The sequence below is a fragment of the Wyeomyia smithii genome, chromosome 3 (assembly GCF_029784165.1).
Source record: "Wyeomyia smithii strain HCP4-BCI-WySm-NY-G18 chromosome 3, ASM2978416v1, whole genome shotgun sequence".
Lineage (NCBI taxonomy): Eukaryota > Metazoa > Arthropoda > Insecta > Diptera > Culicidae > Wyeomyia > Wyeomyia smithii.
Genome location: NC_073696.1, coordinates 231,103,430 through 231,171,333, shown reverse-complemented (window position 1 = coordinate 231,171,333; position 67,904 = coordinate 231,103,430). Strand labels below are relative to the sequence as shown.

Genomic DNA, 67,904 nt, shown 5'->3' with positions numbered 1-67,904 from the left:
TGTGCAACTCCGGCCCGGCGTCTTGCAGTTGTTCAATATTTGGTAGCAGCGTTTTGAGTGCATGCATACAGCTACTAAGTAATGGTCTAAATCTATATTCACATTGCGGTAAACGCGAACATTGGCCACGTGGCGACTTAGAAAAATATGCTGCATTCAGACGGGATTGCTAACTGGATACACTATTGATTCATTTTATTTGGCATTTCATCATAATGACATGGCCTAAATTACAAAGTTTCTTCAAATCACTCGGTTACCGACTGCCGCTCTTCAATCCCTGAGAAACCGTGTACTCTCCGCCAAATCTCGCACCACCTGGTCTAGCCATCTTGCCCGCTGCGCCTCTGGCCGTCTTCTTCCTACCAGATTCGGGACAACCACCATCTTTGCAGGATAATTGCCCGCCATTCTTACAACATGCCCTGCTGTATCCGTCCAGCTTTAGTCACGTTTTGAATACTGGGTTTGGGTTCGCCGTAGAGTTGCGCGAGCTCATGGTTCATTCTCCGCCTCCATATTCTGTTCTACTGCACGAGATCGTTCTTAGTACCCGTCGTTCGAAAACTCCGAGCACCCGCAGGTCCTCCTGGAGCATTGTCCACGTTTCATACCCGTAGAGAACAACCGGTCTTATGAGCGTTATGTACAGGTTACACTATGTACAGGGGCCAAGCCTGTTCGACCGCAATTACTCGTGGAGCCCATAGTAGGCACGCCTTCCGCTAATAATACGCCATCGAATCTCACGGCTGGTATCATCGTTCTCAGTTACAAGAGAGCCAAGATAGAAAAAACTCGTCGACTACCTCCTACAGGCGACGCTTTTTCTCCCGGAAGACCTGTGTTCGCTACATCTTCTTCTGTCTGTGTCTCTCCAAATTCCAACGAGTGGCATATTAACTAACTAATATTAGTGGCATCCAACTGTGCATATTAGCCGCCCGCTCAGCGTTCTCCACATGCATCACCCTCCAACATTCGTCGCCGAACCACTCGTTTCGTTAGATTTGTCCCATATGCCCGATTATGTTTTCCGCTACGCTGTTGATGGCTGTTTTGCTGGTGTTCCTACAGTCCTCGAGAGGAGCTTCCTCCAGCTGGTCCTCATCCGGCACCTCAGCTTCGAGCGAATGCGCTAAGTTTGTTGTTAGCAACGGGTTATTTGGGCGCATCGTAACCATCACCTATGGTAGTGGTCCGAGTCGACGATAGCGCTCCTATTGGATCTGACGTCGATGATGTTTGAGAAGTGCCGATAATCAATCAGAACGTGGTCGATCTGTGTTTCTGTCTAGTTTGGTGACCTCCAGGTGTACTTATGTAGAAGGTTGTGCTGGAAGCGGTGTGTTTTGGGCCTATGGTAGTGGTCCGAGTCGACGATAGCGCCATGGGTGTAGCCAGAATTTCTAATAGGGGGGGGGGGGGGGGGGGTGCAAGTTCTTTAAAATTTTAGAAGTAAAAAATGGTATTTTGAAAAATAGAAATAAATACTAGTAGTTAGTTATCAACACTAAATTTCTTTTTTATATTAACACTTTTTACACTAAACCTAGCGTAGAAAAATAACAATAACAATATCGTTAATTTAAAACTATCTTCCTTTTCTCCTTCGCCAATCGCTCCAGCCCTAATTCAGTAAATTTTCAAGATTGCTGTTAACCATCTGCAGGTGAACACTTAGCAAGCAGAGAACACTCAACCGCTGTTCAACCATTGTTGACCTCAGCCAGGTTTTCACCCGACGTAATGTGCTGAACGAGAGTTCTATCGTGCATGTTTCCATGGTAGAGCAAGTGCAATTTTAATTGCTTTCTCAGTCGCAGGGAAGAAAGAACGGGCTTCAGCAAGCAGGTCTATAAGATCCCGGTCTTCCAAGTTCTTACCGTCTACTCTCATGCTGTTGCAATGTTAATACCAGACTTCCACCTCTCCAAAAAAATTGTCAACTTCGTAAAAAAAAAATACGAAAGCTCCGGTTTTGTGGTTGAACTCTTCCAACGACATGCGTATTACGCGTTGTCCTTGCTGCATCGTTAGCAGGATGCAGCAAGGACAACGCGTAGGCAGGTGGACTATCTTCACCAAACCGTGTTTCCAGTGAGGTTATTAGAGAATCAAGGCAAGGACTTGTCACAGCTCGGTTCCAATACTCCAAGCTAGTTGATGCAAGCTGATTTGCCCGGTACTTTAGCCGCTGCAATGTCCTTAGTGGATCAACTAAAAAACCTTACCACAAAAGATCAAAATAATGGGCGCAGTGGTCCAAATCTTACAAAAAACAAAATAAAAAACCTGTGCAATTCCACGCAACATAGAACAAGCATTTCAATCAATTATTTTTTATCTGGCTGATACTTTACTCAGATGTTTCAATGGGCTAAAAATGTCGTCTTGTGCTAACTGCGTTAAAAAAATGGACTTTTTTCGGATGGTGGTAAGATAGATAATTGAGTTTGATAAATTTCCTATGGAAGGCAATTGTGTTAGCTTACTTACAAAAAAAATCTACGATCTTGTGTGCGGCCTTCCGGCAGTTAACCGGAACATTCGCCATGGCGGACGAAAACATGCGTGTAGGCCGTTCCATCTCTTCAAACGATCGCCTCGAATAGTGAGCCGACTCCAGATCCGGCCAAAACACTGGCCTATGGTATTTTTTGGTGAACGTCGCAACTTCCGGCAGGTACTTCGTACTGAAAATTTCCCCATTCAAGGCCAGTCCGAAGTGAAAGAAGAACAGCTTTGACATCCTCTTCTCGCTGATTGTCAGCCAGAGCAGCACCGTCTTGGGGAACTTGGTGTGTGAAAGAAATTTCACCTTAGATTTCACTTCTTTCGTGGGGAAGTAAAATACAAAGTGCCCTACCAGTCATTGCCATCCAGGGTGAGACAGGCCTCGCCGTCCATCACCACAGCCACGTCGTGAATTGCCGGGGAAATTGATTTGACCATCTTATTCAGACGCTGCCGCTGCGTCATTGCCTGCAGCTCCGAAACTAGTGAACGGGACTACTCCCTGACATGTATGTCCATGTTCGCCAAGCACTGTTTGGTCGGTTGCACCGACCCCCAGGCCAAGTGCTCGCAGCGATGTAGTCACTTTTCCCACGGTCTTCCTCTTCAGTATCCTTTGGAGTTACTTGTCGCTTAGGGTCGTCGGCCGTCCGAAACCGGGCTTTCTTTCAATGCTCTGATTGTGCACGAACTGCCGCACGATGTCCGTTTTCGACGCAGCGGGGTACCGTTATTTAAACGCGCAAATCATTTTTTTTCTGATGACTCATGGGTTACTATGATTGATGATGCATGAGTAGTTTCATAAGTGCGTGTGAAGGTAAACCCATGCAAATTTGGCAATTTTTGTACATTTTTTTCTAGCGCAAACGTTATTAGAGTTATTGAAAACAAAATTCTGCACCAATGTCAACAACTCCAGGTGTACTTGTTTTGGAGATTGTGCTGGAAGCGGCGACTACGCATGGCGGCAACGATAAATCTTGAGCCCATTTCGTTGGTGTGCGCTGAACCTTTTAATCACCGGTTGAACTGCATACACTGTCTGCCAGGCCTATGAAAAGACGCCATCTTTTTATGATCAAAAATAACAAGCAACATTATGGAACAACGGTGGGTTCGAAATGGAAATGGAGCCAAAAAAATGTCATATAGGGTAGGGAACATATTCCAAGCAGCTTTAGGAACCGCCTGTGTATTGGGACGAAATACTCGAAATGTGTTGGGTGAAATTCAAACAAAGTATATCAATCTGTTCTCTATCTTTTTCTCTGTCAGAACTTGTTTTCAGATTGTATAACTAAGATAGCAAACTTTAACAATGATCAATTGAAGTTACCTATTGAGGGACACTATTCCAATCATCCCGAATCTATTTTCAGCAGTTTCCATTTGTTTTGCAGGCGTTTTTTTAGCAACCGAAGTGGCTCCTGAATGGCTGCAATATAGGTCGTTTTGTTTCGAATGGTAATTGTTCACAGATTTCCTTGTATATAACGGTAACGGTATTTCTTATATTCGTAAGACAGCTAGACAATCAAAGTTTTCGTTTCTATCGTTGAAATTGTCGATATTGATCAAAATTCAGGAGTTTAAGGCCTGTTTTCTTTGACTGATTAAAATAGGCGCCACTGCTTAAGCCGTTCCTTACCCTACAATCCAGTGCAAAATCATAGGCGCGTCTGAAGGCCCAAGCATGATGTGATATGTCGAAAGCAGAATCGGCCATATTGGAAAAAAAAATTGCCAGCGAGTAGGTTTGTTTATAAACAACTAGGGCATAAAAATTATCCAACCCGGTGGCATCACTGACGTTTACGTACAACATAAGTGAAGCCAGCATTAGCTGGATCACTTGATCAATTTCACATGCAATTTGACAGCTGATTCATCGAAACACGGGAAAAAGCAGTGTTCATACGTGCATACAGTGTCGGTGTTCAGCTGCAGTGTGTTTATGTGTTGTTTTCGGGTGATGTATTTATTGCACATAACGTCGAGTGCTTTGCTTAATGAAACAAAAAATGAATGCGTTGCATCATTATAGAATGTACACAACGTTTATTCTTGCCGATTTCGATTTTCGAGTTCGGCGGTGTTTCTTGCAGGCGGCTGACATCGCGCGATGATTTAGGGATTAACATCTCAACGTATATGTTATTACCGATTCTTAATAGCAACGCCGTTGTTTGTGCGTGTAGCTTTAAGCTATAATTTATTAAATGTACTTAATTAGCAAATTTTAGTTTACAAACCTTAAATTTACTTACAAATTCGGTAACCAATTGACTTTTGTGTAATTTCGGGGAACTTTGTTTAGCGATTTTCTCCACCACTATAATCAAGACTACTTTTAAATTATTTTTACGCTATTAAGTTGAAAAGCTTACAATTAGCTAATAATTGGGTATGCAAATTTTATACTATCGTAATAATTTTTTACAACAATCTTGAGCGACTTTAGAACGTGAATGCACTTGAAGAATGGTGTAGCTATAATATTCATAGAATGCCGGAAATTAAATGTTTACTATAATCTATATAAGGTAAACGTCAACGTTTCATTTACCCAATCGCAGGGTTGTACGGCTCGACGTTACATTCCCCCGCCCGTTAACCGTGATCATCGGAGTTATCCGTGGGCTCCGTTTCACTATCATCTACAACGTCAAGTAGCGCGAGGCTGGTTACAGCTCTTCTGAATAACCCTGAGATAGTTTTCACGACAGCTTGTCTTACGCGACCGTCCTTGCCTAATAACACTTCGACGACCCTACCTCTCATCCATTTGTTACGTATATTTTCGTCTACCACAAGTACTAGATCCCCTACTTTGATTTCTCTCACATCTTTGAACCACTTACATCGCCTAGTTATAACTGGTACATATTCTTTAATCCATCTTCGCCATAGTTGGTCATTGATGAACTGAACAAGTTTCCAACTGTTTCTCAGCGTGCCGCGACAGTCGACAGGGTTGACGGGGAACTGTTTGATGCCAGGAGAACTGCCCAACAAGAAATGATTAGGAGTTAATGACTCTTGATCAGCAGACTCCAAAGGATTATATGTTAGTGGTCGTGTGTTGAAAATCGCTTCCGCCTCTAGCATTATTGTCTCCAACAATTCATCGTCCGGTTTCCTTACTGCAATTTGTAGACATTCAATTGCCTTTTTCACCGATCTAACTAGTCTCTCCCAAGCCCCACCCATGTGTGGTGCGCCCGGGGGGTTAAACGACCAGCGAGTGTTCGTGTTAGTGAATACTGCAGCCAAAGTACGATTTCTTTCAGCAATTTCCGCTTTTAACTGTCGGCTCGCTCCTTGGAAATTGGTGCCATTATCAGAAAATATCTCATTGGGTGCACCCCTTCGAGAAACAAACCGTCTGATAGCCATCACGCAAGATTCTGTCGATAGACTATGGACCACCTCTAAATGGATGGCGCGTACCGTCAAGCAGGTAAATAAAGCAATCCAACGCTTACCATTACTTCTACCTAATCGCACTAAGACGGGCCCAAAATAATCAATGCCCACGTACGTAAAGGGTCTAACGAATGTCGCTAAACGTGCGTCTGGTAGGGGGCTCAGTGGCGGCGCTTGAGGTTTCGCCAATCTTTTTTTGCAATGCATGCAGGATTTTATTACCCTTCCCAATAAAACTCTCAGCTTAGGTAGGGTAGGGAACGGCTTAAGCAGCAGCGCCTATTTTAATCAGTCGAAGAAAACAGGCCTCAAACTCCTGCATTTTGACCAATATCGACAATTTCAATGATGGAAACGAAAACTTTGATTGTCTAGCTGTCTTACGAATGAGAGAAATACCGTTAATCACAAAGAAATCTGTGAACAATTGCAATTGAAACAAATCGACCTATATTGCAGCCATTCAGAAGCACCTTCGGGTGCTGAAAAAAAAACGCCTGCAAAACATATGGAAACTGCTTAAAATAGGTTCGGGGTGATTGGAATAGTGTCCCTCGATTGGTAACTTTGATTGAAGATTGTTAAAGTTTGCTAACTTAGTTTTACAAACTGAAAACAAGTTCTGACAGAGAAAACGATAGCGAACAGATTGATATACTACTGTTTGTGTTTCACCCAAAACGTTTCGAGTATTTCGTCTGAATACACAGGCGGTTCCTAAAGCTGCTTAGAATATGTTCCCTACCCTATCTCAAAACGCTGACGTATTTCATTAATAACGGTTTCTCGGTTCGCATGACGATATTTTCTGTGATACCAATCTGAAATCAGGTATGTGAGATAGTGTTGTCGATGTAGAATTATCGGGAACTTTGTGTCGAAGGACGCCCAGCAAGCAGTTTCTATGCGTCCCCTCATACGTAGAATACCTCTCGAGTCCATAAATGGCCAACGTGATACTATAGTACTCGATTTTGATACAGTAGGGTGACGTTTTTCGGGTGGTCCCTTAGAGCTCTCCAACAATGCAATCTCATCGGAGAACATCTCTGCTTGAGATTGTTTCAGGAGAATATTCTCTGCCCGAATAAGTTCATCATGCAGCAGATTTCCTCGCTCAATTGATTCCTCTCGTTGTTTTCTTCTAATGTTATCGATGAACCGAAGAACATAAGCTTGTGTATGAAGCAATCTCTCCCAACGACTAAATCGTCGCAATTCGACTAATTGGAACGAAATCGTGTGCTGGTGGATCATTAACGGCTCTGTGTTGATAACATTCGAAGCGTTTTGCGGCCAACGAGACTCGTCCTTGTGTAAAAACTCGGGCCCGTTGAACCATCGACTGCTTAACTTTAGGTTCGGTCCTTTTCCCCATCTGGTGGCATCGTCTGCCACGTTATTTTTAGTAGATATCCATCGCCATTCTTCTACATTCGTAGTAGCCAAAATTTCTTCTACACGAATGGCAACGTAGTTTGTATATTTACGCTGCTTTGATTGTATCCATGCCACCACCGCGCTTGAATCCGTCCACAAAAACCGCTTAGTTATTGTCAAAGTGTGTCTAGAGCATATACTGTTCATCAAACGGGTTCCTAAACCCGCTGCATACAACTCTAATTTTGGTATTGTTATCGCTTTCAATGGCGCAACTTTAGTTTTAGCAGCCACCAAAACGATACGTGAGGCCCACCTTTGCCATCGATACGAGAGTATCCTACTGCTGAATAAGCACTGGAACTGGCATCGACAAAAATTTGTACATGTAAGGTATTTAAATCGTCGATTTCATTACTTGAAAGAGGCTGCGTGGGATTCTGAGAAGTTCCAAGGAGGAAAGTAAGGTAATCCATTGACGCCATTGGTTGAATAAAGTGGAATTTATTTTATCATCCCAGTCTGCGCCCGATGACCAGGTATTTTGCATTAAAATCCTACCGTGAATGATGACGTATGCTATTAGACCCAATGGGTCAAAGAGACTCATTGTAACTCTTAGTACTTCTAACTTGGTAGGAACATATGTTGAGAGCATAATTTGACGTAGGTCATCGCGTGTTGATAACGTATAAGTGAAATAGTCGTCCTTAGGTAACCATTTCATTCCTAATACAGATTCGGCACCACATGATGTTTCTAGATTAAGTTCTTTGCATTCTCCTGACACACTCTCGTCAACCCTTTCCAGTACCACACGAGAATTTGATAAAAAGTTTCGAATTTCAAATCCTCCATTCTTGTGAATCATTTTTACCTCACTTCCTACTTGTATTGCCTCCTGGACTGTTTTAAAACTGTCAAGATAATCGTCGACGTAGTGGTTTTCTGTAATTGCTTTTACAGCTTTCGGGTGTCGGTCGATAAATCCATTGGCGTTAACATTTTTTACATATTGTGCAGAGCACGGTGAACATGTAGCCCCGAATGTAGCCACCTGCATCACGTATGTCTGAGGTTTTTCGTTTGGAAAGTTGCGCCAAAGAAACCGCTGTGAATTCTGATCACTCCTAATAATCTTGATGCGGTGAAACATTTCTTCAATGTCACCTGTCAAGGCCACAGGAAATTGTCTAAAGCGAGATAAAACTGTTGGCAGGGAAGTTATCATATGAGGTCCTCTCAGCAGATTCGAGTTTAATGATGTCCCGTTTGCTTTCGCCGCAGCATCCCATATTAACCGAAGTTTGTTTGGTTTTTTCGGGTTCGTGACAACGCCTAAAGGTATATACCATATTCGTTCAGGATCAGCACTTTGCACGTCTTCCCTAGTTAACAGGCGAGCGTATCCTTTCTGTAAGTAATCCTGAATCTGATGACGAACCCGTTCGTATAGTGAGGGGTCCCGATTTAAGCGTCTCTCTAATGATTGAAGCCGACGAAAGGCCATCGGATAGCTGTCAGGAAAGATTACTTTATCATGACGCCACAGAAGTCCAGTCTCAAAACTGTCCGAAACCCGTCTCGTTGTATTTTTCAGCAAATGTTTTGCCCTTACCTCTTCATCTGATTCTGGTCGCGAAAAGGAGGATGTAATTCCGGCTTCGTCTAACAAAAAATATCCCCGAACTATATCATTCAACTCTTGGTCTGGGTCAACAGCATAGTCAAAATGAAAGTTGCAAACGGTACGTGGTGTATGAGATTCAGCATCGCCACCGTAAACACTCCATCCAAGGCGGCATTTTGTAGCAATCGGATCTCCAATACAGCCTTCTCTTATTTTCAGGGGAACAGTTAGGTGAAGGTTTTGAAGTCCAATCAACAATTTCGGTTCGACATTTTCGTAATCTTCAATCGGTAGACCTTTGAGATGAGGAAATTTCTTCGCCAGTTCTCGATACGCCAGTGTTTGTTGGGGAAGAAGTAAATTTTCAACTGTACGCACGTTCGTTAATTTGAATTGAGTTGATTTTTTTGCACCAGCAACGGTAATATCGATACGTTGAGATTTTGGTTCGTTTCGTTTCACGTTACCTGTCCATTGAAGGTGTAACGGTTCTACGGGTCCCTTAAGAGCCAGTTGATCGACCACCGCACTTTCAATAAGGCTTAGCGAGGATCCTTCATCGATGAAAGCAAAAATACTCAAGCTTTTTGTCGGTGTAACAATCGTGACGGGGAGAAAGCGAAATAATGGCCCGCAAACTGCGTTTCCCTGGCGCCTAGTAGTACAGGTATGGTTGCTGGTTACTGGTGGGTGAATCAAGGTGTGGTGACGCAAACGACAACCAGGCATACCACAACCTCTCCAAGATTTACATGTCCATTTTCCATGATAATTTAAACAGGTTCTACACAGCGAATGCTGTTGTACTGTTCTCAATTTATCGTCATACGAATACGCATGGAAAACCTCACAATCTGCCACTCGGTGGCCCATTTTTTACATACAACACACACTTTAGGTGGTCGGGCTTCTAGCGCAGACTCTTTATCAACAATCTCAGATTCTTGCCTGTGTGTTTGCACGAACCCTTTATCATCGTATCTATTCTTCTTATTACGACTGGAAGCTGTATGGGAAGGTTCGTTCGTGTTATCAATTACTTCACAGGCCATTTCGACCAGCGTCGACATGAACTCTCCAAATTTACATAAAGTTACAACTTCCGAATTGGCCTTATAAGCTGACCACTGTAACTTAAGACTAGTTGGTAACTTACGGACAAGTTCTTGTAATAAAGTTGGGTTCGATAAATGAGCTTCTTGTCGGGCAGCTTTGATGTGCTCCACCAGATTCTCTACAGCAGTTCCGAATTCGATTAAATGTTCCAGATTGTCTGTTGCTAGTGGTGGTAGCTCTCTCACATTATCGGTCAGTGTTCGTATTATCTGATCTGGACGTCCGAATCGACGTCGCAGCATTGAAATGACATGCGGTATACTGGCGGGTAGCAGCAGTCTTCCACGAACACTGTCCAAGGCATGACCTCTGAGACTTCTTTGCAATCTGATCAAATTTTCTTCATTCGAAAATCCACAAGGAAAAGGTGGGTAGGTCCTTTCCCATGACGTGACGCGCAGCTAATTGGCGATTTGTGGGACCTTTATTAAACTCTAACGGCGGTGATGACGATACTTTGTGATTGATTGCGGTATGGTGATTGTTTTCGCGAGAGCCAGGTGTTAAAGTTGACCTATTTCGCTCTAGCGATATGGAATCTGTGAATGAACGTGGTGGTCCTGGGGTCGGTGCATCTTGAGTAACATTTTCCAAATTGTTCAACCATGTCTGAACCATGTTACCTGTACCTTCAACAGATGTGACAACGCTTGCCTGGCTGCTAGCTTGAGCTGATATAGCCTGTAGCACCTTTCTCTGTTGGTCTAGAGCTTGGTGTTGGATCTCCAGCTGTCTCATACGGAATTGGGTTTCGATTTCTAGCTTCTTCTGCATTGTTTCACGTTCTAGCAGTATTTGTTGTTCTTGCAATTTTTGCTGCTCGTGGGTGATTTTCATCTTCTGTTCCAATCTTCGACGGATGCTATGTTTACTGCCAACTTTAGACACATCTGAACATAGTCTAGGGGAGTTGTCCACTGTTGCTTGAGTCACTGTTACTGCGGGAATTTTACTATCGTGTTTAATCTTTTTATTATTGTTGCAGTTAATGCAGCACCACGGGTGATCTTCGACGCTTGAATCAACGCCAACACATTTGAAGTGGAACCAATTGTTACATATGTCACAAGCAACCATCTCCTCGTTATCTGGCGCATTGCAAATTTTGCAGTTAACCTCAATCGGTGCCGAGTCACTTTCGTTGGCAATCTTGCTCATAGTTAAGTTAAGTGTGGAACGAATTTCTTAAAGACTGTTATTACCGGTTCTTAATAGCAACGCCGTTGTTTGTGCGTGTAGCTTTAAGCTATAATTTATTAAATGTACTTAATTAGCAAATTTTAGTTTACAAACCTTAAATTTACTTACAAATTCGGTAACCAATTGACTTTTGTGTAATATCGGGGAACTTTTTTTTTATTTTTTTTTATTTTTTTTATAGGGGGGGGGGGAGTTTGTAATGATTTATTTATGTACTAAAATATCTATTCAGAACTAGTATTGTGTGTTCTGCCACAAATGGTGACATTTCAACACTATTATATATATTTGTACGCTTTTCAGTATTATTGAATGTTATTAGCTTTCGCAGTTAAGATAATGTAATTGTAGGAAAATTATTAAACCTACTTGTCAAGAAAAAAAAAGAAATAAAAAGAATAAAACGAAACTTAAAATAAACTTAAAACTATCTTACTGACTATAAAGTGAGCTAATCGTTGCAATTGAGGATTGCAACGATTTTTGTCGGAATTTATTGATAATTTGATTTGATTTAATTAGTGAGCCTATGTAGCTCGTTCGTGCTAAACCAGGGAGGACGCTTCAAAATCATTTTCAAAAGTTTATTCTGAATTCTTTGAAGTGTCTTCTTCCTGGTTGCACAACAACTTGTCCAGATGGGAACTGCATATAACATTGCTGGTCTAAATATTTGTTTGTAAATTAACAGTTTATTCTTGAGACAAAGTCTAGAATTCCTGTTGATAAGAGGATATAAACATTTGATATACTTATTGCACTTTGACTGGATATTTTCAATGTGCTCCTTGAAAGTAAGATTCTTATCATAAATTAGCCCTAAGTATTTAACTTGATCAGACCAATTTAAGACCACACCGTTCATCTTAATAACGTGGCTATGGGTGGGTTTGAGAAATGAAACTCTTGGCTTATGAGGAAAAATAATTAACTGTGTTTTAGAAGCATTAGGGGAAATTTTCCATTTTTGTAAGTATGAAGAAAATATATCTAAACTTTTTTGAAGCCGACTGCATATAACACGAAGGCTTTTTCCTTTTGCGGAAATGCTTGTGTCGTCACAAAACAGAGATTTATCACAACCTGGTGGTAAATCAGGAAGATCAGAAGTAAAAATGTTATATAAGATTGGACCCAAGATACTCCCCTGAGGCACACCAGCTCTAACAGGCAATCTATTAGATTTACCATTTAGATAGTTAACCTGGAGAGTGCGGTCAGTTAAATAACTTTGTATCATTTTTGTGAGGTAAAGCGGAAAACTGAAATTTGACATTTTAGCTATCAAACCTTTGTGCCAAACACTATCGAATGCCTTTTCTATATCTAGAAGAGCAACTCCAGTCGAATAGCCTTCAGATTTATTAGTTCGAATCATATTTGTTACTCTAAGTAACTGATGAGTAGTGGAATCCCCATGGCGAAAACCAAACTGCTCATTTGCAAAAATTGAGTTCTCAATAATATGTGTTATCATTCTATTAAGAAATATTCTTTCAAAAAGTTTGCTGATAGAGGAAAGTAAACAAATTGGTCGATAACTTGATGCCTCAGCTGGATTCTTTTCGGGTTTTAAAATTGGAGTGATTTTGGCATTTTTCCATTTCGTAGGAAAATGTGCTAGTGCAAAGCATCTGTTAAAAATTTTTACCAAGAAATTTAAAGAGTTTTCGGGAAGTCTTTTGATGAGGATATAAAAAATCCCATCATCTCCTGGTGCTTTCATGCTTTTGAATTTTTTGAGAATGGTTCGCACCTCATTCAAGTTTGTCTCCAATACGGAATCCAATATCCAATCGGAAAGAAATTCTTGGGTGGTGATCTGAACATACTTTTGGTTTACTTCATTTTCAATAGGACTTACTACGTTCAAATTAGAGTTGTGAACACTCTCAAACTGCTGAGCAAGTTTTTGAGATTTTTGTTCATTCGTTAGAAAAATGCAATCACCATCTTTAAGGATTGGAATGGGCTTCGAGGGTTTCTTAAGAACCTTCGAAAGCTTCCAGAAAGGTTTTGAATAAGGTTTTAGTTGTTCAACTTCTCTCATGAAATTCTCATTTCGCAAGAGAGTGAATCTATGTTTAATTTCCTTTTGTAATTCTTGAAAAATAATTTTCAAAGCAGGATCACGAGATCTTTGGTATTGACGTCTCCGTATGTTCTTCAAACGTATAAGAAGTTGAAGTTCACTGTCAATAATGGGTGCATTAAATTTCACTCGAGCCTTAGGAACTGATAAATTCCGGGCATTGAGTATTAAGCTGCTAAAATTTTCTAATGCTCTGTCAATGTCAGCACTATTTTGTAAAATAATATCATCATTCGAATTTTCCTCGATCGTAGAACGATATCTATCCCAATTAGTCTTGTGATAATTAACACAGATCTAGTGGGATTTAAAATAGTTTCATGGGAAATAGAAAATGTTATGGGAAGATGATCAGAATCAAAGTCAGCATGAGTTAATAAATCACCCCAAGCAGCAAAATTTGTTTCGGTTATGAACTTTGTGCATCACAGCAACAAATTCTTATGCGAAATTAAGTTTCAGTTACATCTCAGTTTCTTATACAATGACAAAAAAAATCACAGAAGGGTTGTGTGCAAAGCCACGACCGCAAGGTTGAAGTAGAATACTTTGACACAGCTCTACTTACGGCTGTGAATTAACCTATGGCCGGCGTATCGGTTCGCGCCGCTTATCGCGTTTAGCCTGGCAGAGGCCTAATGCGCACGCCCTACACAATAGAAAGGTGTTTTCACATCGAAAATTAGACACGGCTGGAGTAAATATTGGCAAATGCATCTACCGCTAATACCGCCGCTATCGTTCGAAAAATGACGCGCGTCTAAGAACACCCGAACTGTTTCGCCGTGCCGCTTCCATTTACTTCCTTATTACATCGGCCTTAGGGAAGTACCGGCTGCACCTACCGCTGAGGCTGTTACCATACTGGTACCCAAAGCTATTAACTCTTCAAATTAAGTGTTTTATTTGTCCTCAAAAGAACAATTGTTCAATTCCATATCGGATATGATGCAATCGCATCTCTGTAATATTACCGACAGTAATATTCTTCTAAACAAAATGATCCTACTTTTCCATTAGAGGAAGTGCCGGCTGATGTACCGCAAAAATCTCGCCCGATCGCTCGCGTTGGCGTTCAGCCTGGCAGAGGCCTGAGACGTGGTGACCAACCACAGGGCAAGTGATTTGTGAAGGCAGTGAAGGCAGCCACAGGCGCGACCCGCTGCTATGGTCTGTTACTGCTGAGTGCCGATATCTGCTGTTACTGCGTTCAACGTTGTGAACGGTCCATCCAGTTCACCTTCCGACTAATGAATGTAGCTAGTTTTCCCAGAAACACTCTTTTATAGCCGAAGGGTGCTACGTAATAGGCCACGCCTTTCAGTTCAGGTTTACCATTTCCTTATGTTCTTTAGACGAATTATTCCACAATTCGCATTTGATTTTTGTATCCAGCGAATAAACACCGATGGTGCTCTCACACACGCAACGGTTTTAACCCGTATCTTATTGCGGTTTGTAACATCAAGCGATTTCGCTCGCTGTTGCGTGTTGCATCATGTTGCAACTTGGCAACTGGGAGACGACGAAATTCTGTTACTGCTGATTGATTGAATCGACTTCATATTAGCTCTGCATAGTCGAACTAACTGTCTTTGTGAATGCGGTCTAACAGGGCAGTTTATTATTCAATGTCGGTTATGCTGATCGCAGCCTTTGCGCTGCCCCTACAGTGGGGAGTTTACTAAATAAAGTAAAAATTAGACAACTACAACAGAATTTGATTGCATCCCGCACAGAATGTCTGCTTGTGTTGATGCCAGAAAATTATTAACCTTCAATTATTTGATTATTTTCCTTGAAAAAAGCATGTTGCGGTTCAAAGTTGGTTGCTAATTACAACCTTTGAGCTGCCCTAACATTGGGGGAATTAAGATACACGGACAACATGCACTGTGGAAGCTATTTCACATTCAGTAAATTAGACGGGTGCGACAAATTTAAATTGTTAGGATGCAACACAGAATGCTTGCTTGCGTTGACAAAAATTATTAACTTTCAATGACTTGTTTATTTGCCTTGAAAAAAGGCATTTTGATGTTCAAAATTGGATTTCCTGATGGCAATCTTCATGCTGCCCCAACACGGGGGGAATAATAGCTGTCTGGCGACACATGCTGAGAAAAACCGCACTGCTCCTGAGATGTGGTGATCAACCACAGGGCTAGTGCTGCTGCTAAGGAAGGACGACTGCTGTTGTCGCTGTCTAGAACTGTTATGAGCGGCTCCGGCTGAAACAGGCTCTTATATAGGCCAACTAGCATGTTTTCAATTGCAAGGTATATGATCCTGTCGACCGTGCTTGGGAAGCAAGCATATAACGACCAATCAGAGGTCGAATTTTTCGTTTTGACAAGGCTTGACTATTTTCAATAGTACAATAGTGTGAAAAATAAAATTACAATTATCTTATTTTGGGAAGAATCTTAGAAGATTTTCCAATCTATTGCTGCAAGAACGAAGGAAATCCACCGAATACTAACCGATTTATTAGCATTTGAAATTGGACATATTTTCCACTTTTTTCGGTTTTAGATTTTCATTTCACATCCCTATGTAGCCGAACTTCCTGAGAGAAGTATTCTACTTCAAAAGCGCAGGAGGTGGAGCCAATTGCAACATTTTCGTTGTTTCAACACAAGTTTAAAGAATGAAACCGCAATGTGTATGAACTTATGCATGGAATTTGATAACAACATGGTAAATGCTGCATGGTAAAATTTCAGCTACGAAGATGCATCGTAGCAGTAACTAGGGCACAATAGAAACTTTATGGCGTTGTGGTTAGATTGTAAAATGGCAAATGATCAGAATGGAAAGAGATTGTCTGTATAGCGATTTATCTTTGATAATTTCCAGAAATTTGCGGATTCAACTCCAGTTATCAATTTCCATTCAATTTTCTCGTATGTACTATTTACGTCATTTGCTGTAGAAACACTTGCAAGCTCATGGCTCAGTTTTTAATATTGCTTCTCTTATCATGCCAATGATCATTACCAGTTTTTAATTTTGCTTCTTCAATTCATCAGTACCTCAGCGTGATAATGAAATTCAAAGCAATTTATCACATTTCGTTTTAGAGACCCACTTTTTGAACGACTTGTAGTCCAAGTACCCAAAAGTTACAACGCAGTAAATAACCTCATTTCAAAAACAAATACAAGGCGAACGATCGAGCAAAAGTTGCTGTTACATGGCTTCAGAACATGACAGCAACTTTTAAAAGAATTTTTGTGTGTTTGTTTTTTGTATCTCGCAAGCATCACGTTGGCAACCTGTATGCTCCACCCACTGGATCTATTCAGTGAAGGTTAGGTTTTCAAATGCCGTTTACACGTTTCAACAACAAATCCAACCACGTGAGTGACGTTGTTGGTGTAACGTTTTTTGAAGCAGCGATGCAACTTTAGTTGTTGTTTGTTTCTTTACAATTTCATCGTAGTAACAAAAAATGTTTCTTAAAACCTCGGAATTTCATTGGTGCAACAAATGATCACAATTTATTTTTTTATTATGTTTCAATTGTTGCTTGGGACTGCATGAATGGCTTTGATTTGTTAGTACCAAATCAATTGTAGATGGATTCCTAATAGAAGAATAACATGTAGGACCATTTGGAAATAAAACTGAATAAAATCCAGCCGAGCAATCATTAAACAATATTTTACCATTGGAATTGCTTTGAGCATTATTCCAAGATCGATGTTTCGCATTAAAATCACCGATGATTAAAAATTTAGATTTATTTCTTGTGAGTTTTTGCAAATCTCCCTTGAAATAATTTTTTCGCTCACCAGTGCATTGAAAAGGCAAATACACTGCGGCTATAAATAAAATGCCAATACTTGTTTCAATTTCAATTCCCAAACTCTCGATAACTTTGGTTTCAAGATGGGGTAAAACACGATGTTTTATTCGACGGTGGATAACTATTGCAACTCCACCACCGGCAACATCAATTCTATCAAACCTATAAACTATAAAATTTGGGTTCTTTTTTAGTTTAATATTTGGCTTCAAAAGCGTTTCAGTCACAACTGCAATATGCACATCGTGGACTGTTAAAGAATTGAAAAGTTCATCCTCTTTCGCTTTTAAAGAGCGAGCATTCCAATTTAGAAAATTTACAGCATTATTTAAAATCATTGCTGAATTTCAATTTCATAAAAATATTAGTTGTAAATTTTATACCTTCTTGAACAGCCTCGTACATCGAGTTACAGTTCAACAAAACGGACATTAGCTGCAGCATGGATTGTTGTAGGTATTCAATCTTTTCGGGAGTTGGATTACCTAAATCAATACTGGCTGACTTTTCAGCACCAAACACGAATGGTTTGTTACTGTTTGAATTTGAAATATTACCTGAAAGGACACTGGCATAAGAACAGCCTGGTGTTGCCTGAACAGGATTATTTTTCTGAAATTTGTTATCTGAATTTAAATTATTACCTACAGACACACCTGCTAATGAAAGTGCTGGTGATGCCTGAACAGTACTGAAAGTCTTTTGATTACCCACATTGACAACAGGTTGTTTAGAATTCCTACGTTGTCTAGAAGCAATAATTTTTGACCTTACAGGACAACTAAAGAAATTAGATTTGTGATTTCCCCCACAATTTACACATTTGAAACTATTAGTGGTTTCTTTCACGGGGCAGATATCTTTCGTGTGACTAGTGTCACCACAAATCATACATTTTGCAGCCATATGGCAGTTTCGAGTTCCATGACCATAGGCTTGACAATTCCGACATTGCGTAAGATTATGGATTCCTCCATGTCTCTTGAAATTTTCCCACTTTATTCGCACGTTGAATAAAATACGTGCTTTTTCTAAACATTTTAAATTATGTACTTTGGTACGATCAAAATGTACTAAGTAATTTTCCTGGTGTATTCCAGTTTGAAAAATTTTGGCATTTGCCTTTCGTTTCATCAAAATTACTTGGTTGGGGGCAACCATGATTTATTTCGGGGAACTTTGTTTAGCGATTTTCTCCACCACTATAATCAAGACTTCTTTTAAATTATTTTTACGCTTTTAAGTTAAAAAGCTTACAATTAACCTTAACCGTTTGTATCAGCTAGCGAGACAAATTATGAAGCACTCCAATGGATCTAAAAATAATTAATTGTTAATAACTGCATTAAATTTATAAAATTAACTTACGGCTCAACTAAACCTTCACCAAGCTAATAATTGGGTATGCAAATTTTATACTATCGTAATAATTTTTTACAACAATCTTGAGCGACTTTAGAACGTGAATGCACTTGAAGAATGGTGTGGCTATAATATTCATAGAATGCCGGAAATCAAATGTTTACTATAATCTAAATAAGGTAAACGTCAACGTTTCATTTACCCAATCGCAGGGTTGTACGGTTCGACGTTACAGTATATGTAAATGAGATAGTATATCAACGCTACCTTTAAACATTAACAAAGTTAAGCTAAGCTTTTATTTACATGAATAAATTGATTCGAGCGCATAATTCTGTACAACATATATTATGCTTCGTTCGTCATGCTTACACTGCTGTGTCAACAAACCTTCAAAAACATAGATGAGACTAGCGCCACTGTCTTTCACGGCAGCTTCAGGAAACAAGGCCGATGCCACCGGGTTGAAATTATCGCATCTCATAATTATAGATATGGCAATGCTACATACCTTGCTACCAATATTCATTAATTTAAGAAACAATTTCCAACTTAAAACACCTGAATGGGGTCCTATAGTTTTAAACGGTTTCTTGATTTTTATATATCAGCTGGAAGAGTGCAATTGTCTGAGCAAAACGTGATTTTTGAAAAACGTTTATCGTTTTCATTCGATTTTTAAATGAGGAATAAAAAAACTGCTCGAAAGGTCTTAGATGACGTTTCGCTTATGTACGGTATATGTCATTTAAGGCATTTCGCGCAGATTTTTATCCTTTATTTAAAAATAAAAGGAAAATGATAAACATTTTTTAAAAATCACGTTTTGCTCAGACAATTGCACTCTTCCAGCTGATATATAAAAATCAGGAAACCGTTTAAAACTTTAGGACCCCATTCAGGTGTTTTAAGTAGGAAATTGTTCCTTAAATTAATGAATATTGGTAGCAAGGTATGTAGCATTGCCATATCTATAATTATGAGATGCGATAATTTTTATGCGCTAGTTGTTTATAAACAAACCTACTCGCTGGCAATTTTTTTTTTTTCAATATGGCCGATAAACCGGTATAGCTTTAGGACCCAATTTGCGGTATTCAATTGCCTAGTTAGTCAGGATATATTAAGCACGAAAAAGTTATTCGCTGTTGCTTCGTCTCCAACCCTCCAAAGTGAAAAAACGCTTCCCTACCCCTCGCCTACTTTTTGATCAAACCGTTGCACCATGTTCTACTCATCATGGGCCCAAGCACAATGGATACGTTTGCGTTGCGTTGACGTTAATTTGATAGAAAATATATTGGCTAACTGTCAAATTGTCGCAAACGCAACCGCAACATATCAATTGTGTTTAGACCTTAAGACCTGCTGTCTACTCTAAAGAAAAATTGAAAATTAACGGGTAGAAAGTCATTATAAAAATAGAAAATTGTTCGAAAGTGAAATTTTGCTTATATAGTTTACAGTTCCAAGCGAAGCGAAAAATTTCGCTTGCGAAATCTGTCGTGAAAACCCGTTTGTGGAACACGCAGATATTTCACCAGCCTGCAGTTTGCAGTTTAAGTGAAGCGAATTTCACAAGTTTACACTCCGAGCGAAATGGAAATTGGCTGCAACTGACAGAATATAAACGCACGCAAGTTTTCGCTTGCTGCTGCCTTTTTCACTACCGTTTGCATGCGTGAAAAAAGTAAACCCCAGTGAAAAAGATGAGATCCACATCCTTCGATTTCACTGGATCGAATTTGTTTACAGTTCCAAGCGAAGTGAAATTTTTGCAGGTTGCATTTTTCACGAGCGTGAAAAAATGAAGATTTTGTATGAGATTTTCACTTCGCTTGGAACTTTACATAGGGCTTATGTCGATAACTAGCGAAATCTGTCGTGAAAACCTGGCTGTGGAACACACATATATTTTCTCAAACTTACAGTTCATGCGAAGCAAAATTCATGAGTTTACGCTTCGACCGAGTGAAAATTGGGAGGAACTGGCAGAATATAAACGTACTGAAGTGTCGAGTTTTCGCAAGAGGCTTCTTTTTTCACGAGTGTCGACAAGTGAAAAAGATGCGATCCTTCGATTTCGCTGGTTCAAATTTGTTTACAGTTCCAGTGAAATCTTTGCGGGTTGCATTTTTCACGCACGTGAAAAAATGAACATTTTGTATGAGATTTTCATTTCATCTGGAACTCTGAACAGGGCTTACAACGATGAAACAAAAAAAAAAAACAATGAATATACTGGAAAAATACTACGCTTTGTTAATTTGATGAAAATTTATGGAGTATTTTTTCACGCCGAATGGAAACATATTGCAAGAAAACCGCATTCACGGCTTTGAAGTACACAATGGAATGGAGAAAGATAATTTATACCGGCAAAAAGAACATAAACAGGCTGCTTCATAGAATGTAACAAACTATTCTAGAAAAAAAAAGGCATTTCCTTTTAAAAATGTAGACTGAATGTTGGCATTTTACCCTATTTTGACTTGTTTCTACATTTACAATTCGAGTTAAGTACAAAGAACTAAAATGCGAGCACTTTCAGTTTGCAGTGTAAACCACAGGCAAGCTCGGTATTGATTTTCCATTTTCTCCTGATGGTAAAATTTTTACTCCGATTGTAGGCTGAAAGACTTTGTATCTTACAGTGGGACTTTATTCAAAGTTTTCAAATGAGTCATTAAAGACGTGTGTGTGTTGTGATCAGTGAAAACTATTGCAAATACAACGCAATTTGCTGGAACAAATTTGACACTGGACAAGGAAAAAAACGGTGGTGATAAGAAAAGTGACATTATTTCTCATTATCTCTAGACACAGACCCGAACGAAGCTCGGTCCCTGTTACTATGTGGTTGTCATGCATCGTAAATGAGGTGAGCTTTCCAAAAGGTTGAAATTTTCGTTCATTCCTTTCTACCATAAAACGCTCTGCTGGTTGCTCTGCATTCGAGAAAAAGCAGAGATAAACATTAAGTGCTGTGCAGTTAGTCTGTGTGTTGTGGTATTGGTGTGACAAGTTTAGCTCAAACGAAGAACATGGTGATGATGAATCGAAAACAGCTGTGTATGGATAAAATAAACAGTGCAGGTTAATCGCTGCTATTATAGTGGAGTGCGAAGTATGAGTGTGCCCAGTTGATGATAACAAAAAAACAATTCATACATTAGGTAAGCGTGTTAACTGAGAACAAACGTCATTCTCGCGTTAATTAGTTGTTCGATTTTACTACCTGTAAACGTAATTAGTAAAGTTGGCTGCTTCTTAAGGATTGCATATAATGATTATCTCTATATTACTCCTGTCTCGCCATAATATATATATATATATATATATTACACGTAGATTCTTTATGGCTGTGATTTTGATGCTTTCGACTTTTCCTAATTTCGTGTGTTATGGAGATCTTCCGGAGGGTAAGTACGTATAAGGTATTGACAATTTCTTATTGTTATATTTTAATAACATTTTGTTCTCAAAACGATGGTTTTCTCGCATATCATAAAACGTTATATGTAAGAGTTTAATTCGATAATGGTACCAAAATCGAACGGATTCACGTTATTTGTACCAATCGATAATATATTTTATAAGATTTTCATGTTATTATTAACAAGACATTCCATGATAGCTATTGAAACTGACAAAACGTTTCAAAGTTGGATTTTCGCATACAATGTGCCAATCACGTGCGAGCACTCTATGTATAAATGTCAAGAGTAAACACCAACTGCCTGCTACGATACAATTTACCTTAAACTAACGGTTATGCTTTTTGTGAACTTCAATATTAATAATGCTTCAGTAGATTTCGTAGGATTAAATAATTAAATGCAAACCGAAAGTATTGCATGGCTAATCATGGATTATCTATATACTTTCCAATTGTTAGTGTAAATTCATTTCTAATAAATAATACTTTTTGTATTCGTGCAACGGGAACTAGCACTAGAAAATTTGAAAAAATGATTTAAACTAAACTTATATCTTTTATTATTCTGTTAATCGTAACTTCTTCAGATGTTCTTGTTCATATCATTATCGGTTTCCTTCGTCTAACTGTATACATATTATTTTTTACTTTTATAAATGATTCTGTCCTACAAACTAGAAATATTTTCGAACGTAATCTCAAAATATTTTTTAACAGACAGGTTTTTTTTTGCACATTAAGTCTTAGGATATAACAAATTAGCTAATTATTTTGTGTGGCCAACAACAAACGTCGACTTTTCAATACTGGAAAATGTGTAAAAAGACTTGGCTTTCCCAAATCAGTTTTATTATTCATGGCAATATATATTTTCTTGACTAAGAAGGGAATAAATTAACTACAAGTAACCTAATTGCTATCAATTGCTAGCCGACGAGACTATTCAGATAATCGTAGCAATTGATTATAATGTCTTTTATCAAAAAATAGTAAGACAACAGTAAGCCCATGTTATTCGAATGTACAAAACCAAGGAAGTCACTTCAAAATCATGTTCCGATTTTTTTTTCTAAATTATTTGAAGCGTCGTCGCCTTTGTTAAACAACAGCTTGATCGGATCGATACTGCATAAAGCATCAATAGTCTGAAAATTTGTCAGCAGAACAAAAGTATACTCATTAAACAAAGTTTGAACCATAGATAGAAATGGTATTCAAAAGCAAATGCTGATTTAAACGTACATAACCAAAACCCGACAGTTGTGTGCCTTCCGTTGAGTAGCTTGCATTGTATATGATGTTCTAAATGGTATTCAGTATATTTTCTTTGTTTGATTGTTATTATTTATCATATATCTTTTGACCTAAATCAAAATGTGCTCGCCAGCCCGATGGATTATAGGCCATTCGTTTATTTAGTATTTTATTATCTTTGTAGAAATACGGTTCTGATCCATTCTTCAGTGGAAAAAAAACCTTCGTATGACATGCATTGTATGACTCAAAGTTGTTGGGCTGATCGAAGTAAAAAAAATTAGTAAACGTCACCAATTCATTCTAGTCCAAATCTCTATATTTTCTTCCACTTTACTGTCACGTAATTTGCTTCGTCTGCGAATCGCCCTTTTCTTTTACCCCTTCGAACGATCGGTGCGCCACCGTAATCGCTTCTTGAGCGGACACTGGATAAAACACTTCCAAAAACAAAATTCACTCACACATCTCTGGACAACATGATGGTACCAACACACTTGTGCCGTGCTTGGTGCTCTGTGTGTGTTGGTGTTTTCCAATTTTTCGGACTGCCTCGGGCCTACCAACAGTTGCCAGTATTTCTGTTTCATTTGCTCATGACTGGAAAATATTTGGACTTATTTCATATGATACCTGTCAAGGAAACTGATGTTTGGAATTATTGTTTGAACGTGATGTCAAGTATCGAAATGCGTATCTGCGGAAGAGTAAATTTAAAATTAACTTTTTAAGTTGACAGTAGAATTCAATTTAAACCTTTCATTTTTCGAACTGTGGTTATTATTTACAAATTTCTCAACATAACTAAATCGAAAGTGACTCCGGCTCGGTTTGTCCGCGTTTCGATTCAAACGATATGGATTAGATTAGCTGTTTGCGAATCTAATAATTCACCTAACAGTTTCAGGTCTCTTCAACAAGTTTAAACGTTTGGGAGATTCGCAAGTCATACTTCAGTAAGTTTTTTCAAAATTACCCTAAACAGAATAGATATGTACCATGTTGGTCGTAACTCATGAGAAAATACCTCATACCTAAATACCTACGATACGATCACAAAAATATAACAGCATCACTGGTCGCGAACGAAAAGCGAAACTCGCAAACAGCGTTGCCAGGTATCCAGATTTAGTTGGATTATCCAGATTTTTGAACATGTATCCAGGTAAACAGATTTGATGTCCAATTATCCAGATTTTATCCAGATTTTATTTTCTCTGTTCTGCAAAAAGGTCATAACTTCAAATTTGGCGCGAAATTTTGCAATTTTGTCACCTTAAATTTTACGTACCTCAAGACTTTTATCCGAAGAATTTAACTTTCACCCCACGAAATGACTTCCAGATTTTTTCCAGATTTTTTTTTGCCTTTTCCAGATTTTTGAGAAAATGAACTGGCAACGCTGCTCGCAAACGTCAAGCAGGCAGCAGTCGAACGAACCTCGGCTCAGTTCGGCTCGCCTTGCAAAGCTCACAGACGGCAGTCTAGCAGACATAGAGCACGAGCGCAGAGGCAGGAGCAAACGAGCAAGTCTTTCTTTCCCGTCGTTATCCGTCACAGCGCTCTGTGTGTTGCGACATTTTTTTATTCTTTTCTTTGTTCCGCAAGTGAGGAGATAAGTGGTGAATCGAAATCGATAAAATTACCCAGATTTTCGTGCGTTAGCGGTTCCGATTGTTGGCCGGAAATGGAACTGTAAGTAGAGCTGACCTCCCAGTGGCCAGTTTGGCCGGAAAAAGTGTTAATTATATAATTTCCAACAACCGAAAAGCTAGGTCTGCTGGTACAATAATGGCCGAAGTCACTGCGTAGAGGAAAAAATTACCTTCCAACGCAGCAAAAAAATACGACGAAGTTACCAAATTTGTTACCTTTTTTATTATTCGAGTAGGAAAAATTGTAGTCGATTGTTCGAATGGTTGAAAAATGGCCGAATGACGGTAGATTTTTGTGTAAACAGGGAAGAAACGAGCAGTGAAAAAATCGCCTTAGTTCGGAAAAGTATGGCCATTTTGTGCTGCTGAGCTGCGACTATCGTCATCGCACGGCAGCGAATGATGGGGGAGCGCTAGTGCTACGTATGTACGTTTTTTACTCTGCTTTGGCCCAAGTCAAGTTGCTTCTTGCTTGCTGTTGCTGGGAATATACGTACCTACGACGAAAGAAGTTATAACTTACGGCCCTACCTAGTCTCGATTCCTAGAGTTCCCTCAGGTTGTGGTGACGAATTGTGTATGATGGTGAAATGTTTGAAATTTAAAGTTAGTCACTTGGAGTCGCACCTCCAAGAATTTCCACAATTAATGCAGGTTTGAGTTTATTGATTATATTACCCTTTCGAAAAGTACTGCTAACTTAGCGAAGATAAGTTTTAGATGTTTTTCTACTCGAGAGAAACATTTCAAAAGGTCCTATCTGACATCGATGCTAATCAGAGATAAATGAACTGGAAGTTTTATTAATCTTTTTCAATTGCCAATTTTTACAGAAAATAAAATTTAATCACCTATGATCTTAAGTGCAAAGAAAGAACGTTGTCTTCGCCTCCAATGCTTTTTTTTACCATTTTAAATCTTCCAGGTTTTATTGGTGGTTTTGTTACATAGAACCTATGTTGTTTTCGTTATCACCTATGACCTATCTGATTGGCCTCTTAGTAAATATTAGCGACACATGGAACTTTGATTCAATGGCTCCAAAGACCTTATACGAACCAATATATTTTTATGATTGAAGTATGATATTCGAATTTGAAAATTTTCCATAAAATAGGAATCGATTAGGCGACATCCATAAACTACGTAACGCAAAAAAAAACAATTCTTGGATCCTCACCGCCCCAAATTAACATTATTTCAATTATTTATTACTGTGCACCATTTTCTCCGGGATCCAGATCCGCCTCAAAGTGGTCGGGTAATTTATTTTTAGCCCAACTGCTTTTTTTGGCAGGAACTAACGTTTTTAAAAATGTTGCATAGTATTCCTTTTGTTTAACATATGATATAAGTTTGCTCAAGTCATCTAATTTCACGCTTGGTAGTTCCAGAGGTTCAGATGCTTTTGGTTCTAAACTTACTGTACCTACATTAGGTGCAAAATCAGCAAGAATTGGAATCTCATAAAATGCCATATCACTTATATTTTTTTCAAGTTCGACAAATCCCGGAAATTTACCATGAAATTTATGTTGAACGGCTATATGAACCAATCTTGGAGTGGTGACACCGACTACTGTTGACAGAGACTTAGAAAGAAGGGACGAGGTGAACAGTCATTCGTCCCTAAGCTGTTGTAAGGACGGCCTCCGTCAGTACAGTAGAACGGTAGTGACATGGCCGGGGATGGTATTGACTGTCGAGTGACAAATTAACATCTGAAATCGTTTTTTCAGCTTTGAAATTTAGTTCAATTTTCACTGAAACTTCGATTGGCGTCATCAATTCTCTCTGCGGCATCTAGCATAACAAAATATGAAAAATTACTCAACCCCTAAATAATTCTTCAACTTATCGAGATTAGACGAAACGAACTCCATTTCCTTTTTTTCACTGCGCTTCACCGATAAAAAACATTCATCCAGCTTTGCAACAATTTAATTTTCGAGACCCAATCTGCATCTGTCAAAGTTTTTGTTCGAATAAAAGATTGGCCTACTAGCCGATAAAAAGGTCCAATCAGAAAGCTGTGCGATATTGTGTTATTTTTTAAATTGGACGTTTCAGAGCAACTTGTTTGAACTTCAGGGCAATTTTTTTCGCTTTTGTCGACCAGTGTAATCAACTCGGTAAAACAGCAACGTTTTAAATTAGGTTTATCGAAAAACTATTTTCATATTGCCTATAATGTTTTTGAGCTAACATCTTCTTTAAAAAAATATTTGTCTACACCAGTACACACTGAACCAGAAATGAAATCTAGCAGAACGATTTAACCAATCGATTCTCGATCTTCTACAAAGTTTCTTGATAAAGTAAGAGGTTTCTCGTAAATATGGTGCAGCGATGCTAATTTCTTTCTCTTAACGCTAAAGCTATGCGATTTTCGACAAAGTTATAGATCATAAGATTTTAAAAAACTTCGTAGAACACAGAAAATTTCTATCTCTTCCAAATTCTGAGATCTACGAGTTTCTGTAAAATTTGTTTAAATTTCACGTTTTCTTGTGATAATCTAATGAGTTTACTCTAATCAGTTGCATAAAAATTTGCCCTCGATTAAAATTGAATAATTCCGTTCTTTTCTGCTGAGTACGGATGTTCTTCGAGTACTTAACCCTCTAGTGCCCAAGTTAGTTTTTAGACGAACTTCTATAAAATCACTATGAATCTTCATAAACATTTTTTAAGTATTTATTGAAGCTTTTTCGAGGTTTGACATTTTTTTGAAAAAAATACACAATTTTGTGAAATACATAGTTATCTCATCGTTTAGCAAGTACTAGCAAATCATAATCTTTTCTTTTAAATTGCCAGAAAAATAAACTTTATGTTCTGAAATTTTGTATTTTTGTGATACAGTCGATAGAAGGCAACTTCGATATAACGTAATAATGTTTCAAAATTAAATGACAGCAATTGTTTTTTTGGGTATAATTTGTTCCGAATAAATGTTTTTGAGACCAATAAGTACCGTAAAATGAGATAACATTAACCTATATTTTTTTTCAATGTGCTGTGACTGATTATGACGGTGAAAGTCAAGGTGCTGAACCCTTAATTGAAAGTTTATGTTATTTATAGTCTTGTTGTAGAATTTTTCGATTTTCTAAAAAATTGTTTTCAGGTTGCCCAAATGCGATTTGTTAAAAAAAACATGACTTTTTTGAGCTACGAAACTACTCTTGCACTTTTTGCAATTCATATTTTTTAATTGAGTAGGGTTTTTTTTGAATATTTTGCATGGTAGTTTAGTTATTTGACTCGCAGTTAGGTTTTCCATCACATACAAAAATGCCAATATCTCAGCAAAGTCAAAGTATTTTACGAAAACACTATAAATAACATTATCTTTCAATTTCGGGTTGAGCACCTTGATTTTTTCAACATGGATTTTTTTTGGAACATTCTGCTGATTATGTTTGTCCACGAAAATTGTCTTGAAGAGGCATAGGAAGTGTGTATATAAACACTGTGAGTAACCATCAACAATTTTTCATTAATGGAAGAGGGTTTTCTGTGCTTCGATATACCTGAACGAGAAAAAAGTATAACTATATTTAAATTTGAATGTAACCATAGATTTCTGTGAAAATACACTTGCTTTGTATTTATTGCATGGAATACTTAGACCAGTGCTCTGATACTACACCGAGTGTCTATTAACGATAAAAATTAGTAGTTTTAGTGTAGTGTAGTTTTTTGTAAAAAAAATCACAGGAGGGTTGCATGCAAAGCCACGACCGCAAGATTGAAGTAGAATACTTTTACAAGAAAGATAATCCGGCTGCTTGCTCAATCATTTTGAAATCGGATTTGTTTCGTATATACCGCTTGTTAAGCACAGTATCAACAAATTGTAATAAACATCACACTGCTGTGCATTTGCAGCAGCATTAAACCTCAGTTGCAGTTTATTAATAACCATTCATTATGCTCTTCCAAAAACATTTAGTAGCCTTGAAAAAGGCCGATTGCTGTAATTGCAATTTTCATTCAATTATTGCATAAATGCTTCATGATCAGATATATCCGCTGCAACTGCTACGCTATCCGTAGCCATGTCACAGTTGTGGCCGCTATACGCTACCATTGGTATCCGCTGCCCTAGCTGCCATCGATGCTGAGATCCGCTGCAACTAGTGCGCTATCCATTGCTATGCCACAGCTGTGGCCGCTATCCGCTATCGCTGGTATCCACTGCATTGCTACAGCTGCTACTAAGAAATGACTGCTGTTGTCGCTGTTTAGAACTATAATAAGTGGCTTCGGCTGAAACAGGCTCTTATATAGGCCAAATAGCATATTTTAAATTGCAAAGTATATGATTCTGTCTACCGTGCTTGGGAAACAATCATAACGACCAATAAGAGGTCGAATTTTTCGTTTTGACAAGGCTTGACTATTTTCAACAGAACAATTGTTTGAATAATAAAATTACAATTATCTACATTTGGGAAGAATCTTAGAAGATTTTCCAATCTATTGCTGCAAGAACGAAGGAAATCTAACTTGCCTTATATCGACTGTATCACAAAAATACAAAATTTCAGAACATAAAGTTTCTTTTTCTGGCAATTTAAAAGAAAAGATTATGATTTGCTAGTACTTGCTAAACGATGAGATAACTATGTATTTCACAAAATTGTGTATTTTTTCAAAAAAATGTCAAACCTCTAAAAATACTAACTAACTAATACTAAGGAATACACCGATTTATTAGCATTTGAAATTGGACATATTTTTCACTTTTTACGGTTTTAGATTTTCATTTCACATTCCTATGTAGCCGAACTTCCTGAGAGAAGTATTCTACTTCAAAAAAATTAAATTCATAAAAAGTAAAATTCTCGAGATGTTTAATTTATAACTGAATTTTTGTGTTTTTATTTTCTACGGAGATTTCTTTTTCTTTTCACGGTGTATATTTTTTCTAGAAGGATATAATTACTGTCCAATTTTCCTGAAGACGTTGTACCAATCAAACCAAATGTTTTGGCTTCAACCCTTTAGTGCCTAATGCCGCCTTTTGGCGGACTTCAGTCAAACCTCTTAAAAGCTCCAATAAATACTTAAAAAGTGTTCATAGTGATTTTGCCGAAGCCCTAGAAATTAACTTGGGCACTAGTGGGTTAAATTTGCTCCCTTTCTTCTGTGAAGTTTTCTAGAGCAAAAATTTGAAAATAGTTGCACAATAGAGATGGTCGGGTTTCGGGTTTTCAAACCCGAACCCGACCCGTACTCGACGGGTTCAGGTCGGGTTCGGGTTTGAAATTTTTTTAAAATGTCGGGTACGGGTCGGGTTCGGGTTTTGTGAAAAAAATATTTTCGAGTTCGGGTCGGGTTCGGGTTTGAAAATGTCGGGTTCAGGTCGGGTTTGGGTATTAAAACCCGAAACCCGATTATAAAATCTATTAAATCTCGGGTTCGGGTCGGGTTCGGGTTTCAATGAAATAAAATTTTCGGGTTCGGGTCGGGTTCGGGTTTGAACGAATGAAAAAGTTTCGGGTTCGGGTATTGACCGAAAAAAAAATTCGGGTTCGGGTCGGGTACGGGTTTGAAAAACATCAAACCCGACCATCTCTATTGCACAACTATCTTCAGTTGTACCGTAAGCACGAGTACCTCAAAATTCTTAAATGATGTCAATTCTGTTTTTTTTAATTTAATTTTTGAAACCTGGAATAACTTGTACTGAATGTTCAGAACACAGTTCTCTGTTTGTACGATAGAAGTAGTCTATCTTTTGGAGTCAATTTTTTAACCACAAGTAGAAGAATTATTGTTTCGATTATCTTATTGGCCATTGTTTCTACAGTTTGGATTAGGCTCTGATAAGGCCTTTATCTTATCTCACCCTACTCTGCCCTATTGATTTTGTTTGTTTCTTTCTCACTTTTTCGATTTCACTGCGATAGGAAGTGTCCAAAGCAAACCTCATTAACATAAGTAACGGCCTACAGCGGATTAAACTGTGGTTACACTCGGTGTTGCGTGAGAATTCTCCGCATGGGCCTTCATGACGCTGTGTGGTTACGAGAAAAAAAGGTTACTCATTCGGTTTTCGGTTTTGAGCTTGCACATTCTAAAAGATGATACACACAACCAGTTCCTAATCTTTTTCTCAACACTTGATTTTTATCCAAGCTATTGAGAGAGTGAAATTATTGAGTATGAACCTGCCTGCCTGGTAGGGTCCCACACTCGATGGTGGCCCGTTCTACTTATATTCCCCCGTTTTTCACACATTCACTGTTGAACGAGAATGAACAACACCAGCATATAGACGACTACCAATACCAAAAGCTAGTATAGCACCCCGCTGGATGAACGATCATATTCTATCGCCATCGTCATCGTCGTTGTTGGTGGTTGGCAGTACTGTATTGGGTTGAATCTGCGTGCGAGGTCAAATACTCGCTATTGTCTGACTACATACTTCCGATATGCTTTGTGGCTTTCACGATAACCTCGCTCGCTATGCGACTGGGGAGCATAATTAACATAAACAGTTCACAATGTATGCGATGTTTTAATATGTTAAAAACTCTAACCTTAGTTTTAACTCTCGTCTGACCGTGAGTCTGAGTTGTAGGTATAGATTACTTTTATTATTTTTCATTCAAAATGCTAATATAACTCCCCCCAACTAAGATTTTCGATAGAGCCGCTCGCGAATGGAATCATTTTTTTTTGGTTCTCTTGAAGAGTTCTCGTTCTGGTTAAGTGCTAGAGCAGACAACGATTGACTTTCGTAAGGCCAACAGCTTGAGTTTGCTTCGGCAAGTAAATGCTACACAAACATAAATAAAACAAAAACACCTTGACACAGAGTCATTGGATTTGTTAGAGCGGTTCTTTTACTGTTCTGTTATACTAGTATGAACCATATTAAGAAGTGTTTTTTGAAATACATATTTACAACTTCACCAACGTGACAGCCAAGCATGTGGTCAAATCCATCATGTGACATATGTTAGACCGGAAGCTCAAGAGTTTGGGTGAGTGACCCTTCATAATTCCTCTGAGGCGGCTTCTTACTGTGATCCTGTACATAATTTACTGTCGCCGACAAAATTGTTACATCTTTTTATCGAAAAAAAAGAGAATATTTCGCTTATAGTCCATTTATTCATTCTTCCAATGAAAACAAATAATCGTTTCAATGTTACTGCTTCGTGGTCCTTCAAAACTGCAATGAAAATACGTTCAAACATGTTTCAGATGTTTTGAACCTTATAACGCTGTAATTTTTTTCCTATTCGTTGAAAGATTCTTGTGTTTCTTACTCAAAAAACCACATCCATTGGCATTAATTCGCGGTTTTAATGTTGAAATTTCGAATTGGAAGACAGCCCAAAAAGTTCGAATATGAACAAATAGTTATATTGCCGAAGTCTCGTGTCCAATAAAAGTGTGATTTGTCCGAATCGTTTGGAGTTGATTCATCGACGGTTGGAAAACGACTCAGAGTCACCGGAATGGTACAAAATCTGGGTTATGTTGTGCAGCTAGCAGGGTGGCCACCCAATCGGGAGAACCGGGAAAAATCCTGGAATCGTTTGGAACCGGGAAAAAACCGGGAATTTCACTGAACATTACAAGCCGGGGTGAGATTGTGTCAGTGGGGGTGGGATTGTGCCATACAAACCCATTTTTCGTCAGCCATCTCATGGCGATCACAAGACCAAAATTTCTTAAGAAAGTTTCCTCGAATACTTAACCGAAAAAAGATTAGTCCTGTGACCCGGAAAAGATGGCTGACATCTTACAGTGCATAAAGCAGTTTTTGTTTTTATTCATCTTCCCTTGGAAGCTAACTTGACGAAGGTAAGCTCCCCGGAATAGCATTCAAATGGCTCGAATTTTGCCTAGAGCATATGTCGCCAAGAATATTCACAACCATTGAGTATGCATTCGACGAAGACATTGCTGACTTTCCACCTTGATACTTTTTGTAGAGATCTGATAGCTGCTTCAGGCAAGAAACTTCCTTACTTGACTGTGTTTATTAAGAAGATTCTGATTCTATCGCATGGCAATGCCACGTTGGAGCGAGGTTTCTCCGTGAACAAGGAGTGCGTAGTCATGAATTTGGAAAAAGACAGACTTGTAGCGCAGCGCTTGATGTACGATACAGTACAGGTTGCCGGAGGAGGACACGAAAACGATATTGATGAGGATGCGTGAGCTGCTGAAGTTACGTGTTTTAAGTGTTATGAAAATACTCTTTTATATATTGAATCTTATCTGGTTGAGGTAAAAACGATTCCTTCAAACTTAATTTGGCCTAGAATTCCTCGGTATTGAGTATTATACGCGTTGTTTATAAGATACTTGTAGACATCTCCTCTCGGAAAGGTGACATCCGACGCAGTTTTCGATTTTTTGCGACTATATCTCTTGATTACAATAAAGCTGAACACGTCAAGAAGTGACTTAGAGCATATTGAAATGTAAATCGAAAGTCACGCTTTTTTATTCCTTAACTGCATGGAAAACTACAGAATTCAAAGTACAATTAACCATTAAAAAAATTTGAACAAATCGGGAAATACCGGGTGAAAACCGGGAATTTAATTTCGGGTTTTGAGTGGCCACCCTGAGCTAGGTGTAGTCTAAAGCGTGTCCCACATCAAATTACATCACGGAAAAAAAACGCCGTAGGAAATTACTTAGTTGACCGATCCTCTTCAGACAATAGAATATAACCCATTAGTAAGTTTTTGGCATATTTATTTTATTCAACTTCAATACCATAACCTTACGCATAACTCCAATCATTAGGTTTTATACAACATCTGGTTGCAGCTCTTTCTGTACGAAAACCCACTTTTTCTTCATGTACTCCGCAGATTCGATCTTCTTAGGATGTCTGCTTCATAATAGCGCAGTAGTTTTCGATAGACCTTAGTTCCGGTGCATTGGGGGAGTTCATGTCCTTGGGTATGAAGGTGACCTGTTGGCTTCGATACAGTGTAAACAATACGCTCCAAACTACTTCTACCCAAATTTTTAAGACAAAATATCTAATGGGTAATTTTCTACTGCGTTTTTCCCGTAATACAATTTGATGTGGAACACCCTTTAATATGAATATTATAAAGATTGAAATCGGAATATTTATCATATACACCGAAAACGTGATGTTTCAACAAGCTTCGGCTTCTGGCGAACAATCAGTTCTGGGGTGCTCATAAATTGTAATTCATTTTCGTTGGTCGGTTCGCCCATCTCTAACATTGCTCCAACGGTAGCAGCTTTCTGAAAAACATTACCGATTACCAATTTGCAGCCGGCCTAATACGTTGAAAATATGCTAGAGTATCAACTGTGTTATGATGATCAACATACATCCATAAAAAACTCAAATTACATCAAAAGTTGCGCTAATTTCGCACAATATTGATGTAGTTTCGCACCATCCAACTTTCGCATGTGGCGATAGCAAAACGATGCAAGATTTTTATCTAACGAGCAATTCAAATGTTTACAATGTTTATTTATTTCGTCATGCAAATGTGGACTACATAAAATATTTTGTTACAGTTGTTAATTCGTCTAGACGCGTAATTAGAAAAACAATTGTTTAGGAATGTTGTCTGTTTAAGTCCGTCTTTACTTGTTAATCTCAGTTTTAGTTCTAATCATTCAGGTTGTGTCCACTTGTTGACTGTACAAATAACTAAATAAATGTACCTATAATGCTTACAATCTTGTTCGTGCTAAGCATTATTTCTAGTGAATTGAGTGTTTGATTTTTTTTTTGTGACATTGTTATGCCAATTATGGTTTCGCAATGTAGATTATGCTGCCGCTTACCTACTTTACCTTAATGGTGACAGATCGTTGATCCTTTGCCGAATCCAGAATACGCCTCCACAAAATTCGGTCTTGGGTTGCTCCTCTCCAGTCTCTCCTTACACCCGCTGCTCTGGCATCCTAGTCGACAGCACACATCCAGCGCGTGCGAGGTCTGCCTCGAAGTCGTCGGCCTCTATCCGTCTCTCTGCTACATAGTCTGTGAACAGATTATGTGTCTTCAAGTTGTGCTCTCGAAACTTGTCGAGGATCTGTCTCAAGGTGAGCAACTGGTCCGTTGTAGATCGTCCTGCCCGAAAATCGCATTGGTATTCTACAACAAAGGCTTCCTTCAACGGCCTCAGTCGCTGAAACAGGATACGACAAAGAATTATATAAGCGGAATTCAGGAAGGTTATGACTCGATAGTTACTACAGTAGCAATGGGCGATATTGTATCGGTATCGGAAATATCGATACTTTTGAGGCGATATTCCGATTTTTTGGGTCGATACACAAGCGTCCGATACTCGACCGTATCGATACTGGAAACCGCGATATTTGTATCGATATTCTTTTATGCATACGGACCAGCTAGCTGACATCGCGCCATGTTACAAGGGCTAACATCTCAATGTGTACACGAGGTACACGAGATCACCGCCACTTTTCATACGCTATGTTATGCTCTCTGTCAGTGTCAGTGGAGCCCACACATCGTAGAACCGCTGCGATGTTAGCTGCGATAAAGCAAAGCAAATCGGATAGAGATGCCAGCTAGTTGATACGAGCTGGAACCACTGAAAAGCTGCCACTAGCAAAACTTAGATGGAGAAATAGATAGAGAGAATGTTGTGAGCCAAACGAACCGTCAAAATCTGAGCCAAGCGCAGCATAGGGCCAAATTCGAAATTTGTTTTACTTAAGCCACACATTTAAAGCCAAAAAGGAGTGCTCAGTAATAACGTGTTCTCAAATACTTTCAAAAATAGGCATAGCTCTACGTTGTATTATTAAGCCACAAAATTTATATTGTTTCTCTGACAATTGATTAAAATATTGTTTGTTAACATTTATAATCAGCTTCATTTGTTTTTATTTGAATTAATTCTACTTTCTGCGTTAAAATGCATCCACAAACCCCTCAAACGAAATTCAACGTTATCAGAAATGATGTTTGGCTTCGATTTAGTTGGGATATAACCCAACGAGCGGGAGCCTAACTTAAACGTAGCCCAACTAAACATAGCCCAACGAGCGAAATTTGACTGTATTTCAAAAACAAATATAAGTTTTCTGGTTACACTGTTCAGATCGATTATTGGCAAGCGGAAACTAACTCATGCTTTCCGTCGACACAAGTTAGAGTTCAAGTGAAAAATAAAATTGCAATATTAATTAGTTAGAAAAATTCAGCGGTATACTTCACTATCTTATTTTCGCTGACATATCTAACTTTTTTATGTCATCAACTTCCTCATCAATTAATATGGAAGTGTGTCAACAATTTATACAAATAAGACGGGAGCTTCACAGCCCATTGGGCCAGTGAATACAAATCTTGAAAATATAAGTTAATTCATTTGTTGGCCAAAGCTCAGAATTTCTGCATTACCTGTATGTATTTGTTTGTGAAGTCATTTGATTCATGCTGCTCTAGAGAATGCGGATAGATACCAGAAAAACAACAAAAAGTCGGCACATCAAATTTTCATTGCTGGAAACCACCAACATTTTGCTGATTTTAGGTGTGCTGTGCTTCCAGCAATCTGTTCAGCAAAATGAAATTTGCTGGTTGTCAGCTATGACAATTTGCTGTTCATTCAGGAAAGCATAAATCAATTTGCTGGTTAACAAGTTAGTTCAAGGGAACCATGTTTCCGTCAGGCACCAGATTCCATCCGCCCATCGGATCATAGGCAAATTACTGTTGAACTAGAGATGTATAATTATCATTTCAACTTTTAAGTTCATCTAGACCATCAAGGACTTAGCTATGGTCCCATATTCGCTATCAGGAGCTTAGCGATGATCCCGTACCATCTACACAGCGATTTGGCGCGTTTTACTAATGACAGCTTGACGTAAATTTTTTTGCCATATCAATTCTTTTGCTGGATTCCAGCAAACATTCATTTACTGTTTTCTGTTCAGCAAATAGTTTTGCTGTATTTTCGCGAATCACTGAATCGATTACTGGTTTTCAGTAAATGTATTATTGTTTCAGTTGAAAACCGAAATAATGACTCGCGACTTTCGATTTTTTAACCTTAGAGCAAGCGCACCGGTGAGTTGCCATTTGAGTTGCTATTTTCACAACGCTGGCCGTTGCTATTTTGGATAGCAACCGATTTTCGCACCGGTCGTTGCTAATGGGGATTACCAATTCCACTATTTCTTTTTCACACCGGCAGTTGCCAATTTCTGAAGACCGTCATTAGCCAGCGTTGGCAAAATGTTTGTTTGTGATGTATTTCGCATATTTTTTGCGGATCTAATAATAACCAACTTATCCGTCAGTCAATCATTTCCGGAATGATGTACGTTCTTTCTACTTTATAAAATGTTCCCTCCATTTCACGTCACTTTGTTTTAACTTCGTTTCCATTCTCTCAAGTTATCGACAACATAATTCTTTTGCAGATTTTTTTACTTGTGCGTACATAAATTTTTTCATCCTTATATGTTTATTTAAAGTAATTCCGTAAAACTGGGCAACGTTGCAACGTTGGCCTAAATGACTATTCTACTGAAAGCTAGCGAACTGTCATTAGTTGTATTCTGTATTTCATGCTTCCCACAATTTGCTATTATTATTTGAAAATTCGCCGCCAAAAGGAAATAAATATAGTGACGAAGAAAGTGATTTCGCAAAACAAATTTTTTTATACGCGATTAAGAAAATGGTTTTTGGAAAGATTCGGGGCGACTATCAGCCTAGTAAATAGCCAAATATTGACCGCCATACGGAGGAAGGTGCCATCCAGCGTTTTAACAACGGTCTATACCGATGACCATTTCCAACGCCGCTTTCGAACGCATCTTAGGTTGTTTTTGAAGATTGAAACAACGGTAATAGAGAAAAATGGTTTTTTATACAACGACCGAACGAAACGGGAAAAAAGTTGGTAATACTCCCGAGCAGATTTGCTTAAACCTTCCAGGTTTATTGAATAATATTGGCCAACCTTGTGAGGATTTGAGCTTTCCGCATCGTGTAGGTTGCAGACCAAAATGCCAACCAAAATGGTCATCTCAATAAAAAAAACCTATACAAAATGTTTACCTGCCCGAAAAAACACCCTGTGCAAAATTTCAGCTCAATCGGAAATAAAATTGAGTAGTGGTTCACGCCGACACTTGCGTCCTACGACGTGTTTAACGAGCGAGGCTGAGGCCGACCAATTGAGTCCGCATTCGAAACACTCATCATCTTCGTAATATTATTACGAACATTCACTATCGAGCACAAAAAAAAACAACAGTTTGACATTTCATCAAATAGCAACGATTCGGCTCGTTGCTATCGCGTTGCCAAATTTAATAACTCGCTACTACCCGAGGTGGGGATTGCTATTTCCCAAACCAACATAGCAACGCCCGGTACGGTTGCCGCGTTATGGTGGGAGTTGCCAAACTAGCTTTAGAAACTTCAATTTAGCCTTTCAATTTAGGCTTGTCTTATACACAATGCGCTGTATAGCGCATCTGACGCGCAATACAGCGCACTAGATGCGACACTATGCGCATTGTGCATAAGGTAAAAAAATCGAAAGTCGCGAGTCGATATTTCGATTTTCAACTGGAACAAAAATTCAAAAAATGATCTCAGCTATTGTATCGATACTTCTGGTATCGATACTTTTTGACCGATATCTTGGGTATCTCGATACTTTTGGTTCTTCGGGTATCGATACTGAAGTATCGATACTCTCCGTCGTATCGCCCAATGCTATACTACAGTCGAAATTATACTGACGCATCATGCGATTTTCGAGACCATTTTTTGGTTTGTTCTGCACTGTTTTTTTTTTGTTTTTTGTTTATTTGAAGTAGAATACTTCTCTCACTCACAGCCTCCTCAGCTGGTCTCGAGGTACGATGTTGGCCTAACAAGCCAGTCATCGTAGGTTCGAGTCCTGACTCGGGAGAGACTGTTAGTGTCAGTAGGATCGTAGCGCTAGCCCCGCAATTGTCCTGTACACTTAACGGTTGGCTGCGAAGTCTGTGTATTGTAAACAGAAGGTCAAGTTCCGAATCGGAATGTAGCACCAAGGCTTTGCTTTTTTTCTTTTTACTTCTCTCAGGAAGTTCGGCTACATAGGGATGTGAAATGAAAATCTAAAACCGAAAAAAGTGAAAAATATGTCCAATTTCAAATGCTAATAAATCGGTTGGTATTCGATAGATTTCCTTCGTTCTTGCAGCAATAGATGTACTATTGAAAATAGTCAAGCTTTGTCAAAACGAAAAATTCGACCTCTGTTTGGTCGTAATATGATTGCATCCCAAGCACGGTCGACAGAATCATATACCTTGCAATTTAATACATGCTATTTGGCCTGTATAAGAGCCTGTTTCAGCCGAAGCCGCTCATAATAGTTCTAGACAGCGACAACAGCAGTCGTCCTCCCTTAGCTGCAGCACTAGCAGTGCAGTGGATACCAGCGATAGCGGAAAGCGGCCACAGCTGTGGCGTAGCAATGGATAGCGCACTAGTTGCAGCGGATTCCAGCAACGATAGCAGCTGGGCCAGCTGATGCAGGGACAGTGGATACCAATGGCAGCGTATAGCGGCCACAACTGTGGCATGGCTATGGATAGCGAACTATATGCAGCGGATCTCAGCACTTTAGTGAAATCTCTGTGAAACGTGTGTGAAAGTCTCTGTGCGATAGTGGGCACTAGTAAATGCATTCAATGAAAAGTTGGCTCATTTTGACAACACGTGAGCCGTCTAGTTTTAAGTGTTATATCAGCATTTCATTGATTACTTTATCACAAGGAATACTTTATTCGCCCTGTCAGTGATAACACAAAGATGTGATCGGCATCTTATCCCATACTAAAATGAACAACAAATTGTCCTTTCAGGATGAAATTAAAACTTGATTGAACAGTTAATATTTTTTAATGAGTTAATTCACATTTTTAAATTTGTAAAAGTTATAATCTTTACTTCATCTTCGTGTCTCAAAACGTACTGAATTATCTTTTCCTTCAGTCATGAGCACGACATCCGAAAAAATTTCATCTCAAAATTTAAAAATTGTCGAGCCCCAACCATGACAAGCAACTTACTTTTTTATTGAAAATGGTCAATCCTTGTTGAAGCGCGAAATTCGAGTGATCTGATTAGTCAACGTTTCTAGTAAGAAAAAATAACTGGCACGCAAGCAGCCGGGTTATCTTTCTTGTAAAAGTATTCTACTTCAACCTTGCGGTCGTGGCTTTGCAACCCTCCTGTTATTTCGGAAATACGTTTTTTTGTTCTAAGAGGCCTTGAGAGTGTATAAAAGTCGAGTTGTAACAGTAATTCAGCTGAGTCCGTACGATTTGAGATACACTAAAGTCATTTTAACCGCGTCAACAGCGTAATCCTTTTCGACCGAGCCCACACAATTGTGTAGGTCAAAAATGACGGATAACATAACATAAATCGGAACAATTCCTATATAAAAACACTTGCTTGCTCCGGTTTTTTATTTTTCGTAGCACTAGCGTTGTGAGCAATAAAACAATAAATAGGACGTTCAAAAAGCGAGAGAGAGGGTTTTGTTCAAGTCACCTTCTACCTCACAATTAAATGGGCCCGGTAGGAAAGGAGTGAAAAAAAACCGTTAAAGGAAACCGCGTAAATTCCGGAATCCGCGTGAAAAAAAGGCGTAAATTCCCGAATCCGCGTGAAAAGCAACCGTAGTGTAAATGCATATAAATCCCATCTTACAAATTGCTAAATAAGCTGGCTATTTTGATTATTTTCCACACCCAGAGTAATTTTATAGTGAAATTGTGAATGTAATCCTAAAATAAAAAAAAAAACTTCTAACTTTGAGAAATGAAAGTCTAACTTTGAAATTGTGTTTGTCTGCTCTCAATGTTTTTTTTTATTTTGAACGGTATGATATAGTTAAAAAGAGGTATTTTGTTATGAAAAAGCTGTTACTGCCTTCATTTTTCCAGTTTGAGTTTTAGGGCAACTTTTCTTTTTATTTAATCAACCAGTGTTATTAACATGAATCATGAATCATCGAGTGTCAGGGCAGTAATGCGGAATACTCAAAATTGCAGTCTCATATATTTAATGCAACCTCCCCAGCTGGTCTCGAGGTACAATGGTGGCCTAACAAGCCAGTCGTCGTAGGTTCAAGTCTCGACTCGGGAGAGAATGTTAGTGTCAGTAGGATCGTAGCGCTAGCTCCGCAATTCTCCTGTACACTGAACAGTTGGCTGCGAAGTTTGTGTATAATGAACAGAAGGTCGAGTTCCGCATCGGAATGTAGCACCAAGGCTTTGCTTTGCTTTTATATTTAATATAACACTAACACTTATTTTGCCAATAAAATAAAATCGATTTTATGCTGAATATCTCTCCCCGAAGAACGACCATTGTTTGAAAGTTTGAGTTTTTAAGAAGAACCTCATTTTGTCTGTACTCTCCTGGACCATAGAGTTGATGGGAAAGAGAAATACAAATTTCGATAGCCGAGGCGGTAAACTATTGTGGTGCTTTGAAGAACAAAAACAAAAGCAATACTAACTAAGCACATCAAAATAAAGCATCTCGGTTCCGGTGTCCGTAGAAATTAAATGGTACTTAATTAGGCTTATTTTTATGCTGCTGCTGTTGCCCCGGCAGAGTTCATGAGTTGAATCGTTCTTTGGCCTGCCCCTGATACAACACCCGCTGCGTGGCTGTGTTTGTCCGTGTTATTGAACTGGACAATAACCTTTATTTACATTTGTGTACATTTTATTCCTGTCTCGAGTTTCTCGTCGGATCGAGCGCAGATACGGACGAAACATGAAGTGTGCGGCAAAGGACAAGCGAAAAAATAAAAACTGAATGGAAGCAGAGCCCATCGGAACCTGCTTTGCGGTGTATGTGTGTTGGTATTGATGTGTGGAAGTGTGCGTCTGTACGTGTGCCCATATGTGTGTTAATTATGAGAACGGGTAACAGAAGCCGAAAAAATAACACATCCTGCAGATCGGGAACCGTGACTGGGACCGCTGCTGGAGGTGTGGCACAGACAGCAACAGCATTTAGAAGAAGGGTGCGATCGAGAGGGTTTACTTAAGAAGTTTAAGCTGCTTTCGAGTGTATGACCTGCAAGGTTTCCTCTTTACGTCGGTTTCGTCTGTGTTTTCCAGCATGTTTTTCCCGATTTATTTACTGCCATCAATTTTATGGCGCATAAGGAATCAAAACCTGTTGGTTGGTGATACATAGTATATAAAGAGAATCGACGACTGGTTATTCGAGAAAACAGTTTTTGTGCGATCCACTCGATTTCGACTATCGATTAAGGTAGGAATGCGTTGTTCCGGTTTTATGGAAAAACAAATCTTACGATCGCAGAGATGTTCTCCAGTGACCTTGAAGATACGGAAACGCAACTTCAGCAATGCCGAATGCTATTACGTCTCAACTCTATCTACATACCAGAGGAGCGGCAATATAACAAGACAATGAAGCACACCTCATGTTTTTTGACTGCTCGGAACGGTTGAGAATTCTACATGGCATTGAAACTTATCTGCATAGACAGCGCGCAGTTTTAAATTGGAATACGTTTACTTTGGCGTACAGCTAAATAAACAAAATCTTGATTTATGTGTTCCATACGAGGAATTTCAAGCCAATCAACTCAACCAAAATTCTTTAACGGGAACACCGTGAAATTTCGCATACTCTCATTTCGAAGTTGCCACCAAATTCACAAAGTTTCACTAAAATCTGAGAGGTTGCTCATTTCGTCACATTTTCGTCACGAGTCCGTGTACATACATAGGATATCAAGTCCATCGTCCATGCAGCAGGGATCAGACGTGCGATCATGTTAAACCTGTTTCCTTGCCGGCATAATTTGTTGCTACCAGGTCTGTGTCTGGCTTATGTATCTATTTCGGATGTTTCTCCGTCAGTCGGGATTTGCCTTTTGCCTTGCTTATTCGTCTTTACACCCATGGTCCGGTTTCAGTTAAGGTCGACTTTTCTGCATGGTAAACCGAAATCGAACAACACACAACACAGGTATCACCTCCACAACACCATCAACGAACGACCCTGAAGACGTGCCTACTCAAAAGGTTTACCGTCGTAACATCTGCTTGGTTGTGGCCCCCTTTGCTGTGCCATTCTTTCCTGCACTTCCTTCGCTTTATTATGCTATGCTCCTCGCTCCTAATCACTTACCGTATTTACAACGAGAAACATAACAATAACAACAGCAGCATCATTGATTCCGAACTAGGCAAGTCGTACCTTCTTGGTGCTGTTATTTTTCAAAGTGTGTGTATGTAACAGCGCAACATACAACAAAAAAATGACGACTTGAAGTTGAATCTTGGCGATCAGCTGTTTCCTCGCCCGTTCGTTCCGTTTAGTTGTATTTTGCGGGTGTTGAGCAGCGTGCCTGTATGCGTGTACTCACCCCCCGTTTGTACACATCAGTCCGAACGACCGTCATACACAACAGTTAGCAACCAGTCGGTATATATAATACACGCGAATCAACATTAATGCTTCCTGCTGGGGGCCGCTAAATAAGAGAAACCCTTGAAATGTGTGCGCCGCACACGGTGTGGGAAAATCGAATTATGGGAAATCAAGTCGGTATACAGGCAAGCTTTCCTTGTGTTGGAGTTTTCCTTGTGAACGCGCAAATGCGGGCCGGTTGTGTTTCTATGGATCTTCGTAAAGCCAGCCAGGTCAGACTTTGTCGAACAGAGTGCGAATTGGGTCAATCCAATCCGGTAATCGCTGTGGTTTCCAATGCAATCAAGTAGGCCTGTGGTGGAAGTGACAACAGTAATTGTTTATGTTTCAAGCTTTTTCTGCAAATTATAATTTTCTCCGAAACATGCTCGCTTTTGTACACCAACTTTAATTATATTTGAAAAAGATTGCAAATTAATTTTGATCCTGTATGTTTCTGCTGATTGCTTTTCAGATAATCGTGTAACTTTAGAGCAGAGTAGAGAGTAGAGAGAGAGAAAAACCAGTTCTAATTATAGCAAGCGAAGGAAATCATCGTCGTTGAGCTTCGCAGTTCCCTCATCAAAGCAGTATCATCAGTGCGCATCATTGGCGTAGACATCTATCTCGTGTAAATACGATAAAAAAGACAAAAAAAATTGCAGCGTGTGCAAAACCCCGACAGTCACACACACGACCTACCAACCTGACGCATATAAAACGCAATATATGTACATAGTTTGGCCAGCAGCCACCCGACGCCAGCGAAACGCCAAAATCCGACGGGTATGCAATTGAATGGACACAAGGAGACACCAAAGTGTCGTCTATGGCCGAATCCGTTGGTAAGCAAGTGCTCTCTGCAGTGACGGAGGGGCATCATCATCACCAACAACAACAGCAGCAGCAGTATAACCACCACCACCAAAATCATCGAAGTTTCCTTCTGCAGCAATCAGCAGTAGCAGCGGAAAGTGTTAGCCGCGGTAGCCATAGCGGTAGCGGAAGGTCTAGAGCCAGAATTTCACAAAAGCAAACAATCAAGCAAAACAAACAGCAGCAAAAGTCGCGTACAATCTGTAACAATCAAACTACTACGACTAGGGATTCTCGACAGACTAGCAGTAGCCGGAAGAGAAAGTACGAAGAAGAACTAGAAGACAATTTTGGGTGCGGTAGCGGTCACGCACTGGTAAGAGATCAGCACAGTTCGACACCCTCGCCAATAGCTTTTCGTACACGTTCGCGTACAGTTTCCAAAGAAATTCAGCTTTTCGGCAGCGCCGGATGCAGCAAAGCTTCAAACCCTCCAGCAGACATCCGTAACAGACAGCAGAAGTTAGCCGTTAATGAGAGTGCGAAAAGCTCTGCCAGATCGACTTTGATTGCTTCACCTAGTGCGTCAACCCTTTCCTGTGCATCATCTCTGCTATCGACGATTTCCGTCAGTTCGTCATTATCTTCATTTACAGGAGCAATCGCGTCTTGTTCGACTCCATCGAGACAAGTCGGCAGACTACAGGATCATCTAGATTTCGAACACAGCAGCGCCAGTAGTAGCAGTCGTGGAGGTAGCATTAGTTCTATCGCTTCTTCATCGCATTCGATTGGAAAATCTAAACGCAAGAAGACCAGCGGGGACTCTAAACTATCAAAGAAAGTAGCAGAGCGTTTATTCAAGCAAGAGCCAGCCTTTGACGAGTACAAACCCTCTGGTAGAAGCAGCTTTAGGAAGAGTACCCAGCCAAGTAATACGGTGGAAGAGGGACGTAATCTACGTTCTCATCATCACCATCAGACGGAGGCAGGGTTAGCACACGTAGTGGTAGTATCGTCGGCAACAGTACCGAAAAAGCGACAGAAAGTGGGGGACCAACATCCGGACAGTACGGGCAGCAGCCATAAAGCCCCGAACCTGGGGGCACGTCTAGCCCGTAGCAGCGGAGGTAGGGAGCCCCATCATCAACAGCAGCAGCATCATTCCGGTAGTCATCTCGGTAGTGCCAGTAGTGGTAGTAGCGGTGGTGGTAGTGGTCACACTAGTAGCATTCAGGGGCACCTACCTAGCGGCCTGCTTAGACGTAGTTCTCGTGGAAAAAGTTCTCATCAATCCGCAACAACGGGTTCTTGTGTCAGCTCGAATACCGCTAATCCCAGCCAGAACCACCAACAACAGCAGCATCCACAATCGTCCCACTCGTCGCGATCGGGCAGCCATCGTGGTGGTAGTTCCGGTAGCACTTCGGCCAACAATCACGCCGCGGCTGGAACTTCCGGTACTACTGCCAAAGGCTCGTCCTACAAAGGCGCCTCTTCCTCGTTGGTAGTGGTTAACAATAACAATTCCAACCTGTTCGGAACCGTGGCCAGCGCAAGTGGATACGATCCAACTATTGCAGTTCCAGGTAAGTCCCATAAAATCAAGTTTATTTCTTTCGCTTACTTTCCACTTTCATATAGGACCATCGAACACAGCAATGGCCAATGATGGCACTCGCGGCAGTAGCAGCAACAACAACAGCGATCATCAGCAACAGCATCACCACCAGCAAAGCATACCTGGTTCGTCACATCCGTTCATAAAACTGCACAAGGCAACCAGTCTGGGATCGTCAGCGGCCAGCTCTTCTACGGCACCCATCGACGTCAACATGATAAACGTTGCCAATGCCAGTGCTTCCGCGGCAGCCGGTACTGCTTCGAACTCCGCCAGCATGGCGGCCACCACTGTTGTCCCACATCCGGATTCCGAAAGTGATGACAGTGAAGTTGGTCGACTTCAAGCGCTACTGGAGGCACGCGGTCTTCCACCACATTTGTTCGGAGCACTGGGTCCACGGATGCATCATCTCCTGCACCGTACGATGGGCGCCAACAGTAGTTCTAAAGCACAACAACTGCTCCAGGGACTGCAGTGTCAAGATGAAAGCCAACAATTGCAGGCGGCAATTGAAATGTGCCAAATGTTGGTGATGGGTAACGAAGATACATTGGCCGGTTTTCCGATCAAGCAGGTCGTACCTGCGTTGATCACCCTTCTGCGTATGGAACACAACTTTGACATCATGAACAATGCTTGCCGTGCACTAGCATACATGCTGGAAGCACTACCACGGTCTTCGGGAACGGTGGTTGATGCTATTCCGGCTTTCCTAGAGAAATTGCAAGTCATTCAGTGCATGGATGTGGCCGAACAGAGTCTGACGGCTTTGGAAATTCTCTCGCGACGTCACAACAAGAGTATTCTGCAAGCAAACGGTGTTTCCGCTTGTCTGACCTATCTGGATTTCTTCTCGATAAATGCTCAACGAGCAGCCTTGGCAATCACGGCCAACTGCTGTCTAAATCTGCACACGGAGGAGTTCCACTTTGTGAAGGAATCACTTCCGCTGTTGGCTAGATTACTAGCACAACATGACAAAAAAAGTGTCGAAAGTATATGCACAGCATTCTACCGGCTGGTTGATAGTTTCCAGCACGATCCAACTATTCTGCAGGAAATCGCCAGTATGGAACTGCTAAAGAACTGCCAGCAATTACTAGTGGTTACACCTTCGGTGTTAAACTCGGGAACATTTACCAACGTCGTTCGGATGCTCAGCGTTATGTGTGCCAACTGTCCGGATTTGGCCATAACCCTTCTGAAAAACGATATCGCTTCAACGCTGCTCTACTTGCTTACCGGATCAGCTGATCCTGTTACGGCTGATGTCGAGTTGGTACCACGAAGCCCATCGGAACTGTTGGAAATCACCTGCTTGATAGGAGAACTTATGCCACGATTGCCGACGGATGGTATTTTTGCGGTTGATTCACTTCTGGAACGTACTCAGGCCAATGTACAAGACGCGGTTCAATGGCAATGGAAAGACGACCGAGGCGTGTGGCGTCCGTATTCGTCGATCGATTCGCGAATGATTGAAGCTGCACATTTAAATTCGGATGATGAAATCAGTCTAAGCACACTGGGGCGCACCTACACCATCGATTTCCACTCGATGCAGCAGATCAACGAGGATACTGGTACAACCAGGGCTGTTCAACGGAAGATTAACCACACACTGCTGGCTCAACAGCAAGGCACAATGATTATTACTGCTGGACCAATGACACTATCAAGTGTCACTTCGAACGAAACTGGCGAGCCTTCGCTTGTCGCTGGAACAAGCCCCGGTGGTACCGGTTGTGTTAATCTAGCAGCGCGTCCGCCAAATGCGACTCGTGACGCGCGAATAGCTTGCTTGAAAGAAGAACGAGGTTTAGCAGCTGAATTTATTAAAAACCTTTTCTCGGTTCTATATGAAGTGTACAGTTCTTCGGCAGGACCATCCGTTCGGTACAAGTGTCTGCGGGCTCTGCTCCGAATGGTCTATTTTGCCAATGGTGATCTGCTGCGCGATGTGCTGAAAAATCAACTAGTATCCTCACACATTGCAGGGATGATGGCTTCTAACGATCTCAGAATTGTGGTCGGAGCACTGCAAATGGCGGAAATTTTAATGCAAAAACTTCCTGAAGTGTTCGGAATGCACTTCCGCCGGGAAGGGGTAATGCATCAAATCAATCAACTGACGGATCCATCAATTCCGATATGTGCCGCTCCATCCCCGAAATCAGGCACACAGAGTGCTCCCTCTTCGGCCACTATTCATCCACATAATACGTTCGATTTTGACAGTGCCATTGCCTCAAGTTCAAAAACCAGCTCCCAGGCTATTGCAATCGTTGGTGGGGCTGGTCCCCACGTCAAGAACCTCAACTCCGCTATGATGGTGGCCAGTAAAATAAGCATGTCGATGCCTTCGACTAGTTCTACCCTGTTGCACTCGCCAACAAATGCCAACCTTCCTGGCACATCCGGTAGTTTTACAGCAATCAATTTAAATGCATCTAACAAAGCGCTGCACCACAATCACCACCACCATCAACAGCAGCAGCCACAATTGACTACCAGTACTTTACACTTGGAATCGCTTGCCACAAACATGCAATCCAACATCCCAGGAGCGATTGCAGCCCCTAATAATGGAAACATTTTGCTGAATGCTATCTACAGCTCAGCTATTCCAATCAACCAGCAGCCATCGCATCTTCATCATCAGCAACCGGAAGCTGGCTCTAGCAAACAAACACACTTATATCAGGCGCACCATTTCCCGGATACGTTTGCGTACAACGCAGAGCAGGGAATCCTTACATCTCCACTTTCAGTAGCGTCCGGTACGGGAGCCACGCTTGTAGCTACCACCGTAGCTGCTTCACATCACGACACCCGATCTCACAGTCCTGGTCAGCTGAAAGTGTCCGATATCCTGAAGCGCAAGGTTCCACCGAAACGGAAATCTCAAAGCAGCTCCAAATCAAAATCCCGCCACGATGAGGCTGGAAATTCTCAGGCAACAAATGCGACTCATGCTGCTGCGTTGCCCAGTGGGTCTGCCGTGGCTGGAACATCGACGTCATCGTCAACCACATCGTCGGTGATGCAGGAGCTTATCAACAAGGCGACCACATTGGGATCGTCCTCCGGTAGGAACACACCATCGTCCAGTTCTCGTTCGCGCTTTTCTGGTGCTTCTTCGAAAACCACTTCCTTCCTGGCGTCACTTAATCCGGCACGCTGGGGTCGACAGTCGTCGTCCTCTTCGTCACACCATTCTGGAACCGCTTACGGCAAAGACGGATCAAATGCACTGGCCAAAAGCCAATCGAATTCTAATCTGATTGCTGCTGGAAATCGCGAAAAAGCTCGCCAATGGATTCGCGAACAGTCGATCAGCTTCGTGAATCGATACTCGACGGATAGTGTTGGTGTTGGCGGCGGTTTGCAGCATCCGGCATGTTCAATTTTGGCACGCTTGACGGGTATGTTAGGTTTGGATGGGTCTCGAATTTTCGCTAATGATTTTTTTTAATTTGTGCAGGTGCTATTCAGAAATTGGATGGCAATCATAATGATTGTCTGACTGCTCTCAAAGAGCTTCGAGACATTCTGATTCAGAGCGACATATCACCATTCGAGGTGAACCATTCGGGATTGATTCGCGCAATGTTGAGCTATATGGCGGATGACGGGAATCAGCAGCTGGTCGAGCGATCGGATCGATTGCGCATGTTCCTGCACGTGTTTGCCAATTTGCCGCTGGATGCGGCATATTACACTAGTGTTGCACCGTCGATCAATAGTGCACCGTTCAGTGCATTCGTAGCCAAGCTGAACGGATGTGTTACCCAGCTGGAGCAGTTTCCGGTCAAAGTACACGACTTTCCCGCCGGCGTTGGTGGCCGTTCGAACACAAGTGCTCTTAAATTCTTCAACACTCATCAGCTGAAGGTGAGTTTTTTCTCAAACGCTACAACATTATAATCAACGTAATATTTTTAGTGCAACCTTCAACGTCACCCGGAGTGTACGAATCTCCGTCAATGGAAAGGCGGTACTGTTAAAATCGATCCATTAGCACTGGTGCAGGCGATCGAACGCTATCTTGTGGTCCGCGGCTATGGTGGCATTAGAGTTGATAGTGAGGAGGACTCGGAAGAGGATATCGATAACATCGATGCCGCTGCAATGATATCGATGGGCGGTTTGAAGCATAAGTTGCAATTCCTAATCGGAGAGCACGTTCTGCCATACAATATGACGGTCTATCAAGCCATCCGTCAGTATTCACCGCTTGTTAATGACCAATCAGAGACCGATACGGACACCGAGACCCCAATTGGTGAGTTGTTATTGGAATCCTATGCGAAAGAGTATGGAATTAACATAGTACATTTATTCACAGGAAGCGCTAGTATTTGGGTACAACAGCACACCATCTACTACCGTCCGGTAGAAGAGGATCCCAGCGGAACATCCAAAAGCGGTACATCCAGTTCGTCAAGAAAAAACAGCAAAAATTCGCAATCAAAAATAATGCGGCGGAAACCAGAGTTCTGGATCGACGGTGTCGCTCCAGCAGCTGTTTCTTCGCTAACGCCGTTTTTGACGTCGAAATTACCTGAAGTTGTCACGGTACAAGATGCTTCACTAGACGCGCTTTGCATGTTGCGAATCATAAACGCACTCAACCGTCATTGGGCCACGCTGTACTTTTCCGTGCCTCAAACGCACATTGTTCCACAAACAGAGTTTATACACTCCAAGGTTATTTTTTTGTATTGAGATATAGCAAACAATGTAATTAAATGTTATATGTTTTACCTTACAGATTGCTGCCAAGGCCAGTCGCCAGCTACAGGATCCGCTGGTCATAATGACCGGCAATCTGCCCCAGTGGTTGCAGCAGATTGCAGCCGCATGTCCATTCCTGTTCCCGTTCGAAACACGCCATCTTCTGTTTTACGCCGTTTCCTTCGACCGTGACCGGGCGCTGCAGCGTCTACTCGATACGACACCGGATCTGAACTCCGCAGATACCAGCGAGCGCGTTACACCCCGCTTGGATCGGCGCAAACGTGCCATATCACGTGAGGACATTTTGAAGCAGGCAGAATCAATCTTCCAGGTTCGTATATTATAATTGGATATTCTACGGTACGGGGGTTTGCATTGCTTGTTCCTTTTTTAGGACTTTGGTCACTCGAAGGCCCTCTTGGAGATTCAATACGAAAATGAAGTCGGCACCGGTCTGGGGCCAACACTGGAGTTCTACGCACTGGTTTCGACGGAACTACAACGCTGTGATCTAGGATTATGGAATGACAGTGATAGTTACAAAAATAACAACCAACAAACGAGTTCTATCACGGATAATATAGTTAAATCGTCATTAAATCAGATCGACGATGATACAACTACCACGACTAATACGACGACTGCCACCTATAACAGCAGTTCAACAGTGGGCACGAATCGATCGTCACTATCGCCGACGGTAACGCATCAGCAGGACAGCGACCACAATGTAAGCGACGGCAGCTTCGTGATAAGCAATGATAACTCACTCAATATGCTGATCGAACAGTCGGACAATCTGCTGATCAACAATCCCCAGCAAGCGGAGATGGAAAATAATCATACACCTCCGCCAGCGAATCATCAGCAGCAACACTCGCTGATATCGCCAACGTCCGCCGGGAGCAGTGCCAGCGTATCGTACGTCAATGCGCCGCACGGATTGTTTCCGATTCCACTTAGCAAAACGGCGAAAACTTCGCAGATCTCACGCTCAAAGTACAAGTTCAAATTCTTAGGCAAATTTATGGCAAAAGCTGTGATGGATAGTAGAATGGTAAGTACCTAACCGAAGGAACTCACTTGACCTTCATGTATTAATCTTTATTTTTCAATTCAACAGCTCGATTTACCCTACTCGATACCATTCTACCGGTGGTTACTGGCCGAAGAAAACTCGCTTGGCTTACCCGATCTGGGCACAGTTGCCCCAGAAGTGCAGGGAACTTTACTGCGACTGAACGAGATTGTCAAGCAACGCGACCAGGTGCAACTCGATCTCAGCCTCGATGCAATGGAAAAGACTGAAAAGGTAATGGCGTGGTTTTGGTTTGATAAAGTATTATTTATTTAACGATTCTTTTCCACAGATTGAATCGCTCGATCTGGACGGATGCCCGATTGCTGACCTCGGGCTGGACTTTGTTCTGCCCGGGCATCCCAATATCGAACTGCGTCGCGGTGGACGCGATATGCCAGTCACCATTCATAATCTGCACCAGTACATTGCGCTGGTGACGCACTGGTTCTTGCAGGAGGGTGTTTCGCGACAGTTTGAAGCACTGAGAGAAGGTATGCTAGAGTTGTTTAACTTGTAGAGAGGTTTTAGTGTAAAAACTCATTTCATCCAACCAGGATTCGACTCAGTGTTTCCAGTAAGCCGACTGCGGATGTTCTATCCGGAAGAGATGGAAAACGTTTTTTGCGGCTCGGGGCTTGGTAGTGCATCCCACGTCCGCTGGGACGTTCGCATGTTGGCTGAATGCTGCCGGACGGATCACGGTTTCACACAGGACTCGCAGGCCATTCAATTCTTCTACGACATTTTAAGCACTTACGGCCGGGAAGAGCAGCGACTATTTCTGCAGTTCGTGACCGGCAGTCCGCGTTTGCCGACCGGCGGTTTCAAGGCACTCACGCCACCTCTGACAATAGTACGCAAAAAGATGGACGGTAACCAAGATCCGGACGAATATCTGCCCTCAGTGATGACCTGCGTCAACTATCTCAAACTGCCGGAGTACTCGAGTCGGGAAACGATGCGACAGAAGCTAAAGCTGGCGGCTAGTGAAGGCAGTATGAGTTTCCATCTATCCTAAGCGGACAATCGGGAGAGAACCTGTGCCGGTAGGGGAGAAGAAAGAGTGCGTTTGATGCTAGTCGCAGTGCGTATTTTTTTCGTTTTTGTTTATCCATAATTTAACCCGAATTCGATGATCATTCGATCAGTGTTCCGTGAAAAACTATTCGTTGGGGTCGCTGTGTTTTATAGCACACACTTGCACTAACCGAAATGCGCAATACCGTTTGTTTTAACCAAATAAAACTAGTGAAGTGAATCCATATTGAACGCGAATGTGTAAATAGAGAGGAGAAAAGTTTTGTTGCAAAGCCTGAAAATCTTGATTTTTGATGAGGACACAATTCCTCCCGGTTATTTTCGATTATAATTCTTCAATCTTAACTATGGCGACTGTTTCGACTCAGACGGGTAATGATTGTAACGAGAGGATAAGAGAACAATGCGATGTCCCACCGGTAGAGCAGAAATTCATAATTTTCTTAGATTATATTTTTCTTTGCGCGATTATCAGGCTGTTTATATTTTGTTTGTTTTTACCTATTACAAATTAAAAAATTTCTCTTTAGTTCTAGTTCTATTTTTGTTAAGGGAGTGTGGCACAGATAAGAGGTGCGCGGTAGGAGCATAGAGATGCCACAGTGCAATGTAAAAAAACTAATAAATAAAAATACTATCATATGGCTCAGACCCCTTTCACTTTCTTCTCCCTTCAGTAGCTAAGCTGTCAAACAAATAATGGTAATGTTGGAGAATGAAAATTTCCTGTGTCACAACGACACGGGGCTGATTGTTTTGTTTCTCCGTACCTTTAGCTTTCCTTCAACTCTACCCTAATTAATCGCAAAGTATAATGCATGAATGTTGTCGGCCAGACATGCAATTGGTCATCCGAACTAAAGCTATAAATGAACGTGGAATAATATCCACAGCAAATATCAATAAACAATCGCGAATAAAAGGAAGGTCAAGCGATAGTTTTGAGCATATAAAAGTGTGTATTATATTTTGTTTTATTTCTTCTGGACAAACCACGCGAATCAATACCAACAGAAATTGTAGTAAAATATTGGCAAACTGAAATCAGAACAAATTTATCTTATAAACTGTGTCGTAAATAAAATAACAAAAATCAAGCAGATAGAGCAAGCATTAATTGTAACAGACAGAATAAACAATGGGCAGTGTTGGTAGGCAAGTGAGAACGTTACAACAGTAACGTGCGTGTGTGCGTGAATGTGATTGCAGCTCTCAGACCCACACAAAGCAGAAGCGCTGCCGACGATTTGAAGCACATCAAATCTCTCATATAAGTTTGAACCTGTTGTGGCTGTCACACACTAGGTTTGCTTGGTTGATGCGTTGTGGCAGTGATTGTGGCGAGGCGTGTATTTGAGAGCAACATTGAATATACGATAAGCGTAACGATAATGATAACAATAATAATCATAAATTAATTGAAATAGCAGCAGTGTTGAGTTATTCGAGATGGGCGAAAGAAATTCCAATCCACTGAGATTAGACTTTGTCGATCATTACATTTACATCGTTTTTGTATTGGCGTATCGGTGAATCAATTGAAAACCAGAACCTATAATGAAGCCACTTCTAACGCAGGGCATACATTCAAAAATCAACTTGCAAACTTATCATCTTCAACACAGCGTACGATTCAGTAAAGTGTAACGGGTTGTGTATAATTATGTTCGAAGGCGGAGCTTTTTAAGCCATCTCGTAGTACTACTACTAGCTACTCGTCCACTCGGGGGAGGAGATAATGATAATGTCCACGTGAATACTATCTCTTCAAAAAAAAAAAAAAATCTGCAAAAAATACATTAACTTATAATAAAAATCCTACAGTTATTCTGGTTTTAGAGTGGTTGTCAACTTTAATACTTATTTTATTTTATTTTTTTCAATATAAATTTGGAATTATTTTGTTTGTGGTCTCTTCGTTCTTTTTAAATAATGTATAAATTTTTGTTTTCTCTTGTTCGCAAAGTTTCTTTTCAGTTTTCTTAGAGCAAGCCCACCAGTGGCTAAATTGAAGTTTCTAAAGCTAGTTTGGCAACTCCCACCATAACGCGGCAACCGCACCGGGCGTTGCTATGTTGGTTTGGGACATAGCAATCCCCTCCTCGGGTAGTAGCGAGTTATTAAATTTGACAACGCGATAGCAACGTTTCGCATCGTTGCTATTTTTTTTTCCTGTATGGGCCTTCCTCACTGCGACCAGAATCGTAGATCTATTGTGAGATATGCCCGGGTGTCTGCTGTATCCCGCACTTCTGTTAATAGCAATACCTCTATTGAGAAGTGGCATGCTTATTATTATTGTTCATCAGTGCTTGTGTGTAATGTGCTACTCTTCCTTACACGCCTTCCTCACACGCCTCCTTACTCGTTCCTCTTGCCAGATATCACCAATTATAATTCCCTGGAGAAGTTTCGTCGTACGTCCTTCTGGCCAGTTTTATTGATAAGAGGGACTTATTTTTTGTTAAGAGGAAGTCACGCAAAGGTATTTGTAGATTTTAGCGTAAAGGAAGGGTAACTGTTGGGGAGCCTGAGAATAAACCCATGCTTAAGACCTTTTTGACATCGGATGGCCTGATTCTACTAAGATTCGAACCCATGACCATCCGCTTGACAAAGCGGACTCTGTAACCTTGCGGCTACGCAGCTCCTGCATCGTTGCTATTTGATGAATAATGTCAAACTGTTGTTTGTTTTGTTGTGCTTGATAGTAAATGTTCGTAACAATATCAAGGGAATAATGAGTGTTTCGAACAACACGTCGTAGGCACATCCCTGTCACGAACGTCATCCTCATACATTTCGCTTGAAGCCGTTTTTTCTCTGGCTCTCTGGCTCGATTACGCGTCAAAAGGCTGTCAGTGCTTGCGAAACAGCCGATTAAGCACCGTTCATGCGAGATCAACTGTTGCTGCAAGTGGTGTGAAGAAATGCAGAAAGCGAGAAACGATTGTTTTGTTTTGAACGTTTCATGGATTTTGTGCAGGACATAAATGGTCACGTTCAAACATGTTTCAACACGTTCCGGATAGCCCTACATTCAATATAGTTAGAAGCACGCAAAAAATCCGTACTGTAACACATGCGGCACAATGAACGTAGCTTATGACCATATTTCCAACAGTAGCGCCATCATCATCGGCGGCGGCTTCAGGAAACTGTTGCCATGACATCGGTCTGGTCGTAGGACGCTAGTATCGGCGTGAACCAGTCTATTTTAATTTGGATCGAACTGAAATTTTACACAGGGTGTTTTTTTCGGGTGGGTAAACATTTATAGTTTATTTTTTGAAATTCAAAATGACCTTTTTGGTTAGCACTCTAATCTTCATGAAGCATAAAACTCAAGTCCTCACAAGATTGGTCAACCATGTCATTATTTCAATAGAACTGGAAGGTTTGAGCGAATTGCTCGGGAGTATTACCGACTATTGCTGCTGACTCTTTTGAAGGCATGTTGATCTCAGTTTCCCGTTGCGTCCGGTTGTTGAATAAAAACCATTTTTCGCATCTACAGCTGTTTTAATCATCAAAAACAACGTAAGACGAATTCGAAAGCGGCGTCGGAAATGGTCATCGGTATAGACCGGTGTTTCCGAAAAAAAAACATTGTTAAAACGCTGGATGGCAAACTTCCTCAGCATAGCGGTCAATATTTTACCTAATTAGGTATAAAATTCTTGGGGTTTCGCTATTTTCTCCACAGTCCAAATAAGCACTGACGAAGGCACTATGTCAGTGCCGAAATACGTATTTGCAAGTGAAAAGTGAAAAGTGATAGAATTAAATAGTGAAAGTGAATAAAAAGTGAAAAGTGTAGTGAAAATTTTTCTATCAAGACGCTCGAACATAAGTGAATAAATTTGAACATGGCATCCAAGCCTTTTGAGCCAAATAAGTTTTTGGGGTTGAGGAAGAAAATAGCAAGAATTTATAAAGACATAGCTTTTCTAAAGCAATGTGTCAAATATCGACTGACTTCCAAAAGTCATGAGATTAAAATTAGAACTTTAACTCCTCCTTTTCTCATTAAGAAGATGGAATTGGAATGGATAAAAAATAGTATAAAACTTCTTTATAGTAAATTAAATTCAGTCACTTCAGAGTGCTACTCCCTTCATTTAAAACTGGCCAAAGAGTTTCCCTTTGGGTTCCCAGAATTCCTAACCAAAGTAAAAGTTGCAGAACAGTGTGAGGGGGAAAGAAAACGAAAATTGGGTGCAAAAAAGATTAACCAGTTGTTTTTACGAAATAAGAGTAGTAAAATGACAACTAAGATAAAATATATAGAAAATTTTGTGGTCAATCGATCTTCGTGTGAATTCTCACAACAGCAACAAAATCTTTTGAACAAAGGCCTCAACTTTGCTGTTTCTTCTAAACCAAATGTTGAACAGGCAATCATTGATATTGAAAGTGGGATGGGCAGTTGCAATTTTTCCACCGCACAAATTAGTGAAGTGCGCACATCCTTCTTGGATAATTTAAAAAAATGTCCACGTCTTGTAAATAATAGCACAGACTTACAGACAATCAAAGAATTATGTAATAAACCTGTCTTTTATTTAAAAGCTGATAAGGGGAATAAAATTGTTATTTTGAACAAAAATGATTACGATCAACAAATGTTGGAGAAAATTAATAATGGCCCATACAGGCAACAGAGAGTCAACCCCCTTACCGACGATGACACCCCGTTAAGCATACAGACGCGAGGCATACGGACGCGAGGCATAGTACGCTAGGCATAATGGACGGCAGGCATACGGACACGAGGCATATGGACGCGAGGCCGAATGGACGCGTGGCCGAATGGACGCGAGGCCGAATGGACGCGAGGCCGAACGGACGCGAGGCCGAATGGACGCGAGGCCGAATGGACGCGAGGCCGAACGGACGCGAGGCCGAATAAACGCTAGGCCGAAAGGATACAAGGCCAAGGGGAAGTGATATGGAATGTGTTATTATCGTCATCATCAACACAGCATTCGATAACATGTATTTCGCTTCAAAGTGTCATTTGAAAAGCAATACACTCGCGGCCTTCGGCCGACTCGCTGTCCGAGCGAATGCTGTCCTTACTCGCTACCGCTCGTTCGGACTTAACTAAGGGAAGAAAACTCTGTTTGAGTAGACCTAGCAAACCAGTAGATCAGTCGTTTGGGTGCGAGAGGCCGCCGCTTCCGACGGCGGGTCGGCGGCCGGCTCGGACTGCGGAAACCACGGCGGCTTAGTGCCGCCTCGTTTCCTTGCCCTCGATTATGCGTCTTCGCCGCATGATTTCAAGAAAGGTATTATACCCAACTTAAACTCTTTAGGAATATAATAACACCTGAACTACATAATTGGATCTCATGCGATCGTACAACATCGCATTCGGCCTCGCGTCCATTCGGCCTTGCGTCCATTCGGCCTCGCGTCCATTCGGCCTCGCGTCCGTTATGCCTTGTGGCAGTATGCCTCGTATCCATTATGCCTCGCGTCTGTATGCCTAGCATACTATGCCTAACATCCATATGCCTAGTGTCCATATGCCTCGTGTCCCGTCCCCCTTACCGACATGGTGAAAAACTTTGAAAAAACTATCAAAGAATGCCAACCTATTTTTGGTGACGCTTTGAAAAATCTTCGTGTTTCGAACCCTTCTCTTCCTAGAATAAAGGGTCTCCCTAAAGTACATAAACCTGGTAACGAAATGAGAGAAATCGTTTCTGCAGTGGGGGCACCAACAGAAAAATTGGCAAGTTTAGAAATTTTCAAACAAAACCCAGCTACCCTCCTTAACAGAGATCAGGGTAATCATTTTTCTTGGCTTTTTAAATTTCTACCGAAAACTCCCCGACAAGGCATGGATCACCAGGCCGCACATTTCTCTACCTAACTCAAGTTGTTTACGTTTTCTGAGTTAAAATTTGCCCCAGTCGTTTACCTAATTAGGTATAAAATTCTTGGGGTTTCGCTATTTTCTCCACAGTCCAAATAAGCACTGACGAAGGCACTATGTCAGTGCCGAACTACGTATTTGCAAGTGAAAAGTGAAAAGTGATAGAATTAAATAGTGAAAGTGAATAAAAAGTGGAAAGTGTAGTGAATATTTTACCGTTTTCCAGAGTGAGAGCCACTCCGAATCTTTCTAAAAATCATTTAATACTCGCGTATAAAAAGATTTGTTTTGCGAAATCATTTTCTTCGTCACTAGAATCAACCAAATACTCGAGAACAATTTTCGCGTTCTACATTTAAATTTTGTTTGGCTTAATATTTGGCAAATTTGCAAATATTAATATCAAATTGTAGGAATCGAGACAGCACAAAGTACAAAATACAATTAATGACAGTTCGCCATTTTTGAGTATAATAGTTATTGGAGGCAACGTTGCGAAACGTTCCACGGTCTAACGCAATTACTTTTATTAAATATACAAGGATAAAATAAAACCATGCACGCACAAACGAAGAAACCTGCAACAGAATTGTGCTATCGATAATTTGGGAGAACGGAAACAAAGTTAAAACAGAGTTGCTTGAAATAAAGGGGATATTTTATGAAGCAGATCATTCCGGAAACAATTGACGGACAGATAAATTGGTTATTGCTAGATGCGCAGAATTTTTGGGAAATACGACACACACAAACATTTTGCTAATGCTAGCTATTGACGGTCTTTAGAAATTAGCAACTGCCGGCGTTAAAAAGAAATAGATGAATTGGTAATCCCCAATAGCAACGACCGGTGCGAACATCGGTTGCTATCCAAAATAGCAACGGCCAGCATTGTGAAAATAGCAACTCAAATGGCAACTCACCGGTGCGCTTGCTCTTAGGGTAATTTAAAATCACGTTTCATAAACTTCGTTTAACTCTTTGAGGAGCTTTCAAATGCGTTAAATTTGGATTCAGTTTTGTCATTAGTCTTACCCATCTCTAGTACCAATTTTACCTAAATTTGAAATCAATTTCCGCTTTAGCTTTTTCTTTCATTTAGAAACGTCCTCCAACCATTAAGCAGAATTTGAATTATTTTTTTTCTGACGTTTTCCTCTCGTTAGATTTACCTACTCTATGAATTTAAAGTAAATTCGAAAAAAAAAAAATTTTTTTTGCTTTCAACTATCTTTTAACCCTCTCTTTGCCATGATTACTCTAGAGCACCACAGGCTTGGAAGCGAAAAGCCTTTCGAAATATTTACCAATGCTACTCAGAATGCATAAATATATTCTTGAACAACAAACTGATTGTTCAAGAATATATTTATGCATTTCCATTATTTGGACTGAATTTAAAACTTCTTTTTGTTTAGAAAATGTTTGAACAGGTTCCAGGAAAATTTATAATTCCTTAATAATTCCATTTTTGATTTTTCGTACCTTTGATGCGTTTTTGGATTTTTTGGTTTTTTCTTCTGGATCATAGGGATGTTTTTCAACATAAACTCTTATATACACCGTTTCTGCCATTAAAGACGTTTTCAAGTTCTTAGGTTAATTTGGGATAAATTATTAACACTTTCGACTCTTTTCTTCACGTTTTTTTTAAATTTAGTTGAAACTAGTTGAGAATTAGTTTAACTGAAATTGAAATATTTTTTTTACTTTTTGTTTAAAATGGTCACAGACATAATTTCGTATTTTGTAAGGTATCACTCCATACAAAATTCTAACAAAATTATGGATCCGACTAACTTGTGCGACACCTACTGGTCATATTCCGCAGATGATAAACGCAAAACTGAAATTCATTTGAAATGAGCGTTACTTTGATCAACGACATTAAATTTCGTGGTACATCTGTTTGTTTGTGAAATGGTTTTAGTTAGTTTGCTTCTCGGTGCGTTTTCATGCATTTCGAGTTAATGGTGGTGTATTTGTTATTTATTCTAATCTTTTCTAGTTTGTAGAAAAGTTTTTATTTTTCCAGTCTCTACAGAAGCTTTCAGGTATATTGAACTAATAGGGGATTTTAATTTGAAAAAATACCTGCTTTTTCTTATACTAATCGATAATCGACCTTTCAGTAGGCATTACGTAATTTGTCTGAGATCATTATAAATTTGGTATGCATGACATGACTAACCGAAGTGTAAGACACATGATTTTGTGCTGTGAACTGAAACGCAAGTGTATTCCACGTAGATATGAAATGTTTCATCTATTAGCACAGAAGCAAAAACATCATATCAAGAAGACTGGGAACTCTGCCTGAGATTGAGCGACAGTTTTGGCAGCGCAGTCTATCGAGTAAAAGTGGAACTGACGCATGCTAGTGTGTGTGTGCTGGCGATGTGCATGCAAGCCGATCGCACAGGTTGGACCGCCACATACGCCCACTCTGTCTTCGCAGCGATGCAAACTTCCACCTTCAATAGATGGAGTGCGCTGTTTAATTTGACGCTTGTCATTTGTATAGGATCGATCCAGAGAAGCCAGTCTTCTTGATATGATGTTTTTGACAGAAGTAAGTGGAATCCACTTGGCAGTAACGTGTTGATTTTTTACACTGTACGAGTTTTCTTTGATTTTAAAATTGAAAAATTATATTTGTTTTGAATTTTAACTAACTGGCAAGTAGTGCACAGAGTGACATTGCTGTTGCTGGCTTTTGGGGAATATAACCCTGATAGTAAGCAAAGTGACATTTCCGCTGCTGGCTTGTGGAAAATATAACCCTGGTTTACGTGTCATGACAGGAATGCCAGATGTGAAGACCAGAGTCTATGAGCGAATTTCTTTATTCCACTGTGTGCGGGCAAAACTGCCGAGGAACAATGAAACGTCATCGCCATTTAAGACGCAAGTAAGAAAGAGATGCCAGATAATTGTTTACGAACTTAGCACGTGCGGTGGTGGGTTGAAGCTGACAAATCTTACAGTGCACTTCGGGCAGCATGGCAGGTCGAATCTGGGTCAAAATCGAGCGAATAAAGAAGGGTTTTGACAGCAGTTAGTGCGCTTCCAGGTCAAAACGAGGTGAGCTGGTAGAATAAAGAAATTCGCTATATGTGTATATAGAGTCGCGCGAAGAGAAAATCTATCGTTTCGGCAACACAGTTTTGTGCCGTTTGTTGCCAAGAACTATACAGTTCTGTTTTTCACCATTCATAAGCGAATATCATTTTTGAAATTCTTCACAAGGTACACAGTTCTGAAAGATTACACCGGTGATGTTTTGTTAAATTTAAGTGAACCAGTGTACAGGTTTAATGTTGGATTAAAATGTGTAAGTAAAACTTCGGAAAAACACATTACAACACTTTTCATCCACTCCTAACATTATCACCTTGTTTTTTTACATTGCTCGATTGGTACCCTCGTTTGAAACTGATTTGGTTCCTTTGGTTTCATCTTTGCGGGACCTTATTACATATAAACATAGACTCTGGTGAAGACATGTCTTATAGACCGTTCCGATAATTATAAATACACTTACGATCAACCGTAAATTCAAATAACGTGCAGTATTCAACCAAACGTTGGCTGCGTCCTGTTGTTTACATCCAAAAGAAACAGATGCTGTCATTTTTTTCTAACATTTAGTGCGAAATTTTGAAAATGCGTGGCCTTTCTCCCGAGCAAAGAAAGCGAATTGTGCACAAATGGGGCACCGTGAGTGGTCTTTCTATAAGAAAATTAGCCAGAGAAGAAGGTATAAGTGTCGGAGCAGTTCAAACCGCATTGCGGAAGTATTGTGAAGAGTGCACATTTACTGATGCCCCAAGACGTGGTAGAAAACCCGGGCCTGTTGATCCCACAATGGACAAAAAGGTTAAGGAATACTACAAGCGGCATCCTTCAGTATCAGTACGAGATGTGGCGAGAAAGCTTGGAACCTCGGCGAGTAACGTTATGCGTGCCAAGGGAAGAATGGGTCTGCAGACCCGTCGGAAGCAGAAGCAGCCAAAACGAAATCCAAAACAAGCTGAATCTGTGAAACCGAGAGCTCGGAAGCTTTATGACAAACTTCTGACCAAAAAAATGGGGTGTGTTATCATGGATGACGAAACCTACATAAAACTGGACTATAAGACTCTGCCAGGACCGCAATTTTATACATCACCGAAGGGAAAGGATGTCCCTGGACCAGTGAAAGCCATTTACATCGAAAAATTCGGCAAGAAGGTAATGGTTTGGCAGGCCATTTGTGAATGTGGAAAAATATCTCGTCCATTCATTACGAATGCCACAATGAATGGTAAAATTTACGTGAAAGAGTGTTTGCAGAAAAGGTTGTTACCCATGGTTAAGCAGCATAACAATCCTCCAATCTTTTGGCCCGATCTTGCTTTCTGCTTCTAAGGATGCACTAGGGTGGTATAAAACAAATAATGTCACATGTGTCCCAAAAGAGATGAATCCTCCAAACTGCCCTGAAATTCGCCCTATTGAGACTTTTTGGGCTTTGACCAAAGCAAAGCTGAGGAAATATGTCAAACCTGCGGACAATGTTGAAAAATTTAAAAAAGATTGGCTTAAAGTGGTAAAAATGGTCGGAGAACACACTGTGCAAAAGCTTATGAGTAGTGTTAAGAGAATAGTTAGAGAACTCGCATATCCTACGAAAAATAATCCCAACTTGAATTGAAAGTGGAAAGAAAACACTTATTATCTATATTTCAGAATAAAATGACCCAAAAAATCTTGTATTTTTTGTTTTATTCAAGAAAGAAGATGTATTTATAATTTTCGGAACAGTCTATAATATTGAAAACATTTGAGCGCGTGTGAATAAGTGGAAGCCTAATAATCGGTTGAGTAACCGCACTCGATTTAATGTGTCACTGGAAGTTTTGTAAACTATCAACGGGGACAGTGTTTAGAGATTTTCTATGTATAAAGACATTGTTTTGTGGAGTGTGAAGATATTTGAAAAATGACCTGGCCTCCCTGTGTCATAATTTCTTGACGGTAGGGTATGTCTTGAAACCACTTACAGTTGTTGAAATACGAAATCGATTTTTTCAATAATTTTGCTGTTTAAATTAAGAAAAGTTAGAAGAATATGCATTTCTTTTGAAATTTCTGATCAAAAGAAAAAATAATATACATACCCCTAAAACACCCTATTGTTAATCCTTTTTGTTTTCGATCATTCATTTAATTTGTTTACAACTTTATTAGAAAATTATTTTTGTTTTGCCATTTTATTATTTCAGGAATTTTGAGCTAAGTTTTGGTTATTTTCTGTTAGGTCTCCAATTTGGGTTTACTAGAAGTCATGTTGGAATAATTTTTTGAGTCTACTTGTGTTGTTTGTTTCTATCTTTTGAAGCATAACTGGTGATTATATTTCTTTTGGTTTCTCCTAGACAATAAAGGCGTTTCAAGTGTTTGGAAGAGAAGTTATTATTTTTGTGAGATCAACATTTCGGGTTTTTTTAACAAAAAAATCTAACATCATTTGATTTTTTGTTTGTTTTTAGCTTGGGGCAAGACACTATTGATATATTGCGAAATATTGCCAATATTCAATATTACGAAGTATTTATTGTGGTATTTTTTGGCGCCCCTATATTTATTTCATAGCTCATTGACGTTATATAGATCATTGCACACCAAAAATAACCTCACTTTTCTGACACTTCCCACGGGTTTGTTTACAATGTGTTCCATTCACTTTTTATGTGAAAGGAGTGAAAATGAATGATACGAGTACGACAAAGATGGGAAAACTCTCCGCCTATGCAAATTCGTTACTGTGATTTTTCGGTTTCTTCTTGGAAACGCAATTTTTAACAAGACACTTCCGCATTTTTATTCGAGCCGAAAATTTTACTGTGAACAAACCCGCGACATCTGTCAAATCCCTTTCTTGTTTTTGTTTTGTGACGTCATCGTGCAATGATCTATTAACGTTGGAGGGTTGTCAATTGAAAGATAAACGATAAATATCAAAATATATCTACCAATATCGAGTAATATTTTCGAAATATTTTTCATAAAAAGAAAGATATCTAGCCCTTTGGTTTTAAGTCTTTTCCAAATTCGGAACCATTTACAGCAAAACTTGAATCAATTTTTTTTAGGTGAGTAACTCAGCACTCGCCTCGTCTTCTGTAAACATTTTGCTCATCTCATTAGTGACTGGAGACGACGCGAGTTGCTCACAACTTGCCCAGGGTCGAGTGATGTAGAAAGGTTTTGGACCCTCTGGTTTTATAGCTCCATCGAATAAACTTCGTGCGAAATTGTAAATAGATTCGATCCACCGGAATTGAAGGTTGTGGGGAGCGTCATTTTAATGCGTAAAACGTATCTACGTTTAATCGAACAAGTGCAGTTAATTTTCACTGCGATCGAAATATATACCCGCAGAACAAGGTGGGGAAATAATATGTTCCACACTGTAGGTACTTCTACGCGGTTCTTGTGAATATGTAGTAACATTTTACCAGAAACATTTCGAGTTATATCTCACTAACAATTCAAATTTCAATATTGCTTTGTAAATCTTTTATTAAATCAATCTAAAAAGGTTCTAAATTTGTTAATACTATTGTAATTTGCGAGGTAATTTGTAATGCTTTCGTGCCTGCTGTCGACTGAATTTCCGACATTTCAACATTTACGAGCTTCGAATGATTTCATTCGACGAAATAAGATACCTACTTCATTTATGCGTTTGGGCATTACCAACATAAAAGTATCGCTAACGCATCAACTACCGAAACGTCACAAAGCTTAAACTGATGCAAGGATGCCAACAGCGTGGTAATTTTATGTACATTAAATAATACTTATGCTTAAATTTAATTTTAAACTGCATAAACTCCGCAATACATTGAGTTTAAAATATATGCCAAAATTATGCATGTAGAGTTTCTATTCACTATAGTGTAATTACAACAACTATACTAGTATCATTAACAATAGTTATAAACGCACTCAGTGACACATTTATTTGGCAACCCTGATTAGTTTTTTCCACATGTCACCGATTGTCAATTTTTCATTTCATTTCACAGTAATCGCTCGACTTGGCTGGTTGTGTTGCCGGTTTGTTCCATATATCGCTTCCATCTGTCGCAGTGAAGCATTGGCAGAAAAGTTGCAAAGTGAAAAAGAAAAGTCTAAAATCTGCCCCGCAAAAGTACAGCCCCGGTTATGGCGGATGTAGTGGAGAAGCGAAAACTCGCCGAGTTGCGTGTGGTTGATTTGAAACAAGAGCTAGAGAAACGAGGAAAAGATGGAAATGGAGTGAAAAATGTGTTGCTAGAGCGGTTGACTCAGGTAAGCGGACATTTTGGATTTAGCAGTCGAGTGGGGTCGCCATATTGGGAAATGTGCATATGGTGGCGAAGCACTAGCCGGTGAAATGTTGGGAATAAAATAAATTTCAAAATGATGGTTTGCTTTTAGCCTAAAAAGGTAATTAATGTTATATGTGTCGTTTGACAGGCTTTAAAAGACGAAAAGAAAAATCCGGAAACCTACGAGTTTGAGATCGTTGCAGCGGGAAAAACTCCTGCCAAGAAGGGTAAGCCCGGTTCTGGAAACACCAAAGGCGAGAACGATGCGGAGTCTACAGCTAACGCAGATGATGCAAATGGTGAAGGTGGAGCCGATCTGAACCTCGATGAGATGACAGTGCAGGACGAGTGTAAAGATGGGGAAACCAAGCAGGAAGCCAAAGAAAATGGCAACCCAGATGCGGATGTAAGTGGATGCAGCCAATTCATAAAATTGTTTTATACAACCTACCGATGTTTTAGAAGGGAGAGAAGGCTAAAACTGATGGGGAAAACAAATCCGCCACCAATGCGACGGATGCTGATAAGGGTGGAAAAGACGAAACCAAGGAAGCAGACAATGAGGATTCGCTCAATTTGACTATCGGCGAAGAGGATGAAAAATTGCTGCATGATGACAGCAATATTGAAAACGATAAGAAAGGTAAGTTTTAGTACAGTGTTAGTAGGGTGATGGCGAACATCCGGTGGATAAAAATGATGATAATTACACGGCTGGTTGAATAACTGCCAAAAGCAGTTTAAGTGATTTCCAGAAAAGTTTGGTTCATTCTGATGGTGAATAGTTATTTCACATTCCAATTACGTTAATGTGACAATCTTATTGAAAGTACTTGTTTTTTAGGTAATGAAGCTGGAAAAGCTGCAACAGCGGAATCCAAGTCTGTCGCAAAATCTGATGAGGACAAAAAGGCGGATAAAAATGAAACCTCCAGGTATGCATTCGATATTATACTATTGGGGGACTAGACCTCAAATCTCAAAATTTCCCTCAATTTTCACTATATAAGAAAATATTAGTTGTAATTGTATAACCGATCGTATTCCAGTTAAGCTAATAGTTTTTTTTATGTTTTAGTGATAAAACGGCCGCATCCAAAGAGGAAAAAGGTAATTCTGTCTGCAGCAAAACTATTGTGTTTTCACATGTCAACATCCAATCGAGAATAAGTTTGTTGTCAGACGTTTTGATTTTATTTTCCGTTCTATACATTACGACATTCTGTCAGTTGTCACCGATACCGAGTGTCCCTTTAGTGTACGATCATCAAAGTGGTACTTTATATTAGGTCGGTTTAGGTATAACAAGGTGTTTAAATAATTTTTCGATTTTCCCCGAAGGAGTGCCAGTAGCAGCGTCCTAGAGCAAACGTAAAAATTATCGAACAAAACAAAAACTAGCGCGTCAACAATCGACAAAAACAAAACTTACAATTCTGCTACAATCCAAAAATAATATGTATAATATTTGTCTATATTTCTCGTTCGTTTGGATGCGGAATTTGTGTTTGCAGAGAGTGGAAGCAGCAAAACGTCTAGCTCTGCAAAGTCAGCAGGCGATTCCAAGTCCAATTCGTCGCCGAGCTCAAACGAAAAATCGTCCGGCTCACCTTCGACGGTTTCTCGTAACCTTTGGGTGTCGGGATTATCCTCGCTAACGCGGGCAACCGATCTGAAGCTGATTTTCTCCAAGTATGGTAAAGTGATCGGTGCGAAGGTAGTAACAAACACCCGGACGCCTGGAACTCGCTGCTATGGTTACGTGACGATGGCTTCGGCGAAGGACGCCACTGAGTGTATCACCCATTTGCACCGTACCGAACTACACGGCCGCATGATCTCGGTTGAGCGGGCCAAATCTGACCTAGGACCATCCAAACCAGCCGCCGCCAGTACCAGTGGTGGTAAGTCGGAGTCGTCTGCAAAATCAGTAGATGGTGGCGATAACGAGTGCAAAGACATAAGTGACG

General features: G+C 40.2%; 2 protein-coding genes across 5 annotated transcripts in view; both read left to right on the top strand.

The window, feature by feature from the left end:
• The first annotated feature begins 21,104 nt into the window (after positions 1–21,104).
• On the top strand, positions 21,105–54,115 carry LOC129726736 (E3 ubiquitin-protein ligase TRIP12). Of its 3 annotated transcripts, none has more exons than XM_055683777.1 (11): positions 21,105–21,713; positions 43,866–45,795; positions 45,851–49,255; positions 49,315–49,724; positions 49,776–50,115; positions 50,179–50,540; positions 50,605–50,901; positions 50,965–51,627; positions 51,694–51,882; positions 51,941–52,142; positions 52,206–54,115. In XM_055683777.1, the coding sequence occupies exons 2-11, from the start codon at positions 44,220–44,222 to the stop codon at positions 52,667–52,669; spliced, it is 7,908 nt and encodes a 2,635-aa protein (XP_055539752.1). In that variant the 5' UTR covers positions 21,105–21,713; positions 43,866–44,219; the 3' UTR covers positions 52,670–54,115. The 3 variants fall into 3 exon arrangements, with proteins under 3 accessions (XP_055539752.1, XP_055539753.1, XP_055539751.1); XM_055683778.1 differs by lacking the exon at positions 21,105–21,713 and adding an exon at positions 21,883–21,959; XM_055683776.1 differs by lacking the exon at positions 21,105–21,713 and adding an exon at positions 24,694–24,925.
• Positions 54,116–65,641: 11,526 nt separating this feature from the next.
• The window catches only part of LOC129729924 (SAFB-like transcription modulator), a 5,015-nt gene continuing 2,752 nt past the window's right edge, over positions 65,642–67,904 (top strand). The window contains exons 1-6 of one of the 2 annotated variants that reach the window (XM_055688840.1): positions 65,642–65,914; positions 66,083–66,340; positions 66,400–66,577; positions 66,779–66,869; positions 67,013–67,044; positions 67,449–67,904. The exon at positions 67,449–67,904 is cut by the window's right edge and continues 577 nt beyond it. In XM_055688840.1, the coding sequence (XP_055544815.1) occupies positions 65,789–65,914; positions 66,083–66,340; positions 66,400–66,577; positions 66,779–66,869; positions 67,013–67,044; positions 67,449–67,904 (1,141 nt within the window). In that variant the 5' untranslated portion in view covers positions 65,642–65,788. Of the gene's footprint in view, positions 65,915–66,082; positions 66,341–66,396; positions 66,578–66,778; positions 66,870–67,012; positions 67,045–67,448 lie in introns of both variants that reach the window. The other variant, XM_055688839.1, reaches the window with a different exon arrangement.

What these genes read in the sequence shown, in the direction of transcription:
- LOC129726736 (XM_055683777.1), top strand. Translation starts at nt 44,220, where the DNA reads ATGGCCGAATCCGTTGGTAAGCAAGTGCTCTCTGCAGTGACGGAGGGG. An exon ending in GGACACCGAGACCCCAATTG is followed by an intron (nt 50,116 to 50,178) that starts GTGAGTTGTTAT and finishes ATTTATTCACAG; the next exon opens with GAAGCGCTAGTATTTGGGTA. An exon ending in GTTTGAAGCACTGAGAGAAG is followed by an intron (nt 52,143 to 52,205) that starts GTATGCTAGAGT and finishes TCATCCAACCAG; the next exon opens with GATTCGACTCAGTGTTTCCA.